The sequence below is a fragment of the Zeugodacus cucurbitae genome, chromosome 6 (assembly GCF_028554725.1).
Source record: "Zeugodacus cucurbitae isolate PBARC_wt_2022May chromosome 6, idZeuCucr1.2, whole genome shotgun sequence".
Lineage (NCBI taxonomy): Eukaryota > Metazoa > Arthropoda > Insecta > Diptera > Tephritidae > Zeugodacus > Zeugodacus cucurbitae.
In genome coordinates, this window is record NC_071671.1 from 38,375,278 (window position 1) to 38,447,366 (window position 72,089).

General features: G+C 35.7%; 1 protein-coding gene across 1 annotated transcript; it reads right to left on the reverse strand.

Moving 5' to 3' along the window:
* Nucleotides 1–27,584: 27,584 nt before the first annotated feature.
* On the reverse strand, nt 27,585–54,938 carry Optix (protein). The gene is made up of 4 exons (XM_011192518.3): nt 53,383–54,938; nt 46,020–46,138; nt 43,189–43,438; nt 27,585–29,551 (listed from the first exon to the last, which is right to left on the reverse strand). The coding sequence occupies exons 1-4, from the start codon at nt 53,664–53,666 to the stop codon at nt 28,825–28,827; spliced, it is 1,380 nt and encodes a 459-aa protein (XP_011190820.1). The 5' UTR covers nt 53,667–54,938; the 3' UTR covers nt 27,585–28,824.
* Between the last annotated feature and the right edge of the window lie 17,151 nt (nt 54,939–72,089).

Consider the following 72,089-nt stretch of genomic DNA (forward strand, 5'->3'; position numbering starts at 1 on the left):
ATTGAGTGGAGTGCGTGCTTTCTGCTGAAGGTGGTAAACTGTTTTTAAAAAGCAAGTTCCAGTTGCACGATATATATGTTATTTTTCCTGCTCTTTGTGTTGTTAAACGGTTCCTTTTTTTGAATGATTGAAGCTGTGGGTGCTAAAGGAACGTTCAGTAGCAGCTGAAGTACAGGGAGCTGTTAAAATTCGAACAGCTAATTTGCTTAATTGCGTGCTTCCACAAATTCCTTTCCATCAAGTTACTGGAGAAATTTCATCCAAACAGCTCCAGACAAAAGTTTTTGCCCAGAAATCATTCCTGGCCTTGTAGTTGGCAAAATCTGCCATTACATTTATGTTTAGCTCCTGTGACATTGTGTGAATGAACTCCAATGCATCTACCTCCTCAGACGGATCAAGATCACTTCCTTGTGCCTTAGGATCTAGCAAATTCGCAGCTAAATGTATCGGTTTTACGGTTTTTTTTTAATCGGGTGTTGAATAGGGTTGATAGCTCAGTTTTTTCGGCATAATTCAGTATCATAGTTGCAGCAAACTCTAATTCAAGCCTACTTTTAATTTTATTAAACGCGAAATATACCATGTGTATATTAAATTCATTTGATTCTAGCTTACAAATATTATACATTCTTTGGTTATAGTGCGCATGGGTGCATAATAATGCGCATGATATATTACTAAAAAAGAACATGTGTGAATATTTTCGCAACCAAGCTTCTTTCGTAATATTTTTTCAAACGTCGTTAAACTATTTTTATCTAATTATGTATATCCACTGGCCTTGTCGTATTAAAGTAAATGAAAACTCTCGACAACAAACAGTCGAGAGTGTTCAATTATTTTATTTTTATCTAATATTTTTAGCAACTTGACTAAAATATGGAAGATTATGAAAGATGAAACGTTACTTACAAATACAACTTTAATTCGATGCGAATTAACTGCAACGAATAAATAACTTCTTCATTTAAAACACATATAAGGAAAACCATGATTTTCTTACAAGATGTTTACTGACACTGTAAAGTGCCAATTATATATATATAAGCTCATTACATACTGCGCATTATTTGCACAATTGACCCTCGGCAACATAATTGCTATTTGCAAATACACAAAAATTAATTAATTTACAAAAAATGGAACTGAATAATCGCAAAGAGCAAAACATTGCCCTACACTTGTAAAAAATATCATTTAACAGAAAATAAAGTCTGAGAGGCTTATTTTATGCGGCAGAGTAGCGTTAAGCGTACGATCAAATTTAGTTTTACGCTTGTGAATCACCTTGAAGATGTATTCACCGATCTAGAAATATACAGTACAGATATACAGACAATATACCGTACAGAAATATAGGTACCACGCTACAGTAGTCGCCAAATGAATCGCTTCAATTTGAAAACGAACGACGCTGTGGCATACTATCGCATTGCTTTTTATATTCCCTTTCTTGATACTTACATTGCTTATTTGAAAAGCTGCTTTCTTGACAACAGATCAGTGTTAGAAAATTTTTGTGTATTTTTCCCAAAGTACGAATTTGACGCTAAAAAAGCTCGAGAAATATTTTCTTTTTATGAAAGGGTGATCAACTGTTCAGAACAAAACAGCGAACTTCAGGCAAGCATTTTCGGAATGCTCTCGAAGCTTTAGAAGAAGTGAACAAAACGTCTTTTGGGAATGTTTTCAAGATTTTACGCATATTGGCGTTATTGCATGTTTCAATAGCATCACCGGAAAGAAGTTTTTCAAGTTTAAAGAGAATAAAAACCTATTTACGAAATACGACAGGTCAAGATAGGGTTAATGGTCTAGCATCAATGAATATGCATAGGGATATTGATCTGTCAGTTGATGAAATACTAGAAGAATTCTTTCAAAAACCAAGGAAAATATAACATGGAATGTGAGATCCCGTGTAATCCTCAATTAATCACTGAGCTTCAGCGATACTGCTTGTACAGATGTAGAGAAAGTTCGAATTATATGAATAACAACAAAAAATTTGAAACTTATTATAATTGCTTATAATTTGATGTGATTTTTTTGATCAATAACCTCATTCTAAACCCATATCTACAAACACATATTTTTCTCTGAGTTTAAGGGGTGTTTTAACACCAAAAACCCCCTTCGTGGATCCGCCACTACAAAGTGCTTATCTTATGCAACCCTCGTAGGTGCAATCTGGCTATTTTGTGCAACAAGGAAAATCCCTTTTTATATGAAGAAACTACGTTTAGGGAATTCTTTCGATTTCCAAAATACAAATATGTACGTATGTATATATCCAAAATATATAATAATCTTAAAATAAAAAACCGGCATTACACTCACCTTTGGAGTATCCATAAAAAAAACTAAGATTACTACTACTATAACTAAGTCACAAATCATATAACAAAACAAAATTTGGAAAATGGGCGTGGCGTCGACCACTTATGGGTCAAAAACCATATCCCAATATATATATAACACTTTGTTGACACCCTGATGACACGGTTCATCGGTTCACAACCACGCCTACTTCCCATATAACTCAATTTTGAATTCCATCTGATTCGTTAACTTTATAATATATACACTAGAAACCTATGAAGATATCGGAATAAACTTTACACAAATACTGTATTTGAGCTGTGACATCCCTTGTGGAAAAATTGTCAAAATCGGACCATGACTTTTCTAGGCCCCTGATATCGAACATGAAGAAATCAGTTCTTAAGGGTAATTTTTCACCGAAAATATAGGTAAATCTCTCAGATATTTTAATGTAATTCATTCCCTCTGAATTTTTTTCTTATAACAGTTTGTCTCTGTAGCAAAAATGGTTAAAATCGGATCATCACTTCTCCAAAATCCCATATACCTAATTATAGGTAATATAAAATTAAGTGAGCGTATAGTCTTTGATATATTGTATCTTGGTGGTGAAATCGAGTGAAATCAGTTTATGAATTACCTCAGTCCCCATATACTATTTATGATGATTTTCGTTATTCTATTGAACTTTATGCCGAATATATAGGTCGAATGGTGTTATATTTATAAAATTACAGCAATAAATTGCGAGAGTATAAAATGTTCGGTTGCACCCGAACTTAGCATTTCCTTACTTGTTCTGTATATATTATTATTTTGCTATCTAATCAAATAAATTTTTGTATCCATATTAAAATAAAGTGTTTTACTTAAAGGAAGAGAACGATAAAAATACCTCCTCCGATGAAACTAGTAAGAAGGGATCTTAAAAGATCACTCATAAATCATACATAATGATATTCGCTATAATAGTATGCAGTTGACAAACAATAGATAGTTGTGTAAGTTATCTTAATAAAATGATCACCTAAAATTTGTTTGCACGAACTTTAGCTACATATGTCAAAGGCATTCTTCTAGCGCCAATATACCCAATTTTGGGATTTTCGAGTTTCCGTTAGAATTTATATTGAATATATCTATTAATATATTTTTTAATGAAATCAAGCGGATATTCTGTCTTGATCACCATGAGCTTTAGCGTATAATAGTAATAAAATCGGACATTGGACTACCCCACACATAATACATAATTTTTTTTTACTCTCGCAACATGTTACAGATAGTGTATAGTGATTCTTTTCACCACACGGTTGTTTGTAAGACCTAAAACTAAACTAGTGAGATATAGGGATATATCTATCAAAATGAGAATGGCAAGTACATTCGTTTATGTAAGCGATAACATGAGGAAAAATGGAGATACTTCTAGAAACTTAGTACACACGTTCCTTGTTATTGGAGATAGGTGAAATGTAGCTTGGTAATAGAAATCGGTCCATGAATTACGCCAGCCCCAATATAGTATATTGTATATATGTATGTATGTACATTTCGTTATTCTAATGAACTTGATCCTTGGCGAGATTATAAAATATTTATTTGCACCTGCGTTTATATATTATTTTAAGTGTTAAACAATCGTTAGGTGAACAAACTATTATAGTCATTGCATTATCATTACTAGATAAATATTTTATCGATTAGTGCTAACTGCATACAATTTAAATCGATCATTAATTGAAAACTTTCTTTTTTATAAATTGTAATATTTTGCCAAAATTATTTAATACTTAAAAAAATAGAGCATAACAACGATTCCCAGATGGTCTTTTCTCGACAAATATGCCCAACCATATTTACGAGTATATGCATATGCGCATAAGATAATACGAGTACTTCACTTTATTTCATTGGGGTCCGTCTATCCGACCCCATTTGATGATTGATTCTAGTGAATTATCTAAGTGAATTTGAATTTCAATTCAATTGAAATTTGGTAAGTTTGCGAAACCAGAGCGAGGCAAACGAGTAACAAGCCAAAAGGCAACATTTCCGCTTGCCTTGTTCATCAACGACCTCATGGCAAACGAACCCAATTATCTTTCAATAAAGAGAGCACAAAGCATCTATCCTCAAGTTACACAAACTGTTTTCTTGCTTGCTTTTACTGTTCGTATTGTTGTTCCTCTTGTTGTGCGTGTTGTTGTTTTGTTCTTTCTATTGTTTTGTGTTTGTTGCGGATTTGTATTTACTAAATCCAAAAAGCCAAAGTAACATCAACATCAACACCAAAGTGGGAAAATGCTTTCAGCATTTGTGTGGGCTAAAGCCATACGGGGGTTGCGGCAAAGCGGCCACGAGGTTCGCACAAAGCCATGAACTCGTGAAAGGGGATGCTCAGCATTAGCTTCGCAAAGTCGTAACTCGGTGTAGTTGGGCTGAACTGATTTAGCGTGCAGAGAGTTCATAGCTAAATCCGGCGAGTCGAGCCAACGAAACACAAATCTCGCCTGCGGGCAGGCATTTTTATTAATTCATAATCAAATCCAGACAGTGTGCGAACATGAATATACATATGTACATTTGTATGCCTCTGCACTATCCAATCGGTAACTGTGCTATTCGAAGCTGAGGAAGAGGAAGCTCCGTTCATACAATGGTTTATTTCGCTTTGCTCTAGTGGCGGTAAGAATGCGATGATTCTGATTTGACTTCAACGTCCGTCATTCCGGTAATTTAATACTATTTTTAAATTTTCAAATTTTACAAGCATTCATAATAGCTTGTGAAGGCTGTTGGATAGAGCGTACAATAGGCGAAAGCATATCAATTGTAGAATAATATAGTAATATACGATAATATACGAATATACCAATAAGTGTTCATATAGCATATCAAATGATAACGAATACATATACATATACATACATATGTCTGTTTATTCCCAAATTAGCGTTTTACCGCTTTAGTATTTCAACAATCAATTTTCGAATTGTTGCTATGCGAATCGTTCACACATTTGAAACACCTAATAAAGATATTCAATTTGTTCGTTACACATCATGCACTTGGTCAGAATTGGTAGCGTGTGAGGTCTCTGGAAGTAAAATCGATAGTAGGGCAGCGGCTGATATTATTATATTTGAGCTTTGTGTAAATACTGAAACATATTTACTCTCATTTAGACTTTCTAATTTTCCTCCTGAGCATAATGAAGGAAATGTGTCCAAAAATATTAGGTAAGGGTAATCGATATTTTATTAACAAAAACTTCAAAACTTGAAAAGTAGCAAAACTTGGTTAATTGTAACACTTAGATGATGTACAAACGCACAATGGTTGCAAAAGCCGCGGCCATAAATATTTCTAGTTGTTATCTCGTTATGAAATCGTCTGAAATCTAGAATTATATTTTAAAATATTTTTTAATATCTTAAAAAAATTATTCTATGGCTGCCATAGGAACGATCGGGATAAGTTTTGATAATTTTGTTCTTTTCGGTTTCAAACTTTTTCATTTTCTCCGGTTTCGCCCATTTCCAAACAGTAGTATTGGGATGCAAAAAAGTTTATTGTAGGTTATGGATACATGTACATATCTGCAATTTAATAAAAAAAAAATAGAAGACAAATTGCATTTATATCCAAGTTTCTAGTATATATTTATTTTAGAGCTTAAATTCTAAAATAATTCTAAGAGCGCCATCCACCGTTCACCATTATAAAAAAACACACAATTATTTTATGACTTTCAATGCAAACATGAAATGTTATCAGAAAATATGTACTCTCTATGCTTCATAGAAGGTGTCACTGAAAATCGGCATTCCAATCTACTTAGTAGAAAAAGGAAAGATATGACGATGATATGCAGAATATGTTTGATGCTTTATCCTTATACTCTTCTTTAACATTTTCAATTCCACCACTACTTAAGCCCACAAACTCGTAAATATACTACCGGCTTATGCATCTGTATGTGTAATCCGCATACTCTTCGAGCATTAATGAATGCAGCTGGATAAACAAAGTCAGCACCCGGATTAGAAAATGGAAAAGTTTACTCGCTTAACGGAACCAAGAAAAACAAAACGACGTCAATTCGTCCCTTGTAGGAAATTTAATGACTACTAATACAACTTTTACTGTTTTTTTTAACTATTGGTTAACTTTGTAGTTAAGTTTGAGTAAAATTGGCATATTACTTACCAATTTATGATTCATTTTCGGTACATAATTCTTTATTGCTGATATATCCAGCACTCAACTTTTACTAAAAATTCCAGTAGGGTATGTTGATTGGAATAGATTTTATTATTTTATTACAACATTATCGTACCGGAGGTTTAGTAATGTATCCAGACTGATATATGTATGTGTCAACACTGGCATACATACATACACACATAAAAACAGTAATTTTCCAGCTTCCATTCTACATATGTTTGGCGTTTACGGATGTCATGCAAACCTCTATCCTCTGTATTTGGCGTGTTTATTCGCGCCATTGAGCAGTTTTTAATCAGAAAATCTGTTTCTAAATCCAAAAGCCACTAAAACGTTATACCTGTACACACATTCATATATTGATATATGTATGTATATTGTAAGTAACACCCAACAAACATGGTTGCTCATGAATTTTGAAGTTATGCCAAGTGAGTGCAGCCTGCTGAAGAGTTGTTTTTGAATTGCGATTGAAAACCTTTTTATTTAATGTACTCATAATCCGCTTTAAAATCTCTAAATTCAATCGTAACCACAACCACAGAGCTAACCCCCGAGTCACAACAAAGCCAGCAAGCATAGGAAACGCAGGCGATATTCCGTGCCGTGCATTTTCTTAATCTGCATTTCTCTAATTGTTGGCGATACAACAAATACTTTGTGTCGCAGCATTTATTCACCGCTCGACGCTCATTGTTCTGTTCTCTGTCTGTCATTTGCCGATTTCGGCGTTTATCAGCAACACCATCATCATTACCACGGCCGACATGGACAACATGTCACCAACGGTGTCGTGCTACATTGTAACTCCATTCCGAATATCCGTGACAACACAATCAAGTTGGCAATCTTGATCCTTGCTGCCGGCTCTGCCTTACCTCAGCATTTACCCGGCTGAGGCTGCGAGAATCCAGTCAGCATTCAATCACACATTGACATATCGAATTGCTTCGGTGGTTGTAGCTGTGTATGCGCCGCAGCGTAAATGGCTTTTAAAAAGGTTTTATGACGCTTTAACGCCTTCGCCGCACAATGCATCGGTAGAGGTGTGTCACCTTTCGCCATCATTCATCTGTCGAGCATTTCGTTTGCAGTTGTTGTTGCACACGACTACCATTCATTGAAATTACTCATTACCTTTGTGCAACTCCATTCTCTTTATTAAATACAATTTTATTACTCATTCCTAGGAATTCAACTGAATCTTTAACTTAAAAATCCTATTAAGCTGAAAGAAGTCTTCAAATTCCATTGCAGCAATTGTGGTTGCTTGCCTTTTGGTAATACGACTCTTCGCTAATGAGACAATAAGCATAAGTGTCAAATTATTTGTAACCGAGATCACGCCCACACTTGGATTCAGTTTCAAGTACTTTGGACAGCTCTTTGGAAAATAAAGAGAGCATTTCGCCAAATATATACGAGTAGGAACTAGCCTGCATGTATGAATGTGTTAAAGGGCATATATGGTACATACATACATATATTAAAATATATTGAAACCACTATCTACTTAGAAAAAATTTTTATTATTGGTAAGTATTGGCTTATATTTTTCATATTTCTTAAGTAAGATCATAGGACATAACCCTCTAAAATTAACCATCCTTTGATTTGTTCGGGACACAATCTCAGTTAGACGAAATGTTGAAAATCGTGTTTTGGATTGCGACGGGAGAACTCGCACCCAACTGGGTTAACATTAAATAATAAGTAAGGAAGTGCTAACTTCGGGTCTAACTGAACATGTTATACTCTCGCAATTCGCATGGCTCAAATGTGTAGAATCATTTTCAAGTATCGGTAAAACTTTATATATATTACATGACTTCTAGCGTCATGGAAAACGATGAGGATTCTGAAGAAGAAATTATTCAACCGTCATCTAAAAATGATATAACGTATTACTTTGCAATTTTAAATTCCTACTTAAATACGAATATTAATACAACTGACGATCACTATAAAGTACTAAACAGATTAGAATCTGTTTTTACTGAAACAAACAAGCATGAAATATATGTTCAGCCAAAAATTATAGAATACATTTTTATCTTATGTACGTATATAAATAAAACTGTGTATAAATCTATTTTTTACAGCTTTTTGAAAAATTTTATGTTTTAATGAAACCTTCTACAACTCGAAGTTTATTAGTGGATTATGGAGATTTGAGTTTGGGTAGTTCATCTGTATTAGGTATATACATTTCTATAAAATATCTGTGAGATTTATCGATTGTCTTGTCCGAATTCGACATTTTTTGCAATTCCAACGAAGTATAAAAAAATTATAATTCGAATTTGTTTTATATGAGAAATAGGCGTGATTGTGAACCGATTTCACTCACTCCAATCAATCTGTAAGATCAGAATGTCAAGAAAATATTTTCTACGAAATCTGATTGAAATTAGACTTGTTGTTCTTGAGAAATTATTTTTTATCCAATAGTAACCTCAGCCTCCCCTGCTCTACATTTTTGATACCGCTTTGAGTGCATCTCTTCTGTACCATCTTTCCTATAAAATTGTCTTTTTCTGCTTATTAACCGATTTCAACCATTTTCACATCATATAATGAAGTACATATATAAGAAAAGGGGTTGTTTTCAGTAGGTCTGGTAGCTTTAGTAATTTGCAAGAATTTCCCCTCTTTATTATGATCCTCCGTTATCTATTTTATAGTTTAATTTGTAGCTTAGTTATAGCATTCACTTAACGGCATTTTGTGGGCGTTAAAATGTCCCGATTTCGCCCGTATACAATATTAACATGTTAAGGGTGCAAAGGAAGCGGTTTTTGTTGAACTCATATGGCTTGGAAAATTTATAACATGCACCATAGGGGATTTAACATTCTCTAGCAGTTATTGTTTTTAATTTTTTTGTTTTTCAAATTTACGACCTACATTTTACCTATATTCGACCTATTTTCATTTTAATACCAAGATAGTTATTTAATGTTTGACTTACTTGAAATAACTGGCCACTTACGAAAACATACCCACTTCTCACTCAGGACTAAGATTCAGGTGTACATACAATCATACATATGCATTAAGGGTTATGAAGTGACTGAAAACGTACATGAAATTCATTCATGTGCCACTTTAATAATTCATAAACTATTTTCGTAACATCTGACGTGAAATAATATTTGAAGACGATCACGTGCCTATGATTAAAAGCGTTGCTATATACACTTCTGTAAAGTATGTGCATACGTATTGCATGGGTGTGTGTGTGTGTACTTCGATGTCAGCTTTGGCTTTAAATGACAGGAAAAGCTTACCAACTTACCCACTTGTTAACAGTTGTTTACCCTCGAGTCGAATAGATGTCACCGCTGAAAAGTCGAAGCGAGCGAAAGTCTTAGCTGGTAGTGAGTTGAAGCTCGATGTATTTGCATATTCACATTTTATTTTGTTTGAATTTCCTCAGTTCGACAATTGGATCTTGAGCCACTTCAAAGCATTGTTTGCCTGTGCGCACATCCGACTTTAAATTGCTCTCGACGAGTTAACAACAACAACAACACAACAGCAATAACGCTCACTGCTTAATAGTAACAGCTATGTCAATTTGAGATTGTTCATTTATGAGGTCTTGGTGCAACAAAAACATTGCTAGCGGGTGGCGGCAGGCGCTGCAGTGGCAAGAAAAATCGGTCATTTGCTCAAGTCTAACCAAGTATTTGCATAGCGACGAGTGGGAGTTGCTAGAAGACTGACATGTGCTCAAGCTACACAAAAAGCGCAGAGACACATGTGCCCGGCTGCCGAGATGTGGACAGGAAGTCGGTATGTTGGCAGTAGCGATTAAATAAGGCGTGAAATGTCAAAGGGTTGTAGAGGCTGGAATCTCATTCTCTTTGTTTGTTGTTGGTTGATTATTAAGCAAATATTTGCCGAAAAGTGCCAAATAAATTTTGAACAACAATAAAATAAGTAAGTAAATAATTTGGCTATATGTATGTGTAAATTTGTAAGCAAAATAAATAATACGTTTAGCTTAAGTATTCGTATGAAATTAAGATTAGCAAAATATTTACTCTACGCAATAAAGGATGTTTAGCAAAACTCATTACTTAAAAAAAAGTATTAAAAGTTTGAAAATGTTGTTTTATACATACTAACATCATCTGTTTTAGAATATAGATAAAGGGAATACATTTGATAATTTGGCTTCAAGTTGTAACTGCAGCGAATTTGAAAATCGCGTTTAAAGATAATCGGGTACTTTAGTCATATATACGTATGTCTATCGATCAGTGTGTTCGTTGCCATAATCAGATTGCACAGAAACATGTTCTCATACATACACGTATGTATATTAAATCAAATACCAAAGGTAAATACAATTAATCCAGTTCACTTATAATTTGGGCCCACGCTCAAATTGGACTAAATGTTCTGTAACAACATAATATAGTACAAAATATCCATATATTCACTGCTTAAGAATTAAAATCCATTTCTATCTTGGACAATACAATTAATATGTATGATATTTACTTACATATATTGCACTCAAATGTATTTGTATTTCGGCAACAATGGAGTTTTTTAAACGTTGCAATACCATTATTTTTTCGAAATTTTGTATTATCCTAATCCATGAATTAGCTATGACAGAATTGCGCGAATTTGATATGTATTAACTTTTATTTTTTTTATTATTTATTGAGTTCAATATACTTATTGTACCCAGTTTTTATAATAAAGTCAATAAAATGAAAAAAAATTATTTAATTGCATTTGGGCATTTCCGCCATGTCGAACGGGACAATCGTACACCTTTCAACTAAAATAAAATATGAACTAAAATGTTTTTTAATTTTGACAGTTGGATTTTTTAATAGCTCTTCATTAGCTCTACATTTAGTGTTATGGTTGATTTTGGAACGGTTTTCATTTTCAAGATAATTGCAAAAAACCAAGGCATTCGCACAGGACAAAAAATGGAAGTCGTTTTTGGGGACAACGATTCAAACGGCGATTTCAGCGAATTGTGAGGCAATATTCAAATGTTTTTGATTGTAAAATGTTGCGCATTGATGGCCTTTAAAGATGGTATGAATTTCATCCAAAAATAATTTATAGTTTTTTTAAATTAATTATTAATCACATTCGCACGGGACATGTCGCACGGGACATTTTTTTCCATCATAATATTTATGTTGATTTTGTTGTTATAATACGTAATTCTTTAACAACAAGTCCAATAAAAAAGTAGTAAATGTATTTATTTATTTATTTTAACTAATATCCAAAGAGAAACACAACAAAAATTCTATAGTATGAAATGAAAATAGTATTATGAATGTGAAATACAGTTTTTTAAGAAAATGTTGTCCTCGGGAATAAACATTTTTGGATTTCGTTATCTGCTAGACTTTTCGTTTGATAACTGCTTCCACTCCATCGACGGCTCCTGGCAAAAAAATTATATTCTAATGAAGACTATTTTAATTATTTTATAAAATCAATCAGGCTTGATAATATAAATTTGATTTTAAACTGAGAGCAGTTACATTAAAAAAAATAAATATTTTAGAAAAGCAACTAAATGATTTCTTAATTTTAGTTAAAAGATTTATCAAGAAAATAATATGTCGTGCGTTAACTTGTCACTTTTAAAGGCAAACGATTTTCTTCTACAATTGTTAAAATGAGCACTCTTATTTTAATTTGTAAGCCTATAATTTTCACCAAAATCTATTTAAATAGTTAGTTAGTGGAATTTAAAGTGCGGTTTTTGCTCATATGTAAATAATTAATGTAAATGTATCTATTTACATACTTAAGTCAATTTAATAAAACAAAAAAAAAATTTTTCAATTTTTAAATTCCACACCTACGATGTCGCACGGGACCAATTTTAAGTAGTTACCAAAACAACAAATCTTCTGATTTTTTAACAAGTTTTTTTTTTATTTTAATTGTATAAAAATTTACTGTTTATACCCAAAATTTGGCGAACTTGCTGCTTTTATTTGCGATGCAGTGGGAACAAGTGTTGTTTTTTGATGTCGCACGGGACATTAAAATATAGGATAATAAGAGAGCAAAAACTTACAGTTATTTGCAATCGCATGCTTTCTTATGCATTTTATTTTGCTCTTTGTACCGTTATAAAGGTTTTACACAAAGCAAAAAATTATACATGATATGTTTCTTTAACAATTTTGACGAAAAAACAAATACAGTAGAAAAATCGAAATGAGAAAAGTAGCTCCTATGCGACTTGGCTTTCGTATATCTCGTAATTGGCTATGAATTAATTTAAAAATAATTAAATATAAATAAATTTAAATATTTTCTTATGAAAATATGCAAAAACTTTGTAATTCTAATAATGATTAATATAATCCCCATTTATAAATATATGTATATGTACATATATTTTCGGTAAAAAATTTCCCATAGCCACGGAAGTCGGTATATGAGCCCTCATTGTAAATATATTTCGAAATTTTTAAGTTTTCGTTAGTGAGTTAACGCACTTTTACTAGTTTTCTACATTACGTTTTGTATGGGAACGGGAGCGGTTATTATCTGATTTTATTCATTTTCTTGATATATAATATAGTATCATAATGAAATATATCCACATAATTTATTAGACCACTCCCACTTCTCAAAAATATTTCATCCGAATATGTACTTCTCTCGTATGATCCTATTTACCGAATTTTACTTCTTTTACTTAGCTTTACTTACTTAGCAGTGGCTGTGGTCCGATTTCCACCATATTCTGTCCGGACCATCATGGTTTCAAAGAAGATATGTACCAATTTACATCAAGATATCTAAAGTTGTACTCAAGTTATCGCGTTTCAACGCGTCTCTTCATCCAGTTCATTTTGATATGCATGGCTCTAATTTCGATATGATTTATATCTAACTCGTTTAGTTTTAGCTGGGACAAATTATACCGTTGTGTGAACAAAATTATTTTACTTAATGTACCTTAATAGTGTGCATCTGCGGCAAAAATGTGCAAAATGTGCAAAAAGTCAATACTCTTAACCCCATTTAACGATATACGGCTTTTCAAACTCATGGTGGACTTTCTTCTTCTTCACTGGCGTAGACACCGTTTACGCGGTTATAGCCGAGTCCACAACAGCGCGCCACGCGTCTCTCCTTTTTGCAGTTTGACGTCAATTGGTAATACCAGGTAAGCCAGGTCCCTCTCCACCTGATCCTTCCATCGGAGTGGAGGGCTCCCTCTTCCTCGGCTTCCGCCAGCGGGTACTGCATTCGAACACTTTCAGAGCTGGAGAACTTTCGTCCATTTGTTACTTTTCAAACGGGCTTTTCCCCAATGGCATGGCGGTGCTTAACTCTTCATCTATAATTATCGCGCCAGCTGATTCTAACTCATTCCGGTGACATACATATGTATATAAGCAATAATTTTGTGCATAACAGCGAGTGCGTAGAAGGGGGACAACTCGTTGACGATCGATGTTCGGCGGCCTGTCCTCACATCCGGAATTTGCGTTTGCCTTTTGACACCAAAAAATGGCTAACAGCCAGTGACAAAATGAAATGATGTATATTTGTATGTATGTATGTGTGCATATGCAAATGCAATAAGTGTGGAAATGAGCGCTTACAATTGTCAAAACGTCTCGTAATGTAATGCTAAATAATTGATTTTACACTCAAGCATTTAATGTGTCACACAGATGACAGTTTGGGGAGTACCACGCACACAGGAGGAAACCGCACACTCCAACCGCCACACACTCACAACATTGCATATATTTGTATACCGTATGTATGTACATATGTGTTTCAAACGCACCGCGGTTCAGCACATCGGTATTCACGAACAATAGACAAATCAGCTCGTTGGATGGATGGCTGAAAAAATTACTGCTGTTGTTTCATCAAATTAATTCACATCGCACCGCACCGTTGTAGCTGTGTGCATATGTTTGCTGTTCAATGCCGAAATACATACAAACATACTGCTCTGTATTTATATGTTAATATGTACAAATATTTGTGGGTTTGTGCGTCGGGTTTGTACAATTTTTTAAGGGTGACACGCAAAGTGCAAACAAACAGACAGTTCGCCACTACCGCTCTTACCCGTCGGAACGAACCCACTCATTATGTAACGCACACATCGGCTCGGCTAGAAGGTGGGAGATGACTCAATTAGTTTAACCACAAAATAAGAGCGTAAAAAGGTTTATTTAAAATTGAATTTATGCACCCTTCGGTTAGGAGGGAACTTTTTATTGCTTGTTGACTTAAAGAGGCATATTTCCAAACAGTGGAATAAATAAGCAAAAATACGCTCATAATGACTGACTTGGAATTTGCTTAGAGTTTAAGTATATGAAACAAGCCGAACAGACCAAGATTCTTCAACTAATTACATATGATTATAATTATATTTTATATATTTCTCATTAGATTGAGAATGTTAGAATATTTAGAACTGCTTGAAGAATTGATTAAAGATATTAGGGTATTTCAAATAAAACCAAGAACCACTGAAATCTGCTGTTCACGGTGGTTGCTGTTATAGCGCAGAAAAAACTCCCAGAATTATTTTGAGGAATGCTGCTGAATTGACAGTATTTGAATAGATAAAAATCTGGATCCGTTCTGGTTACGAAGACCCAACGTGAGAAAGGTTGGTGTATTTACATACATGAAAGGGTATTTGTATTTACATACTTATATATTTATTGCATTGCTATATTCCTAAGAAGTAAAGTTAAAATGAAATTGAGAGTGGAAAAGTTTTCTGAGGCCCATTGTCTTAGCATCGCCCAACATTTAAAACGTTGTAAATGCCCAGTGCCAACATGGATTTAAATAAATAGACAGTTACATGTATCGCACTTCCACCCTGCAAAAACACTGTCCCCACACCATTTTTTGGTGCAAGCGTTGAAATGGCCGTCATTAAATGAGCAAATGTAGTGTAAATAGTTGAACGCGTTTTGAATAAAAATATGCACCAGCAAAGACACTCTTGGCATGTATTAGCATAAATATCAGAGATCTGAATATAAATTTATAAATTCATCTCATATTTAACAATATTAAGATAAAGAGTTGAAATGGGGGCTGGAAATTCAACTCTCAAATGATATACATATAGAGAGTGGTGTTTAAGTTAAACAAATATTAATATTTCACGACAGTTTTGAGTTGCTCATCATCAACAACTATCTTCTCGTTAACCATCATGAAAAGGAATTATATTATATTATTAACAAGTAAGGAAGGGCTAAGTTGGGGTGTAACCGAACATTTTATACTCTCGCAATTTATTTATTTAATTTTATTAATAAACACACAATTTGACCCACATATTCGTTATATATATGGTACAAAGTCCATTGAAAGTTGGACACCCTAATATTAAGTATATGAGAGCTAGGTGATGTTATGATCCGATTTCACGGAGACATACATACTTATTATTAGAAGCAAAATATTCCCTACAAATTTCTTCAACATATCTGACAGACTTATCTATATTTTGGGGAAAAAAGATTAGAAGCACTGAGATCTTCATGTTCGATATATGGGGCCTTGAAAACCTTTGGTTTTCGCCATTTTGTGGGCGTGGCAATGGTCCGATTTCGCCCAAGAGAGTGCCAAGGAATATGAGTACCATGTTTCATTAAGATATCTCAATTTTTACTCAAGTTATCGCTTGCACGGACAGACGGGACAGACATCCGGATTTTAACTCCACTCGTCATGCTGATCATTTATATATATATAACCCCATATCCAACTCTTTTATTTCTAGCTAGGGGAAGTTATAACCCGATTTTAATAATTTTGTGTAAGACACACTATTAGAAGAAACAAATTTCCTACAAATTACATTAACATATCTGAGAGAGTCAACGATATTTTCGTCACTGAGTTCTTCCTGTTCGATATCAGGAAGTTTGAAAAGTTAAAGTTCGATCTCGAGAATTTTTCCACAAGTGAGCACAAGTTTTACAGACTACTCGTCAACCTGATCACTTTGGTATATATAACCCTATATATATAACCCTCGATTAGTTTTAGGTGTTACAAACAACACTTATGTCAACAAAACTATTATACTCTCTTAGCAACTTTGTTGCGAGAGTATAAAAACAGTTCTATGTAATCTATACTACTATTATAAAGAGGAAAGAATTGTATGTATGTATGTTTGTAATGAATAAACTCGAAAACTACTGTGCCGATTTCAAAAATTCTATATTTGTTGCTAGAATCTAAACTTTCTGGAAATAGTTCCCAGGTGAGGGTATCAGAAAGACTCCGTGATGGAGAATATTAATATGAAACTGAAAATCGCCTTGCAAGTCATTCTCTTCGTATCGCAATCGCGTGCCAGAGAGTCGAGTAACAAGCGCTCGAAGATGCTTGCTGAACCAAATTTCAACATCTTCCAAGTACGCGCTTGAAAGTCGAGTAGGGAGCGTGTGCAGTGGCTTGGAAAACAAAATATTAGAAGTATTCAAGCTCGCACTAGGGAGTCGAGCTCTGAGCGTTCTCAACGCCTTCATAAGAAGAGAGAAAGACAACGGACACCAAAGAGTTCGTAATCCAGTTTTAGCTCATTACAAATAAAATATAATTTCATGTTCTAAGTTTCTTAATTTTTCTTTTTTTCTTTTTTTTTATACTTGTAGTTTTGTCTACATAACGGTTGTTTGTAAGTCCTAAAACTAAACGAGTTAGATATAGGGTTATATATACCAAAGTGATCAGGGTGACGAGTAAAGCTCAAATCCGGATGTCTGTCTGTCCGTCCGTCCGTCTGTCCGTCCGTGCAAGCTGTTACTTGAGTAAAAATTGAGATATCTTAATGAAACTTGGAACACGTGTTCCTTGGCACCATAAGAAGGTTAAGTTCGAAGATGGGCGGAATCGGACCACTGGCACGCCCACAAAATGGCGATAACCAAAAACACATAAAGAGCTATAACTAAGCCATAAATAAAGTTATAAAAATAAAATTTGGAACATAGGATCGCATTAGGGAGGGGCACATTTGAATGTAATTTTTTTGGAAAAGTGGGCGTGACCCCGCCCCCAAATAGGTTTTTTGTATATATCTTGCAAACCAATAAAGCTATATAAATCAAACTTTCTGCAGTCGTTTCTTTTAGCCGTTTTCTTATATAGTCCAAAAATGAAAGAAATCGGATAATAACCACGCCCACCTCCCATACAAAGCTTAGGTTGAAAATTACTAAAAGTGCGTTAACTCACTAACGAGAAACGTCAGAAACACCAAATTTTACGTAAGAAATCGCAGAAGGAAGCTGCACTGAGATTTTTTTACAAAATGAAAAATGGGCGTGGCGTCGCCCACTTATGGGTCAAAAACCATATCTCAAGAACTACTCGACAGATTTCAATGAAATTCGGTATATAATATTTTCTTGACACCCTGATGACACTGGTGGAATATGGGCGAAATCGGTTCACAACTACGTCTACTTCCCATATAACTCAATTTTGAATCCTTCTGATTCGTTAACTTTATAATTTATACATAAGGAACCGATAAAGATAGCGAAATAAAACTTTACACAAATAATGTATTTGAGCTGTGACATCACTTGTGGAAAAATTGTCAAAATCGATGCAAGAAATGTATGGGAGAGTGTGCATAACTGTGTAAAAACGTATAATTTTTGAAATGTTTGTTTAAACGCTTGCGAAGCCGGAGCGGTCTGCTAGTATTTAAATAAAATATTATATAATTCAAACTTTTCTTTAGGAACCAAATAACTATGTTTAAGTTTAGCCGGCCTGTCAACTACCATTATTTTTTTGAATTTGTATCACAAATTTGTAATGCTGCTTTAGCTAAGAGTCAAAAAGTTTAGTTTGCGGAGGTATATAATATTCGAACAAAAACATCTCGGGAGGTTTTTATACTCTAGCAACATGTTGCACAGAGTATAATATTGCGTTTTGTCCATCTAACGTTTATTTGTAACACCTAAAAAAACGATGAGGGTTTTATATATCAAAATGATCATGATGACAAGACAAGTTTAAATATATGTATCTGTCTGTACTTCTGGGGTATCTATGGATAATTTTGTTTGGGAATCCCTTATAAGTTTATTGTACATATCTCAAAACAGCAACTGAACTCTATCAACCGAATTCATTGAGTGCAAAAATCTGAGTGCAGCTTCTTTCTACCATTTCCTCTGTAAAATTTAGTGTTCGATGTTTTCCGTTAGTGATTAAGCGCACATTTAGTAATTTTCAACCTAAGGGCGGTGGGCGTGATTATTATCCGATTTCAACTATTTTCATGGTGTGTGGTGGGGTACGTCAGGGAACCGACTGCAGAAAGTTTGGTTAATATAGCTTTATTGGTTTGCGAGAAATACACAAAAAACCTATTTGTGGGCGGGGCCACGCCTACATCTCCCAAAAAAATACACTCAAATATGCTCCTCCCTAATGTGATCCTCTGTACCAAATTTTACTTTCATAACTTTATTTATGGCTTAGTTCTGACACTTTCGCTATTTTGTGGGTGTGGCAGTGGACCGATTTCGTCCATTTTCAATACCAGGGTGCCAAGGAATGTGTGTTCCAAGATATCTCAATTTTTACTCAAGTTATCGCTTGCACGGGCAGACGGACAGATAAACGGACGGACAGACATCCGGATTTCGAATCCACTCGTCATCCTGATCATTTATATATATATAAATAATCCCATATCTAACTCTTTTATTTCTGGGTGATACAAACAACCGTTATGTAAACAAAACTAGTATACTCTCTTTAGACGATCCTCAATTGGTCAAAATCTATATCTCAAGAACTACCCTACTAATTTCAGGAGGTCAATTTTTATTTATACAGAATACTCTCGAAAAGTAAATCGATTGGTATTTTGGGTAATTTACTTTTTCGAATAATTTACTTTTCCAAAAATATACATAAATTATCTGTTTTTATAATATTAAATGCATTTTTAAACTTAAAAAATTCATTCATTTATTTGTTTCAATAAAACATATGGATTTACATGAAAAACATATTTACATATTTTATTGGTTACTTTGATAGCCACATTTGAGAATACTTGTATTTTAATGGGGTGTCTAATACTTTTGGCCAAGGCTGTATGTATTTACTATGAAGAGAAAAAATCTTGAATATTCTTTTGTTTTTTTTTTTTCTTTTGCAATATATTTTCTGACCATTTTTGTACCACAATTCAAAAAGTCTGACACCTGATTTGCATCGTTTTCATTTTTAAACCAGTGGATCAAGTAGGAAAGTTTATTTACTAAAAAGACGCGATAAACAAGAGATTAGTGTTTTTGCAACATCGTAAAAACCGCTGTTTGCTTCGTTTCGAATTTTTTATCACACTCTCTGAAAAGTAAATTAAAAAATTTACTTTGCAATGGTCTTCCAAAAATGTGTAGGCCAAAAGTTATCTATATTTCATTAGCATAATTCTTCTTCTTCCTTCACTTTGACCTGGATATTGGCTAAAATAAATGGAAATGGAACAAGTCTCCGAATGTGGAGAATTTACATTTTGAAACTTAAAAAAAAAAAAAACAAATAATTCAGTTAGCTCTTGCATGGTGACCAAATGTTAAAAAATCACAATCAGAAACTGACTGAGCCATCGCCAGAATGACGTCGGTGAAAGACCTCTCGTCTCACATCTCGCTAAAAATTTAATATTAGTGTATTCAAATTCGTAGGTATTAGCGCCATATGGTGGAGCTATGTGCTTCCTTGACATGACATGACACAATGACTGGCGCCAGGTTATTGGCGCCATTGACTTAGTATAGGATAATTAACGATTACTTTTGCGTAGGTGCGTCTATGCTACCTCCGTATTACTTCAAAACAACCAATTCAAATGTACCACCAACCCCATTTTAAACTTTCATCGAAATGTCATAAATCGTATCTGAAGTTCTCAGGCTGTTTGAGCACTTACAGTACATATGTATGTGTGACATGTAGAAGTACTTTCACACAAGAGCAGACGCGACAGTAGCATTCGTTTCCGCGTCTCAACATCATCTGCGTCAATAAGTCAATTCATCATGCGAATGCACCAGCTTCTTATTTGACCCGATTTCCTCTTCTTCTGTCTTGGATGCTTTGGATGTAGATTTGGGCAGATAATTGTATGTCCACTGAAGTGGTTTGCTCATCACCGCGTACAGCACTCAAAAGTGCGACTCACCTTGTAATTTGATTCGAATAATTTTCAGAAAATTATGAAGAAGGAAGCACTTACGAGATCATGCATTCACAAACAACTGCTCCTTCAATGTGTGCTATGTGCTATGTACGAGTATTCATTCGCATGTAGTTAAGGACGCACTAGGGTGGTAAATGGAGTATAAATTATGAGTTAAGATTTGAGGTAAACTTCTCAAGCTACGCGGCCGCGGTTTTCCAGGATCAGTATAACAGATATTATCCATTATTCTTCTTAAAGGTATATTTATTATAAAAGATTTAAACGGTCGATTTCATATTTTTTCCATTCAGAGTAGTCGGTACTAGTTAATATAAACAGGAAGATTTTGCCACTGATGCTAAAATTATGTTTGTATGGAATTGATTTATCAAGAGGAACTTCTTCAGCTCTCGTATTCTTATATAAATTCTACGTTTAATGTACTAGTTTCACTTTTCCTCACCCTAGTAGAATGGCAGGTATATACATATGTATTTATGATTACATGAGATGTGAAAACATACATACACCGAAACTCTCGAGAAATTTGTAGTTGTAGAAGTTTTACACCGACAATCGAAAATAACAGTCTATCTGCCATGATCAGTATACATACATATATGTTCGTGTGTAGACACAGCACCCTGAACGCTTCTAATCGTCGCAGATCGCACCAGTCAGATAGCGGATGGCTGAATGAATTCGGAGTTCTTAACCGCAAACGGCCGCTTTCGAGCTGCAATCAACTGACAGGCAACATTCCTCTTGCCACATCTCCCCAATTCGATCGTGCCACCTTATCTACAAGTCTATACAAATATATGTATATAGGTATGAGTGCACTTTTGTGAGAGTAAGGCTGCATATTATTGACAGTGACTCGTCAATTTTAGTGCATTTGTCTGCTGACAACAACAAACAGCACAAACAGGCGGCAGCAACAACGACTGCAAAAATTGCCATGCGATCTGATTCGGAGCGTTGCGGGGCACAAACACATACACAAAGTACAAGCACACATATATGTATATAAATGTACGTATGTAAATATGTACATATGTATGTACCCTTATTTGAATTTGTGCATATATTTACTTAGAGTGCATCTGCACCGCTACGCCGCTGCGAAATAGGACGTACGGCTCTATTTTCATAAGACAGCTAAGTAAACCACTCAAGTAGGACATCAGCGTCATCATCAGAGCTCACTTGCCACGCTGTATTGAATTCATTTCATATTAAGTTTTGTTGGGGTATTTTGGTGTGTTTTTTTAATGACAGCCGCTGTGTCGGACGTGTCATCGTTGGCGCCAGTCACCACACCAGCCGCCGCGTTGGAAGAGAGCACCTACAACATGTTCGCAGCGCCGCAATTTCCAGTAACTGCGACAATAGCCACAATCGGCCATGAGAACTGCAACTGGGCAGTGGGTACCGACAACCGGGAAGATTTCTTAAAAATAAAGTACATGTTCTGCAAGTCAACATCAAATGGACGCTCGCATTGATGTGTGTTATGTGTGTTTGTAAATATGTATATATGCAAACAAGTTTATTTTCGAATGTGTGGTAGCGCTTCTTCTTTTGTTAATGTTTACACAGAAATTGATATTTTATTTCAAAACAAAACAATACAAAATGGCAAATTACTTAGTTAGATGTCTTCCAGCGTAGATTTTTATGATTTTTTCCCCACATGCTCGTAAGCTGAAACCCATTTTGTGCAAACAGTTACGCATATGTTACTTATGAAGGCAAACAAGCCAACGTTAACTGTAAGCTACCTAAATCATTCGTAAATGAAAACGAACTCTTCTTTTAAAGAGGCTCTCTACTTTTAAATCGGACAAATTAAGCGAAGAAGGATTTCTTCGGAAAAATATTTTTGGTTTAATTTCAGCAAACGATATACGATATGGAACGAAAGGTTAGAACAGTTACCGGAAGGCCTATAAGACTAATAGCCTTTTTACACTGGAGCTAATTGATCAATTAACCGGCCTCAGCTCGATTAAAACACTTATTAACGCTGCCGTTACACGGGTAAGAACTTGCTTTCAAGTTGATCACACGAACTAATTGTCAAAATTGGCATAATTGAAAGCCATGACGTAGGCTGCAGGCAACTTGATATTCAATTATTGTTACAGAGATGCCGTCGTTAAGGAAACTGCTTCCATTTATCGCCAAAATGGATTAATAAGTCTTTATTTTTAAATCAATCTGTAGATACGTCGGAATATTCATGTTCCATAAAATGCATTGTTTGTGTAAAATTTCGTAAAGTTACGGTAGATGTCGTTTATAAAAATATCAATCAGCTGATAAAACTGAGCAATTTCAGAGAAAGTGTTCAGTATCTTCTGAACTCCACTAAAAGTTGAAGGATATAATGAAATAAAAAAATCCCTTTGCCATCTTATCTAAAGATGTTTTAACTTATAACGGGTGTTTTTTTGACATGTGATTTACAATGAGGCAACACTTTTTCGGAGTTGGTTGGTTTTTGACAGCTGTTACTTGATTTATACTCAGTTTGGATTGATTTGAATAATAAACAAGTAAGGAAAGGCTAACCGAACATTTTATACTCTCGCAATTTATTTATTTAATTTTATTAATATAACACACAATTTGACCCAGATATTCGTCATATAATATATATGGTACAAAGTTCATTGAAAGTTGAAAACCCTAATATTAGGTATATGAAAGTTAGGTGAAGCTATGACCCGATTTCACGTATTTTAGGCACGGAGACATATTATTAAAAGAAAGATATTCCCTCTGGATTTCTTCAAAATATCTGAGAGACTTACCTATATTTGCGGTAAAAAAATTAGAAGTACTGAGGTCCTCATGTTCGATATATGTGGCCTTGAAAAAAAAACAGCTGGTATGATGAGGATTGTCGTCTCGCAGTGGAGACAAAAAAGACTGCCTACCTCGCAATGTTGCGATCGACCGCAACACGAGCGGGATGGGAAAGATACCGAGAGCTGAAGAGGGAAGCGAGATGCATTTGCAGACAAAAAATAAAGAGGGCGAAATGTGTACGTGAGTATAAAGAGCTTGACAAGCTGGCCGTCAAAGGAAATGCTCGAAAATTCTACGAAAAGATCCGTCGACTAATAGAAGGTTTCAAGATTACACACTCCTGATGGACCCCCAGATGTGATCTAGTGGTTGATGCCCAGACTACACTGAGTATGTGGAGGGAACACTTCTCCGACCTGCTGAATGGCAGTGAAAGTACAACACCAGGAGATGGCGAACCCGATTCCCCAATCGATGAGGATGGAGCAGATGTTCCATTACCCGATCATGTAGAAATTCGAGTAGCAATTACCCGCTTGAAGAACAACAAAGCGAGCTATTCAAATACGGCGGCGAAGAAATGATAAGGTGCATGCATCAGCTTCTTTGCGAAATATGGTCGGAAGAAAGCATGCCTGACGATTGGAATCTAAGTGTACTCTGCTCAATCCACAAAAAAGGAAACCCCACAGTATGCGCCAACTACCGTGGGATAAGCCTCCTTAACACTGCTTATAAGGTTCTTTCGAGCGTACTGTGTGAAAGACTAAAGCCCACCGTCAACAAACTAAAAATTACGTCACACCTTGAAGGGGGGGAGGGTATCATTCAGAAGTTACATTGTGTGACAAGGGGCAGGAGGGTGTCAAAATGTGACAACTTGTGACAAGGAGGGGGGGGAGGGGTTAAAAAGTCCTTAAATTCGTGTGACGTAATTTATGGATGGCCCCTTATCAGTGTGTCTTTAGACCTGGAATCTCTTTGTCGAATTTAATATCCCTAATACGGCTGTGTAAGCTTACGTTGAGCAACACTAAAAGCTCCCTCAGGATCGGAGAGGACCTCTCCGAGTCATTCGATACCAAACGAGGTTTCAGACAAGGTGACTCACTATCGTGTGACTTCTTTAACCTGATGCTGGAGAAAATAATACGAGCTGCAGAGCTGAATAGAAAAGGTACAATTTTTTATAAGAGTGTACAGTGTATGGGCCTGGACAAGACGAACTATCTCCTGTCATCAAACAAACAATCAGCGCATTCGCGTCTTGGCTCCCACGTCACTGTTGGCAGTCATAACTTTGAAGTTGTAGATAATTTCGTTTATCTGGGAACCAGCATTAACAACAATAACAATGTCAGTCTGGAAATCCAACGCAGAATCCCTCTTGACAACTCTTGGTCTGAGTAGGCAATTGAAAAGTAAAGTCCTCTCTCGACGAACAAAAACCAAACTCTACAAGTCCCTCATCATTCCCGTCCTACTTAATGGTGCAGAAGCGTGGTCGATGTCAACATCCGATGAGGCAACGTTAGGAGTTTTCGAGAGAAAGGTTTTGCGGAAGATTTATGGTATCTTAAACATTGGCAACAGCGAATACCGCAGACGATGGAACGATGAGCTGTACGATTTATACGACGACATTGACATAGTTCAGCGAATAAAAAGACTGCGGCTAGGTCATGTTGTTCGAATGGACGAAAATGCTCCAGCTCTGAAAGTGTTCGATGCAGTACCCGCCGGAGGGAGTCGAGAAAGAGGGAGACCTCCACTCCGATGGAGGGACCTGGCTTCACTTGGTGTTACCAATTGGCAAACTGTCAAAAGGAGAGAAGCGGGCGTGCTGCTGGACTCGGCTATAGCCGTGTAACCGGTGTCTACGCCAGTCAAGAAGAAGAAGAAGAGAGTAAACGATTCAGATCGATTTCAAAGTTCTAGTACATCGGAAGTAGGCGTGGTTGTGAACTGAATTGGCCTATTTTAACAACATATCATTGGGATGCAAGGAAAATATCACAAACCAAATTTCATTGATATTGGTCGAGTAGTTTCGGGGATATGCTTTTTGACCCATAAGTGGGTGGAGCCACGCCCATTTAAAATTGTGTATACCAATTTGAGTGCAGCTCTTCCGAACCATCTTTATAATGAAATTTAAGGTATCCAGTGCTTTCCCTTAATGAATTAAAGCATTTTTAGTAGTTTTCAACATAGCCTTTGTATGGGAGGTAGTACCTAAAAGAAACGACTCTAGAAAGTTTGGTGGATATAAGTATAAGATATAAATAGTTTACGTGATATGTACAAAAAACTAAGTAGGGGCGGGGCCACGCTCACTTTTTCAAAAAAAATACATCCAAATATGCCCTTCATAGTACGATCCTTTCTACCAGATTTTACTTTCATAGCTTTATTTATCGCTTAGTTATGGTACTTTATGTGTTTTCGGTTTTCGCAATTTTGTAGACATGGCAGTGGTCCGATTTTGCTCATCTTCGAAAGCAACCTTCCTATGGTGCCAAGAAACACGTGTACCAAGTTCCATAAAGATATATTAATTTTTACGCAAGTTATAGCTTGCACAGACGGACGGACGGACGGACAGACAGACATCCGGATTTGAACTCCACTCTTCACCCTGATCACTTTGGTATATATAACCCTATATCTAACTCGCTTAGATTTGGGTGTTACAAACAACCGTTATGTGAACAAAACTATTATACTCTCTTAGCAACTATGCTGCTACCAACTTTGTTGCGAGAGTATAAAAACAAATCTACACGCCGGAGTATTGTGGAGATCAATACTTGGATTTCACATTTTCCGTTTTTAAATCGTTTGGCATGTTCTGTAAACCGCTTATGGCATTGTCCACTTATGACACAAAATATCAATAGCGATAAACATTTTGACACTGTGCTTCTACCCAGAGCAATATGGGGATCCTTTCCAACTGAACGTGGAAACGAACCTTCAACAAAACACCTAAGACTTGTTGCCAATTTTATTAATTTCTACAAATGCATGCTTATTTAACCGATAGCTGGAAACAAACCTGAAAAAAAAGAAACCATCCCAAGTCGACAAATAGAAATTTTTTAGTTCAGAAAACTCATTGAAATCCGATGTAGACAGGGGATTAGAATGGACTCTAAAATGCCGTTCAACACATAATCGGCCATAAAAACATTGTTTCTTTAATAAAAAACTACTTAATTTCAAACTTTGAACCAACCATTATTTCATTGATTTTAAACGACAACAGTATCAAATTTGGAGTCGTAGCTTTTTAATGAATATAGAGAATTGGGCACTGGAAATTTCGGACTAGATTAGTTTTCTTGCCAGCATATATTGTAATCGCATAAATCATTATCTTTTTTAAGGAAGATTCTTGTCCATACCATCTTTTGTGAGGGTTATTTTTATGGAAAAATAAAAGGAATGACCAATAAAAAGTCTCATTTGATTTTCATTTTGTATTTCATATTATCTTAACTCATTTATTTTTATTGCGTTCTAATGTTAAGCTAGTATAATATATATTTGGACCTTATAATCTATTTACATTGACTCACTCAAAATTAACATCCGATTTATGTAGATATTTTTAAATATATTTAGCATTTCAACTTTCGAAATTTTGCTTGCTTTAACTACGAAAGAGCTACAAGTGAGCAAAACGTAAAATAATTTCTATAGACAACTTATGATACTTTCAAATTATTAAAACTAAGAATAACCGAAATGCTAATGCTATACTAGTATACGAATATATATGTAAGTGTGTTAAATAATGTTAAATTTGATTAATTTATTTTTTTATTTTGATAAGAGCGATGTAAAACTATTAACAATTCATTAAAATCGCATCGGCATAAACAATAATTTTATCTGTAGGTTTATGTATATGTGTGTGTAGAATGCATGCATGTGATTGGGAATATGAATGGGTTACTTTGATTACATATTTTGGAATCATTAGATCACGAAATGCCAGCTCCGTCATTTACATATTTATTTACATTGCAAACGCAACTTTGCAAAAATCCATTTCAGGTTTCTTTACCTTCTCATATTGAATTTGAATGAAAACGAAAGTTTGCTGTACAGTGAATTGTAAAAATTAAACTCAATTATATGTGTGTATGTATTCTTGTCTTTTAAATGTTTGCAACCGGGAAGGTACACAAATATTACTTAAATTTCTCTATTCTTCTATGGGTATATTCTACAGATTTTGCGTAGTTTACTACCCGCCGTTGAGTTACTAACAACGTTAGTTTGTTCATTTTTTTTAATTAAACTAATTGCTCTGTTGTTTTCGATTATTTTTGATATTCTTTGCACCACATCCATTGCCGATTTACTCTGTCTCTTTCATCACAATTGAATTGGCGAAATTGCTTGAGGTAAAGCAGAAAGCACAAGCGGCACTCTCATTAGTAACATATGCGACGGAAAACTCTAAAATGACGATGATAGGGGTTGACTAAATAGAGATCTAGCGAGGAGAATACCTTAGACTTAAAGCCATGATATTAAATGTACACATTTTGACGATTATGAAGTAAAAATTGATTGGACATTTAAAGGAAGAACCTATGAATATTCTGATAATGAGTATGACCAATTCAGGTAGAAACTTCAATATTACCTGAATTTACCTAAGTGAATTACTACAATTTGAAGTCCGAAAATATAACCATTGAATTCACAGGAACTTTAATTCTTGTAATACATCTGACATTACGAAAACATTATGGAAATTAAGGTTCTCGTCTTAAATATTTAGAAGCTATACATTCTGCTAACAGTTTAAGAGTTAACGTTATACTAATGTTATGCTTTAATAAACTGATATATTTAGTGGAATTTTAGAGAAAATGGAAAATACGTTAGCGCCAAAGTTTATCTATGAAATTACTTACATATATGCATATGAAAACTAGATCCCTTGTTTACGTATCAATGTCTAACAAAATGAAAGAGGGTAGAAGGGGGATAAAATATTCAATATTATCTTATGAATTCTCAAAACTATAATTCATTGTGATTAAGATAAAAAGTTATTGACAGATTCTTTACAATTCCAGATCCATTCACTCGATTTAATTTCTGCCAACTTGTGCGAGCGAAAGCGAGAGATCTATTAATTAAAGCGGTATCCAGTATTAGTGCTTGTACGGGTGCCTACGGCTGGTGTATCATGTGATCTCCGGCGGTGCGGCATTGTGGTTGTTGTGCGGCAAATCCGGTGACGTGGAGAATGGTCTGTGCAACAGCTGAGCGCTGTGATGATGATGATGCTGATATGCAGAGGTGTCCTGCAGAGCCGCAACCGTGCTCAGTGTGGCCGCTATGCTGTTGGCTGTCGAATTGAGCTTTTCTGGAGAATTGACGCGTATTTTCGGTGGAGTGCAATTCACCGCATAACCTGGTGGCGGATAGTTTATGACGGTGTGCAGGTGACTGCCATTCAAGCCATGCGCCTGCCCCGGCAATTGTGGTTGTGGTCTTATGACGATCGGTTGAATTGGGAATTGCTGGGACATCTCTTTGAGGCTACTAAAACTCTGTAAATAACAACCGGCATTGAAGAGGCTGGTCGCAGTGTCCAATTTGAAAGGTGGCAAGCAGGTGGACAATGGTGCGGCTGTGGCGTAAGTGGATGTTGCTACCAAATTACTTGCCGCAATGGAGGTGGCTAAGTCGCGTGGCTTATCGTCATCGACACTGAGGCTCTCTTCGCGATCGTTGGCACCGTTCGAAGTGGAGCCGGGACTATGTTGTAGTTGAATACTACTAGGAACAGGTGAATGGGTGCCCAATGAAATATCCGAGTCCGATGTATCTGATGCAATCGGGGAAGGTGCTCCTTCCGGACGTCTGCTGCGGCACATGAGTCCAGAGTTATTTTGATTATGTTGTATTCTGAAATGAAAAAAAAGTAATGATTGTTAGAATCGTATGTTTGCACTTGTACATAAATAAATAAATTGATAATTTTTTTCATTTTTTATAATTGAATTATCATTATGAATCAAATATTATATCTATTAAAGCATCTTATACTTGTTAAAGAGCCTTACTTCTTTATTGTATAAATGGGATAGGTTTGAGGCATTTTGTTAGTCAATAAAGTGAGGCTTAGAAGCTTCGTAGCCTTCCTCTGTTCCATACCCGTTCCAAAATTCCCGTTACTAATGGACTACAATATGCTATTCTACGGTAGCGAATCAACGGTAACTATGAGTGTGGCCAAAATACTTTCGTTAAGCGTAGACTTATTTAACGGAACAACAAACACATTGGTTACGACGTTACTCAAATCGGTAGAATCGTTTAATAAAGTTCTATTTCATTTCCGTTTAACAAATTTCCATCGACGAACTAAAGACCTTCGCCACGGGAGCCAAATAGAACTAAATTTGTGAGACAACGTACAAGTAAATATAATGTGTGTACATATGTGTGTGGGTATCATTTTATTCAATACCAATTTTCATTCCTAAGTGGGAAGAACAGTTGAATAATTTGGGCAATTTCACGGCTTTAATAACACGAAATTTTGGTGAGAAGCTTTTTACAACGTAGAAATGTTATTCGCATCAGACAATCACACGCACCTCACCGTTTCAAGTTCGCGCTCAAGGTGTCCGTATTTAGTGCCACATTCCTGAGAATATTTGGTTGAGTACTTATCACAATCTGGTCTCGGTGAAAAAAAACTACTGTTATTAAGTGATTAACACAGTCTACGCCATTCTGCGTTGAAGGAATTCCAACATCTTAATATTATTCTGCTAACGCATTCGTTTGTTTGGCTTTCATTTGATTCCATTTCGTTGTCATTTATTGAAGGTCAAAGATTTAACCAGAGATACCAGAGGGCAGGGGTACGGCTGAACTAAGAGTACACATGCAGTGATTTACTTGTACAGAAGTTTGAATGCAAGAAATGGAGTGGAGGGAAGAGTTCAAAACATTGATTGTTGATTGTCGTATGCGAGACTTTTTCGAGGTGATCATATTACCAATACGGCCTCTTCACTTCAATGAATATTATAAGAATGCTTGACATGAGCCGATTAAGATTTTCCAAGTTTTGAATTTCAGTACTTCGTTTCGAAACACAAGACGTCAGTCTACCATTTAGCCAGTTAGCTAGCCACCAGACCTAAGACCTGTACAGCGCTGTGACAGCTACCCGGTTAAGCAGCGCACAAAAAAGTCAACACGACTTCCGCCCGAGTGCCAATCGAGTTGGCCACAACCAATGGAATCGTAATAATGATGTGTCGCTTAGTTAGGTGCCAGTGTATCGCATTTCACAAAATCCTCAGACCGATGACACTCGAATATGTAGCTCCTTGTATGTTTAGTCAATTGTGTGGAAAATATTATTTTTATGCGTTGAAGTTTTCAGTCGCTTTGATAAATACTGACGGTGCACAACGTCTTAATTTTTAATCAGAAGTTAGTATTAATTACGGCAATGTAACCTTGAAAGCAGCTTCTTTTCTCACGTACAATGCCAAGATTACGCCGAGCTCGTGCCCAAAGTGAGACGGTTACTTAGCTTTAGCTGAGAGGACAGGTAGTCAAGACATCAAGTCGAATGAATTCATTGCAAAGTACTCACAAGCGGTAAGCAAATTAAAAGGGGTAATATGACCAAAAATGGCAAATTTTTGGATATCTTTACATATACATATATATATATATATATTAATTAATTATTAATTAACTACTTTAATTTTCGAAAGATATATATATTTTTTTCTAAAATTTTGCTGAAAATCAGTGAAAATGCTTGAGATGAAGATATTTTATATTAATTTGAAAAATTTAGTAAACGTTAGCGGTTATATTAGAAACACAGAAACTTCGAAAACCGAATAGTTGCTCCAATCAATTAAATAGTTTCATGATAACCACGGCTAAATCAAACGATTGTCAAACAATTTTTCTTGTTTCTTCTCATATTTCATATCTTTTTGGCTCTCATTAAAACATTTATAATATATATATTGTACGCATAGTCCACTTATTACGACAGAACAAATGATTTTAAACCCAATATCTCACTGAGCATCACATTTCCTATTATTTGGTTATTTATATATAGTTTTAATAATTAACATAGGTTGTAAGCATATATGGGCATTACTCATGGACATTACGACTCTATTACACGATTGTGTTTTGTGCGTCTTAAGGTGGCATTCCAGCCGACGGATCTTACTCTTCAGAAGTGTGATGAAAAATACCCTATCGACTGACCACACAACAATTAGGCCAGAAGCGCCGCACATAGCATGGCCGGCGAACGGGGAAGAGCGATCATGTTGTGAATTAAACAATTTAAAACTTCATTTGCGTCAGACGTAAATCAGACGTGTGGGACAACGGCGAGTTGAAGGCGCGTCATGTCAGTAGCTGCCACATAACGATGGCAATCGAACGTCGTTTAGATATGATGCCCAATGATTTTTGCACCGCGGCTAGTGGAGAAGTTGAAGTTATACAACTACAATTTATGGAGCTACGCTTAGTCGACAGATCTCCTCTTACCCGCTGCACCAAGCCAGTTTCGACCAACAGTGTGAGTAATGTTATTGTCATTAATCACTCAACACGAGCAGTTACTGCCGGTCAAACTCATTCACTCGCTGCTCACTGACCACTGACCACCACTTGCAACTCACAACTCACTGCCCATGGCTCGCTAATGTTGCGGTGCAAAGGTGAGGTAGCGGTGCAATAAGAAATAGCGGTGCGACTGCACTGATTATTAATGTTATGTTGGGTCAATGGAATGCGAAGTGGAAGGAAGCTCAACCGATAATTATGACAGAGCAGGAGTCAGCATGATTTCGATGATGTATTTCCAACATTAGGACCTATGCCTCTCACCAAAGCGTTCGCCAATTGTTCACCTACCAACCCGTGCAACCAGCCAACAAGGCTAGCTAGCAATGCCTTTTGTGTGTGTTTGGTTCACTCATATTTCTTCCCATCACATTAGAACAATGAAGTGACAACACAGGCACACACATACATATGTACATACACATGAGTACATCGTTGTTTCGCTTTAGGAGTGTCGATGTGTCGGCTTGATGACTGATTGGAGTCTGCTGAGTGAGTCTCAAATTTATTGTTCGCAGCTTTGTTAATAGAGTAATCTGTAGCCAATGCGCTGCGGGCTGCTGGACGATTGGTGCTTTGTGCCCAGCACTAGTTGCCAATTGATGGGTAAGTAAGTGAGTTGTCTGTGGTGGCGGCGTGTATTGATTATTAAGTGCCGTGCCGTGCGCCCAGTGGGGAGGATGGTCGGAAGGTCTCATTTGCTCACACATAAGTATGTATGTGAGTTTGAAAGTGCCACCATTGCTATTATTTTATTATGTCTTTAAAGAGTACCGACTAACGATGTGTGAAAGACGTTAAACGGTTAACGCAGCCGTTGCTAAACTTAACTGATCACAGCCGTAATTGTGTTAGCCCCCGGGAGCCGCTGATTACAACAGATTACAATAAGAGCAATGATGAATATGTCAAGGTTCCGGTTATTCTACAATTTATAACAGATTTTTTAATTCGGAAATATAAAATATGGATTCTTATTATTACTGTAATATAATAAATATAATAAATCTTGTATTTGTTGAAAGTAACAAAAATAGGAAATTTAGTTTGAGTATCGGTTTAATGTAATTTCTGATGTTACGGTATGCTTTGCTATCTGATTACTGCTAAGCTTAGATACAAGGTAATGGGACTAATGCTTTGATATTACGAAAGAAGGAATTATAGGTTGAAATTTATTTTTCCGCAGTTTAAAAATTTGGCATTCATAAAGAAAACCGATTGACAATGAGCAGAAACATGACACAGCCACATAAATGAAAATGTTGTCATGACCTGGGGCTCTTACTATGTGGGCTAAATGTTTTTGGGGTCACTGAATCCGACCCCGAAAACCCCCGAATAACGGTTTTTTTTTCGTAAACAGCGACCCCGAAAACCGCTGAAAAACTAGGTTCAAGCGAATCCGATGAATTTTAAAAATCACTGTCTACCATATTGGTTTTCTGGGGTTATGGTTATCTCATTATTATTCGGATTCAGCGACCTCAAAAAAAATTTAATACACATAGTAAGAGCCCCAGATCATGACACAATTTTTTTTGTGTGGCTGTGTGAATGTTTGTATTATCATTTCCAATATAAGAATTTGGGCTTATGTGGCGTTTTCCAGAGGGAAAGATTGTTATGAAGTATGGAGGACGGAGGTTCGGTCAACAGAGAATGCACGGCTTCTATGGCTATGATGCGACTGAGATCACCGCGATTACAAACTGTAAACCTGGATGATTTTCAAACTTTTTTTTTACAAAAAATAGAATATGAGTGATTATTATTATTATTTTATTTACCGGTCTCGTTTTTTGTTTTTCATTTCTATGTTAATTTGTCGTTGGCTCATGTGTGTAGACTCGTTGCGTCTAATCTCTAGTTCTATGGCGTAGTCTTATTCCATAATTTTCAATTCAACAATTCAAACATTCGTTTATATGAATTGTATGAAAAAGGTTATGAAAAAATCTAATTAAACTAATTCAGAATTTTCACCACCAGTTCCTCTGAAGTAACGAAATGAAATTAGCAATGAGCTCAAACTATCGTTTAATAATGAGGACTAATAATAAAATGTGTATTGCAGGATAAGCACGGTTTACATATTCCCATAATGCATCTAATTCAATACCTGCTTTTGACATTTCATTGAGTGATGTCAAGCAGCGTGAAAAACTAAAGACGTGATTACTTTATTTCGTGTTTGATTTCACACATATGCGAATTCATCTGCCCATTATAAATATATAATCACACACGCTTACCAGTAAATAAATTATTAAGATTGTGTGCATGTATTGCATGAAGGGATGTGTAATTCGGTGCGCGAAGAGGAATTACACACACGCGCCAAGCTGCTAAGTGTAATACTTTATTAGCGTTTGTGATGAGCAGATCGACCGCCGCAACCGACCACATGGCAGCCCGAATCGCTCACCATATCGCCAATTGGCAATGAGTGTGGGTGTTGGTTCTTCACTCTTTCATCGGTACGGTTGTACACATACATATATACTTTTCGTTGATGAATGTGCGTGTTTGGACAAATGAATTGCTATTCAAAACATTTTGTATTTATCAAGTAAATTGAAATGATATTACAGTGCGTACAGATATGCGCAACACCACAGCACAAATACAATCACAACGTTAATAACCTACACTACAGACGAGTGACGTTGGACGACGCAAAGCGATGATATTCAAAATAAAAAATATCCAACAAATGCGGCGTAATAACATCAGCAACAACAATAACAAAATACTTGTGTTTTGATATGGGGGTTTCAATGTGGGTGATCAATCAAAACACCTAGAAATGAGAAACGCAATCACAGTGTTATTAAGAGAAATTAGTTAGGTATATAAGTACTGTCATTGCAAGAAAAAATGTTCGAAAATAATATGTTATTTATAAAGTAATAATTCAGTTTGTACGCAAATGCTCAAGGGATTACAACAACTGAGTTTCTTACCTTTTCTAAAGCAGTTTGTTAGACATTAGTTCAATGTAAAAGAGGAGACCATTGACAATTTGAATAACGTCGCAGGTCGACCATTTTTATGGGCAAACTTTTTTTGAATGTTTCAAAATTCTGCGAGCGAGATAATACGATTCTTTTATAAAATCAAAAGTGATGCTGAATAATTATAAATTTATTACATCAATTTGGATTCATATCCGGAATTTTACTAAACGTCAACACAATGTACTAAACGTCAATGAAGACCCAACAGTCCTAACGAGAGCCGACAATTTCGTTTTGATATCAGGGTTTTGGTGTCAATGAGCTCATCCCAAGCTCCAACTCCATACCGAGAAATATACATATGTACTTAGAATTAATATTTCAAAACTAACAAATATGAACCCTGCTCCAGAAGACTAAAAATATTCGTTTGTTTGGTTGGCTGTATACCAACAAATCATTTGTAGTGGAAATCTGGAGCTTTTTGCATCGTTTACGCTAAGCTTTTTGGAATATATAGCATTTTTGAAGATTTTGTTGTAAACCTCTCAACTAAACTGATGTTTTCATTTCACATAAAACATTTCATATTTTATTATTTGTTTATACTATATTAAAACATCTTCTATACTAGTCATGGCATTCACCCCGGTAGATGAACGTCTTGCCACAATCCGCATCAAAGCGAGGTTCTTCAACATATCGCTGATTTGCGCCCACGCCCCAACAGAAGAGAAGGACTATGTGACCAAATATGCTTTCTATGAGCGCTGCCCTCGCCACGATGCCAAAATCGTGCTTGGCGATTTTAACGCCAGGGTAGGTAAAGAAGGTGTCTTTGGAACAACAGTCGGAAAGTCCATGACGAAACATCGCCAAATGGCCTGATCGACTTCGCTGGGGCCCGAAATATGGTTGTCTGTAGTACCAGATTCCAGTACAAGAAAATTCATCAAGTAACATGGCTGTCCCCTGATCGAAACACGCGCAATCAAATCGGTCACGTTGTGATAGCCGGAAGACATGTCTCCTGTGTTTTAGACGTACGTACGCTCCGAGAACCAAATATTGACTCAGACCATTATTTAGTAGCAGCAAAGAACGCCCGTCAACAAACACAAGGAAGGTTCGACGTCGAAAAGCTGCAATCACAACCGACAGCCGAACGATTTTTTAATCGACTTGCACAAGAAGAAGCGAGGCGCATATGCAGGCGTAAAAAGAAAGAGGCCGAAATGCGTGAGTATGAATAGCTTGAAAAGCTGGCCAACATGGATAGCGCTCAAAAAATTTACGAAAAGATGAGGCGATTTACAGAAGGTTTCAAGACCGGAGCATTATCATGTAGGGACCGAAGAGGCAATATGGTAACGGATGTCCAGAGCATACTGGGATTATGGAGGGAACACTTCTCCGACCTGCTGAATGGCAGTGAAAGTACAGCACCAGAAGATGGCGAACCCGATTCCCCAGTCGATGACGATGGAATAGATGTTCCATTACTCGACCATGAAGAAATTTGATTAGCAATTATCCGCTCGAAGAACAACAAAGCGGCTGGGCCGATGGATTACCGGCCGAGCTATTCAAATACAGCGGCGAAGTACTGATAAGGTGCATGCATCAGCATCTTTGGAGAATATGGTTGGAAGAAAGCATGCCTAACGATTGGAATCTCAGTGTGCTCTGCCCAATCCATAAAAAGGGAGGCCCCACAATCTGCGCCAATTACCGTGGGATAAGCCTCTTCAACATTGCATACAAGGTCCTGTCGAGCGTATTGTGTGAACTAGTACTAGATATAATAGATTCCGTTAAAAGAACCGATTTTTGAGTTCAGTGTGCAGAAATGTGCGCAATTTCATCGTCCATATTGTATAAAAAGTGCATTCTGATGCGTAGATTGCATTATTTTTAAACCACAACAACGACACATCTGAGTTGTGCTAGAATTAGGCACTTTTCTTTTTTCAGAAAGAATAACATATTTTTTGTTACTACACATATTGCCATAAGATGAAGTTGGTTTTCTTTTCAGAAAGAACGACATATTTTGTATTACAACGATATTGGTGAAAATATAATTACTATTTTCATGTTGGTGTTTTCAGCAAAAACGACACATTTAATTTATGACAACGAAATTGATTTATATTTTTCACAAATAACGTCATATTTCAAAAGGGGTCATGTTTATGCCTAAGAAAAAGCCTTGGTATACTCTTTTTAGTCCAATATGCTCAGCATTTTTTTTAAATATATTACATGTCACTAGTTTATTCAATAATCTTATGGCTTTTTCTGGATTTGGTAAATAAAAGACAATTGAAACCTTTAAACCGCTTTCCTGAAAAATCGACTTTTTTGAGTTGTGACACTATTCATGTAAATGAGCGATATGTAAGTATTTGTATGTACATACATATATAGGTAGTAAGAAACTTGTTGAGACTCAAGTGCGTCTTGTAGAACACGAAACGAATAAACATCGATACCAATATTCTTGAAACACTTGACGTCAACTCAATCGATACAGCTCCAGCGATTGCAGCGATGCGAAGAAAGCGCACTTAGAAAGCAAACATGTGCATACATACATATGTACGGGTGTATGATGGGCAATATAAAAGCTTCGGAATAACACTCGATCAACGCTGACAGCATACATTGTAGAAACGACTCGATATTCAATGACGCTTACCAACTACTGTAACGGAGGCTGGGAACTAACAAAAGCAAACACACTTACAAATCAATAAGATTTGTAAGATTTGAAATTCGTGTAACAGCGGGAAAACGGAAGTAGCGCATCTTCAGCAAGCGAATGGGTAACTACAAAGTGTGAAAAAGAGGAATCAAATAGAAATTGATTGAGCATGAAAAGCAATGTTTTGCCACCGTGCACATATACACATTTGTATATATATGTATATAATACAATGCTTGGTATGTAATTGCGCTTTCTGAATTGAAAAGCAATCAAGAATAAAGGTGTTGCGATACGCCGCCATTGATAATTTGTATAAAATATTCAAAATGTTTGAGCTCAATTGTAAAGAAAAGTTATGTAAACAGTTTGTCAAGGCAGGTTCCTGGGCACGACCAGTGTTAGTGTTCAGGGAAATTTTCGCTTTGATATACGAGTATATATAAGGGTGGGTGGCCGCGCACACCTGCTGCGTTTGGTGCATTCAATTACCACGTGTCCTTGCCGAAAATCAAATTCAAATTTCCATTTCATGCACACACACATACATCGGCGTGTGTGTTGACATGCAAATAGATGGAAATCTTGTATGTCAACAGATCGACTTTTGGGCGACACAGTTCGGCCAGCAAAATGTCACAATAAATCCATTACAACGCGGTGGTTTCGAATTCCTGGCGCTGTGAGTGTTGTGTGAGCGCATTGTGTTGTAAAGAGCTTACTGCAGCCCCATCATTTACATAAAAAATTTAAAACGTTCGATTGAACAATTATCACTGATGTACTTTAAAGCAAAGTATTTCAAATTGAAAGCAAATAAACTGGCATAAGCTAGTAAAACTGCCGACAATGAAAACACAATTCTTGAAGGGTCTGCTAACGACGGGGGCAATCGTAAGCCGTTTCAAGTCATTAAGCAAATAACAGCTGCTTGGCAAATTGGTGAATGTAAGTTGTGAATATTTGCTTATCAATTATCACTAAAAAAGCCCCTGTAAGTATGTAGATTTTGTTGATTTTCATATGAGAGTAGCATTTCCTGTATCACGCAAACCTTTTGAGAGCATGCTAAACTCTACTCTAGGAATAAATGAATTCACCCGATTTCTGTATCTGAATTTATGATCTTTATTATTATTTTATTTTTAAATATTTTTCGATTGATAAACAGTTTTTTATAAAACGATTGGCGGTAAAATTTATTGCCAGTAGGTTTTTGCTACCAATTGAAAAAAATAGATCGAACTTCTAATCCACCAATGGATGTGAAGTGCCTATTGCTTCCAAGAAGCTTCATAGTGTAATTTTAAATTTCTGTATCTACATACATATGGATAGCATACCTTAAGGTCAGACTTGTTTAAATACTGCCTTTAAAAATATGTATGTGTATACATATGCATGTATGTTAATATGGTAGCGGTACCAACAGTCCTATTCAAATTCTGAATTTATTTAGTGTTGAACAAAATTACTTCTACACAAAGGGTCGTTTAAATATCCAATTTGCTGACATGCAATAATTTTGCAACAAAATCAACAACAACTACTTATTTTCTTAAAAAATTTTTGGGGTCAACGCAAATACAGTGAAATCTACTGCCTCAGCGATGGACGACACACAGAAGGGCATTGCGCTTCCATGGAAGTACTGAAGAAGGAAGCACCGACTTCACTCACTAAATACATAGGCGCCTTCGGTGTACCGTTGAAGAAGATAAGGAGCCAACAAGCACAGAAGGTTCAAACAAACGTGAACAAGTTAAGTGTGCTGACGAGGCGAAAAACGAGTGTTCCCTGTGTAAGTGAGCAAGCAAATAGCACGAAAGTGTATGTGTGTCGGTGTCTGTGTGCTTGTGTTTGCGTAGTATGGCGTTTTGCTAAACACCGCCAATGGCCACGTTAAGGCCAATAGAAGCGCGTTCAGTTGCTTGACTTTGCATTAATCGCATGAAATTGCAAAATATTATAAATCATTTTACATCGTTATGAGATTCGAAAAAAACAAGCAATGGATTTCAGCACACACCACAAATGATACAACAACAAATGCGATAACAACAATATAGAATTGCAACTAAACATGGTCGATGAAGTATTACGAACTTACAACTACAGTGGAACTTCCATAATTCGAACTTCTCTAACTCGAAAATCTCCATAACTTGAACACTTAAATTGGCAATAGCGTTTAGATGCCACATTTCATACAAATTTCCTTCCTTAACTCGAATTTCTATAACTCGAAGTTCTCCATAACTCGAACTCTTAAAGAGGCAATAGAAGACATCTTTCATAAAATCTCTCTATATCGTACGGAGGCGAATAAAAAATATAATATTACACTTATGGATTTCGTAAATCATCTAACAAAGTCAAACATCTTTTAAGGTATATTCATAAAACTTTATGCGATATAAATAAATAAAAGAGTGTATAAATCTCATTTTACAGGTTTTTGAAAATTTACATGTTTTAATGAAAATTCTATAACTCGAAGTCTCTCTAACTCGAAGTTTTTTTGTGGATTTTGGTGATTCGTGTTAGAGATATGTAGTTTTAACCACTAAGATGTGAGGTTTTGCTGTAATAAAATACGTATTCATTTGTAGATATGTATATAGATGTATGAAAGATATTAAAATCAATTTAAAAATAAATAAATTTTACGATATAGATTTCGATTCCAATCAAATAAAGTACAAAATATTTTTAAGGTAGATATAATAATTTCTCAAATATTTTACAGTTAGTCATTCTAAATGTTATTTACTTTAAATGAATTATGAATAAAATTATTAACAAATTTCTTTATATGTGACCTGGTCTACGAAAAGGGAGCTAACGTGCGAAAACTAGTTTTCTGGGAAACAGCTGTTAAAAATAAACAACTCCATCTTCCATCCGAATCAACTAAAAAGTGAAAATTGATTTACCAATTGTAGACCAGGTCGCATATGAGTATTCTAGAAAAGGAAAACCCTTTACGGAAATCTTGCTTACTTGTATCTTTTTATTTTTCTTCAACCGCCGCTCCTATGTGATTCTTGCTGGTTTCTAAGAATATTATATGGCTATATTGATGTTAACGTAGTGTGGTAGTTCGTCAAGTTCCGAACGTTCTGCCACACAAGAGGAGCGGTTAAGTGCCGTGTTATTGGCATGTTCGCCTTTCTCAAAATGAGCAAACTAGCATTTACACACACACCTCGAAAACTATAAAGATGTATGGTAAAGGAAAGAAGACGATATTTCAAAGAACATAGAAAACAGAAGCGTCTTAAAACTGTGAAACATGAGAAAAAAATGAATATGAGAAGTGGCAGTATATTGAAAAGGCAAAATGTAATTTTCTATGTAAATCAACTGAATGACTCAGTGTTGTCACTGTCACTTAGGAACTGCTCGACTACAATGCTTAGAAATTTCATTGAGGTAATACTGGAAGAGATTTACAACCTAATAGTGTGCAGTGCAGTTGGAATTCAAGGCAAAAATAATATTCTTATATTAAGGTTTTCTATTATTCTGTCTAAAATAACTTGTTAATTTAAAGCCATTCATTATGTAACAAAATGGTATGACCGATAAATCATTTAAAGTCAACGGTCAAGTCAACTTACCATATTAGTATAATGGATATAATTAAACTAAGTATTATGTAGACCGATTTCATATATTCTACTTTGATCATTAACCCCAAGTATGATCTAGAAAATATTTCCACGCAATTAAATTAAAACACATTTCATATTGAACTATACATTCAGTGTCTAAAGACTCAGTGTTAAAAGAAAATAATTATATGTATAAATTACTAGCAAACCGGTCCGGCTTCGCATGGGTTTAAACAAACATTTCTAAAGTTATAAGTTTTTACACACTTATGTAGCTTTACAATGGTGAAAGAATTTTAGAAATCGGCACAGTAGTTTCATTACAAACATACATACAAATCTCTCCTCTTTATAATAGTAGTATAGATATATGAGAGAGAGATATTATTGAACCGACTATACTGCTTTTTAGTACTAGGTCCCAATATTGCCAGGTAAATATGTCTTAATTACTTTAAGATATCTCCAATGGTAAAACTTACGAAGATTCACTTACTGGAGGCTTGAAAAGTTACTGACTGATTTTGATAATTTTCAAATGAGAGTTGACACAAATTAGAGGTACAATCTGTGCAAAGTGTCCTTCCGAAATCTTCTTTTCTGATTTATCAATTGTAAAATATAAGAATATAATGGATTGTGCTTCGCTTCAATGCCAAATAGTGTCTAATGACTAATGCTGTAACAAAAAATGCCATATTAAATTTAACAAAAATTAATTATTTTTTCTGAGCTTCCTGATTGTTAATGCAAATTCAAAAACATGATTGAGGAAGTAAAGTAGAAAATTATAAATATTTTGTCAGTATGTCCTGGAATGTTCTGGAATAAATTTAACGGGGCACGCTTAATGAACAGGCATTTCGCTAAGACATTTGAAGAATATAAAATTTTGGTATTTCACACTTATTTAAATATTTATATATATATTATATCGATATATATATGCATACATATATGTATATCAAGCCATTAATGTTTCTCTTTGAACGTGTGTTGGTGTAATGTACACAAGTATGAGTATTTACAAAGTACCGCTCTTATCGGCGGTCAATTTGATGTGGGCATATGTATGGAAAACTCTTCACCGCAAATAAGAAATTGAGAAGCATACGTGCGGCCGGGGTCAGCGTGCGTGTGCGGCAGAGATCAATCGAAGATCGTACGAATATCATTATATGTAAGTTCCCAGCGTTGGTAAGCGCATTAAGAAAAGGGTTTGCAATGAATAGCAAGTATGTAAGTGATTACTGGCCTATGCTCATAGCAAGCCATTAAGTTTGCATACATATGTATGTGCCTACGCTTGTGTATACTACTCCTTCAAATAGTATCGGATTTCCTTTTACCATACACAGCCTGTCGCTTGACTTGCTGATTCGCCAAAGCGTGCTTGTGAGCCGTTACTCTACATATGTGCGATCAGTCAACAGACTGTGTGGATCGTTTCGCACACGTGCAAATTGACACAGACCACACTGATTTATTTGTAACCAGCTGTCATCTGCTTAGTGGTTTTCAGTGAAATGCTACACTTTCCGCTAATGAGTTTTAATATTCTCCGCTCTAAAACAACCACATATTTGTGTGCAATCAAAAGAGATGAGTGTATTAAATAAATAGTAGACTCACCTATTTTTGGCAGCAGCCGCTCGATCCCTCTGCCTCCGATTTTTGAACCAGTTCCCCACTTGTGTTGGATTTAGGCCGGTTGCTTTCGCTAATTCACGTTTTTTTGTCGGATTCGGATACGGATCCTGAAGGTACCACTCACGCAGCAAACTTCTCGTTCGCTCCTTAAAGCAATGTGTCTTTTGTTCACCATCCCAGATCGTGGGTGGCAGAGGAAACTTCTTTCGCACTCGATATTTATCCACGGGACCTTGAATGATATTGATTTCTTCGTGAAAATAATAATGTATAGGAATGTTGGAGGAAGTATGTAGAGTTTAATTTTATATTAATTTTAAACAACCAAGCATGATATTTTCTCAAATTCTAATTAACATATAAAGTCTCCTAACCATTAGTGATGATCAATCATGCTTCACTTCACAGGATATTTAGATTCTCTTTGAGAATTTGGTGGCCGTCTAACATTCTTAACACTTTTTATCACATGAGGTTGGTCATGGAAGCAATTGTATAACAAATTGAATATGAATTGGTTTGAGCTACTAAGGAACACCACTAACAAATTATTTGCAAGTTAGTTTAGTTGAATGTAAATTTATTTTATTTACAGCCAAATGAAATATTTGTGAAATGTCACTGATGAATTCACTATTTGGTCAATTTGGATATAAAATCGAAGTATTTGAAACAGTGTGACATATCACTCGTCTATCAGCATTTTTCCTTCTTTATTTCTCCTCATTCAGAGCACATACTTAAGTAGTGGTTAAATAAAGAAATTTGAACTGAGTTATACTTACAGAAGTAGTCAAAATTATTTACACATCGGACGTTTTTTTTCCAAGTTTTACACAAAAAGCTTTCGCTTGTTGTTGTTGTTGTCGCAGGGTAACAAAATGCTATGTTGTTGTAAACCTTGATCTATTCCCGAGAGAATGAAGTTTGGCTAGAATAGCTAGAAATATGGCGGAGAAATAAGCAAATGAACTGAAGACTCGGAGTAGTCAAAAGTATTTACACACAACATGAAATGGATTATCTTGTTAGTTTTTAATGACAATTTCTTTAATTTTAATGTTTAGTCTAAGTTACTATTCTTAGGCGATAAATTCATAATTGGTTACATTACCATTGGCATCAATACCAGCCTGTTTTATGGTCCGAATTGATTCAACACTATTGTGAGCTAAGTTAACAGTTAATTTAGACCAAATGTCGCTAATTTCGGCGTTTTCGGTTATTATATCAATTGTCCTCTGATATTTAACGAAAGACCAAACATTTTGACTAAAGTTTTGGTCAGGGCTGTGCGGAGGTCAACTTGATTTGCTTCATTTAAAACTTTTGAAGGTAAAGATCCTTCATGAAATGGAGCATTATCCTGTTGTAAAATGTAGTCAATAGTTGGAAAAGGCCGACGAACCACTACAATGGCATGGTCATGTGAATTCTGATATATCCGGATGATTGAGGGTCACTAAATTAGTACCAAATCTCCAAAACAGAAGTAAGGAAAATTTCCCCAAAGAATAAAAAAAAAATCAAAAATCATCACTCCCGACTCTATTTAGCGTCTACGCTGCATTATTCTTATTCTCACGTGGTAAATGCATAAAGCGTTTACTAAGGAAGCCCTGGAACAAAAAATCTGCCTTATCTGTCCACGACAGGCTTTAGGATGCATTTTAAGGCAAATGAGAGGCACATCGCTTTTTTGGTTTCGGAAATAAAGCTGTTTTGGTTTCGGAAGTGGTCAACTTTATACACAACGTATGTATTTATGTTACTATTTTAAAATGTCCTTAGCAGTGTAGCATCATTGGCTGTTCATGCAATATGCTGATTCGATGATGCTGCAATATTAAGAGGACTAATTGTGGGATTTTGAATGACAGTTCCTACTAATCTTCTGCATTCTCTTTGAGTTATCACAGGTTTCCGCCCAATTATCTTTAAATTGTCCTTGCAATACTTCGTTTCCTTCTTTTTAATAACATTATAAACAGTATTCCATCAAATTCTATAAATTTTAACTAACTCCGAAGCCTAAACCCGAGTCTTAAACTTAGTAACAGTCTCCAATCTAGTTATAATCGATAATTTCTTTGTTTTCGATATTTTATTTACCAATTTTTATATTTTAAGGCTGAGTTAGGTTGTTAAGAATGCAATAGAATCAAATTACTACTTTTGCTCAAACCAAATCCAAGGATAAAGGCTAAATCGCCGTGTGTAAATACTTTTGACGCAAAAAAATGTGTGTAAATACTTTTGACTACTCCGAGTCTTCAGTTCATTTGCTTATTTCTCCGCCATATTTCTAGGTATTCTAGCCAAACCGACTTCCTTCTCTCGGGAATAGATCAAGGTTTAAAACAACATAGCATTTTACCCTGCGACAACAGCAACAACAAGCGAAAGCTTTTTGTGTGAAACTTGTAAAAAAACGTCCGATGTGTAAATAATTTTGACTACCTCTGTATATTGATTGAATTTAAAACTGAACATACCCAGCTTTTTATGAAAATCCCAGCTAATATATTTCACAATATGTCTATTCGTTGTATAAAAACTTAATTAATGTACATAAGAGTAGTTCTTAATATCAACTGCACCAAATTTTTCAATATTTCAGATATTTCACTAATGGTTCAACTGTAAGTTGAATTTTTATAATTTCACTTTCCAAACCGATTTGGAACACATAAACATGTTGTGTATAAAAATTATGTTTTTTTTTTGTCACAATGGATATAATTACAGTTATTAGTTCATAAACACCACATCAATAAGGCGAAAATAATTTATTCTTATACATATTTACATACCTAGTGATCGGCCGCGTAATTTTTCCGCCTCAATGTAGTGGGCTTCGAGCCACATTGCTTGTAATTTGCCATAAGACGCTTTTGTAAATTTATGATTTTCTATTATTGCATAAAGCTCCCTGCAAAGAAAATATAATATAAATGATGCTGAATAAATAAAAATACATGGCGGAATTTAAATTTAGCATAAACAATAAACACAATGTAATTATCATAAAATACATAATTAAAAGACATTTATTTTTCAAAGTCTCAAATTTATAATTCTTGAACTATTTAACATCACCCGTACCTTGTATCCGACTATAACCAGAACCTATTACTTATAATCTTTCTAAGTTAAGGCACTCATGTTTGTTGAGAAGATTATTTTGCTAAAAGCATTTAAAAAATATTTGGTTTCTCTAAAACCTGGCGCTTGTTGTTGTTATCGATACTTATTCATAGAAATTATAATATTGGAAAGAGAAATATAATTGCGACAGACTTACTTTGTAATCCATCATTTAAACAAAAGTGACTATACAGACATTGTCAGTCCTTTATAGACTTAGTATTTCCTACCTTACCTATAATTTAATTAATTATAGAAATCTGAACAGTAATTTTGCAAGAAACATACGAAGTCTTATAATTTGTGGCCATACAATAAGAAGAGAGCTTCACTTGGAACCGCGTCGCTAAATTTAACTACATAAATAAAACCGATTGATACTGTTAAAACTATCGTATAACCTTGGTATATATTGCAATATTGCTAAAAAGGGCAAAAGTAGAAGCTTTAATCTAAGATCCATAGCTTTATTGCCGTTTGCAATAGGCACGTAGGCATATTCTCTATGACTAAATATTCGAATTGACTCACGACATGGACAGTTTTCATTAACTTTGAAAGTAAGTTTCCACATATTAAAGCATATATGGATATTATTAATATGTATGTATGACCATTTCATAAGCATTATATAATATACAAATATATGTCATCATATTAAAATCGTACATTTATGCCTACAACCATATATAAAAAAATTCCATAATATTTTTTATTGCGAATGAAATTCTGGCAAATGTTTCAGACTTACCCCATGCTAGGACGTCTCTCCATGGGAGATTGTCACATTTGGCTCGAATACTTTTGATGAGCTTTCAAAGAATTTGTTATAAATCTGTTGTTGACACCTTCTTTTATCACCTTTAATTTTAAATTGCTTACAAATCAAATACAGAAATGAGATGTATGTATGTATGTATATAAGTACAGTATGTTTATTACTGGAGGATATACCCAATGTAATTTAAAAAATATTTAGGAGCACTTCGCTTTTGTTAAATATCAAATTTCATTTAAGAAACCCCAAATAAATTGTCATTATTATTATGATATGTCTTTGCTGTTCGATACGCGATAATAAAATGTAATAAATTAGGAATGATGCAAATTTTTGAAGGATCGTTCAAAGTATTCATAAATAAAAAATGTTGAGTTTCACATTGGTTTCTGAAAAGAATTGGATCTTTATACAAACCTTTTGCAACAATCTTACTGTTATATCTTCAACTAAGTTACTTAACCATTGAATCTTTATATGATGACTCTATTAGTCGGTGGGAACTCAATTGTATCTTACGACCCACAGGCAATAGTTTATTGTCATAAGTTCATTAACAATATTTTGAGTGGCAATATGCTCTTTTGTTAAAATCTTTTGTAAATGGCGACAAGCAGTTGTATTTGTTTTACCGAATTGCTTAAACATTTTAAGAGACGTGAAGAAATTTATACGGAGAATAAAAAAGTGGAATGGAATTCTTTTTGGAACAGAAATATTCGGTATTTGGAAGCTCATCTTTTAAATACAAGACTTCAGTAATTATAGCAGTAGGGGATTTAATTTCAGTAATAAAATAGTTTAAATTATGCTTAGATATATACAGCAATTTGTATGAATATAATAAAATGTTGCGCCACTCGTTTTCATATACATATTGTTCTTCTTTTATTAAATATTATTATTTAATAATATTATATAATATTACTTTTTAAATTTTATTGTAAATAGCTTAAAAGCTATTCTTAGTTCGAAGCTACGTCATTGCTACATATTTTGACAATATAGTGGCGGAACTTCTCTCCTATATTAATTATACAATTAATAAACTATCACTTAAAACTTAGTACTCAACTGATACAATTTTGATTTCATTGTTTAATGTTATTTATTGTTCACTATTAGCAACCAATATTTGTTCTCAGTAATCACTTAATGTTTCTAATATAATTTCTCATACCTCAGTAATGACGACTTTAAAGCGATAAACTGAAACTACAGATGTGGGCCCAATCTTTTGAGCTCTAGTGTACACATGAATGAATTCAGCTATTCATTTTGAGTGTACGTCTTTGTTCTAATAATTCTCATTTTGAAACTAATTTTTCTATGTTTGTGTTTATAACAAAACAAAAAATATTTTGTAATTAAATTTCTATCAAAATGAAGCTCGCTAACTATTAAAAACAAGTAAGGAAGGGCTAAGTTCGGGTGTAACCGAACATTTTATACTCTCGCAATTTATTGATGTAATTTTATAAAGATAACACAATTCGAACCATATATTGGGTATAAAGTTCAATAGAATAACGAAAATCATCATAAATAGTATATGGGGACTGAGGTAATTCCTAAACCGATTTCACTCGTTTTCACCACCAAGATACAATGTACTATGTACAATGTACAATGACTATACGCTCACTTAATTTAATATTACTTATAATTAGGTATGTGGGATCTGGGGGAAGTTATGACCCGATTTTTACCATTTCAGGTACATAGAGAAAATGTTATAAGAAAAAAATTCAGAGGGCATGAATTACATTAAAATATCTGAGGGATTTACCTATATTTTCGGTGAAAAATTAACCTTAGGCACAGAGTTCTTCATGTTCGATATCAGGGGCCTTGAAAAGTCATAGTTCGATTTTGACAATTTTTCCACAAGTGATGTCACAGCTCAAATACAGTATTTGTATAAAGTTTTATTCCGCTATATTCATTTGTTCCTAATGTATATACATATGTATTATAAAGTGAACGAATCAAGAGAATTCAAATTGAGTTATATGGGAAGTAGACGTAGTTGTGAACCGATTTCGTCCATATTCCACCCGTATCATCAGGGTGTCAAGAAAGTGTTATATACCGAATTTTATTGAAATCGGTCGAGTAGTTCTTGAGATATGGTTTTTGACCCATAAGTGGGCGTCGCCACGCCCATTTTCCATTTTGTAAAAAAATCTCAGTGCAGCTTCCTTCTGCCATTTCTTATGTAAAATTTGGTGTTTCTGACGTTTTTCGTTAGTGAGTTAACGCACTTTTAGTAATTTTCAACCTAACCTTTGTATGGGACGTGGGCGTGGTTATTATCCGATTTCTTTCATTTTTAGACTGTATAAGGAAATGGCTAAAATAAACGACTGCAAAAAGTTTGGTTTATATAGCTTTATTGGTGTGCGAGTTATATACAAAAAACCTATTTGGGGGCGGGGTCACGCCCACTTTTCCAAAAAAAATTACATCCAAATATGCCCCTCCCTAATGGGATTATATGTTCCAAATTTCATTTTCATAACTTTATTTATGGCTTAGTTATGACACTGTATAGGTTTTCGGTTTCCGCCATTTTGTGGGCGTGGCAGTGGACCGATTTTGCTCATTTTCGAAAGGAACCTCCTCAGGGTGCCAAGGAACATATATTCCAAGTTTCATTAAGATATCTTAATTTTTACTCAAGTTATCGCTTGCACGGACAGACGGACGGACAGACATCCGGATTTCAAATCCAGTCGTCATCCTGATCATTTATGTATATATAACCCCATATCTAACTCTTATATTTCTTGGTGACACAAACAACCGTTATGTGAACAAAACTATTATACTCTGTGCAACAGGTTGCGAGAGTATAATTAAAAAACATGTAAATGCTAATAAATGTATTCAGAAAACGTATTCTATTATTATGGATACCGAACTTCTCAAAACTATTTTTCATTTCAACTGTAAAGAAAGCAGCATTTAATTTCTGGACAAACCGAGAATACCTTGATACTTCCAAGACTTCATCTCAAAGTGTATGCATACATATGTACATATATTTTCAATAGCCAAAAATAGTTACCACCTGCTGTAAAAAACACTAGATAAACCTGTATTTCTCGAAATCCAAATTGTTGCAAATCAAATATAATTATATGGTTAATTTAATAAACATTACTGTTCGTAAGCTTTAGTGGAATGACTTTGAACTAAATGCATGTCAAATGAACGATCATTCAATCACATGACATCAAATGCAATCGTAAATTTTATTACAGTTAGCAATTTACTAAGGCGGTGAGCACAGCTTTCAACCGATTGCAAAACAACATTTACACCACTGTGACATATTTACAAAAAAAGATTGATTTGCGCTCAAACAAATAAGAAACACAAACTGCTTGAGAGCCGCTCATTGCATACACATACATATACACAAACATAGTTATGAACATATATGTATATGCAAACAACTACACAATTCAGAGGAATACTTAAGTAATTAGAGTAGTTCTGAAGTTAATTTCCATTATATTGTACGCGCATTATAATGGGGTAATATTCAATTATTTTAATTGTTGAACAATGAGTCCCATAGACTTCCGCCTACCGAGTGACTCGCTTCACAAGCCGAGTACGTATCTGTATATTTGCGAATTGCGAACAACCAAAGCTTGATCAAAAAGCGTTTAATGCTGAGGCAAATGATCAACTATTAGATCCCGACCCATCCCGCAAGAACGGCGGACGTGATGCCATTGTTCGCCATGGCACGAAATGGAAGCTGGAAGCTGTGCAATGCTATGGCAAATATAAATTTCGAGATTTCACTTCTTAAAGGCAATTCTCTAAAGAATCTTAATTAGTAAATTAATAGCATTGTTTATTAATTTAACTCCATTATATACTCATTACTGGTAAGTTCACAAAACACACGTTCATTTCGCTCGGCTCTGCATTTCGTTACCTTTTCTAGTAGACATCGAAGTGCTGCTCCGGCGTGTTTCATATTCTGCTGCTGCCTCTGGAGCGAGTATCAAGTGTCACCTCATCCGTCCGCAAAATGTTTAACTTACATTCAAATTCCTTTCATTGTGGCATTTGAGCTGGGTTTGTGAAATTCAAAAAGACGGATATTTGGAAAACAAAACGTTTGCAGCGGCTCCCAGATATCTATGTGGGTATCTGTATTCATACATATGTATATACAAACATCCATATAAGTACGTATTTGCATATGCATGTACATACATAAATAGCACGTATAAATATAGGATCTCACAGAATAACAGAGTTTAATCGTTTTTAAGACTTGTCTTGAAGGCTAATAGGTCTTTATCGATAGAACAGTTTTATATTTTTTGCATAAGATACATACTATAAGATGGTAAGATACATAAGATTATGTATATGATATACATATGTATGTATGTATATACCCGTTCAAATGTCTTATTTTGCATACTGCACCGCACTTTTTTAAATATATCAGTGATGATTATTAAATGACGTTAACAACACATTAGAAATATTAAAATACTGAAGATATTTAATGCTCGGAGGTACAAGGATTGTTTTGCGCTAAACGGTATAACGGTATAGTAAGGTGTCTTAAAAGTATGTGGTTTGTGTTATTATATTCATATGACTTTCACTATAATTTTCCACCATTTTAAGAAAAACATTTTCGTCTGGATATGCAGCACGTACTCCGTTTGATTATTTTCCAATATAAATTACTCGGAGTTGGAGACGTATACCAGATTTTTATATTATTTGGCTGGTTTGATGGTACATAATATATATTAGATGAATAGAGTCCGATATAGAAACAACTGCTCATCAACTGACATTTGGAAAATATCGACGCCCCAAGTTCTTCATAAGCATGTCCAGGCGTCTTCGATGGCGGCCGATTTTCTTTCTATCGATCGAATCTCGCGCTGCTGTTATAAAATCATATGGACATACTTCAGAATCTGATTATATCGGCCCAAGTAGCGGATTCTGCTCAGGATTCAACTTTGACCATTTAGGACATATTTCCTGGTTCTTACGATTTGCATCAGGAACAATTATTTTGAAGGTCTCGGGTGTTAATAAATATTTAAATACAAGATCAGGTTTCTCATGGTGCCTATTACACTGTTTTCATGACCAACAGAAACGCTGTTATTTACATGAGGTCTACTAGAGGCCGGCGTATGTTTGTCGAAAGATTATTATACGCAACACTTATACTTAAACCAACAGTTAGTTGACTTATCCTAAAAAAAATGCACAAATGTTTAGGTTTCAAATTCTGCTGATGTACTAATATTTCGATGTGCACCATTCAATATATGCATCTTATTGTATATAACGGTTTATATAATCGGCCCTTCCCATTAATTCCATACGTATATTATTAGGTTTGCACAGACCTGGTTATGACGTTTGAAACAAAATAGTTATGAACTCAGACTAATACGATACTGTACTTATAATCAGTCTAATTTTTTGCTCAATGTTGACGGAGAGTTTTGTTCCAGGAAGTCATGGAAGGATTTGTTTCTAACATAAAAGCAAAAAAGTTGTACGCACTTTTATATGTCTCAACAGACCTGATTATATCTCTGAGGGTTAATTAAATCTAGTGTATAATAACAATTTTTTACAAAATTTAAGAAATTTAAATTTGGGTATATTTGAAAATATTTTTTAAATCATATAACAACAACAATTTGGTGAAATAATTGGATTATTTTCTTTATTTACGGGAACATCGATGCAGTATTTGATATAAAATATGGTACCGTCAAGAAATAATTTAAATTATTTAACTTCTATCGGATAAATTAGATAAAATGATGAATGTCTCATTTTAAAAATTTTAGTGCTCTTTTTTATCTTTATATGGAATAGAATTATCAATATACACAAGCAATTTAATAACAAGTTCATAGCGTTCTTGTTTACAACACAAATAGTTAATTCATTTACTGTAGCTTGTGTTACAGCTTTAGTGATTGTACTTTACTTCAACGGCGCACTTTGCAACACTGTAACTAAATAAAAACAGCCGAGAATAAGTTAGAACAGATAATTTGTTTTTGAATATTATTCGAAAGTAGTAACCGGTAAGTAACTAAATCAATTCATACATACAGACATATTTTTATGTTAAACCTGTATACAATTATAGTCAGAATTTACATTTCCCTCAATAAATGTCGTTTCTATAAAAAAATTTAAGTGCTGGTATTTAGAATAATTTGTCCCACCTGAAATTTCCGACGTGATAAGCAACAACCGCTCGCGCCCTGAGTACGGCTTCACAATTCAATATTTCATGCATATTCGGCAAGGCCACCGGTAGACTCCAGAGGAAGCGAGCCAAACGCTCTATGTCCCCCGAGTCCTCCAGCGTTTTGCAGACGATTTCCACTTGTGCGGCGGAGAAGGCGAGCGTTGGCACGGCCAGGATGGGACTCGGTGCTATAATCTGATGTGTGGGCGAGAATGTCTCTGAGGGAGGTTGCTTGCCCTCCGTCGGTCCAACGGCCATTTTATTCGTTGAATCCACTGTGAACTAATTTGCATACTATTCCAGACCACGAATTTTTCGCAATTTTTAGCGGCGGTAAAAGTAACAGAAACTATTACAACAACTACAAATCTGCTATGCTCTGGATTTTTTACACCGGTCTGAAGTAAAATTTAAAATATACACAAACATGTGTAAATTAGAGCACACAAACTTTGCATTCGATTTATTGAACACACTGAAAAATTAGTAGGATCGATTGTGACGATTTCCAGCTGATGAATCGACACCACACTTCATTTATTATGGACACTTTCGTTTAACGAATATTTAGAAAATTTATCATTTTTAACACACAGCACTCGTGACAAGCACGTTTAGAACGTATAAAAATTTGTTTATTTATCTGAAATTATTTCCAACACTTTTGCTGTTCGATAGCACGAAATCACACCTTATAGCACAGTACCGCTATTCTAGTATTGCTTGTAGGCTGAAGCTATCATCTGAACCGTTTCTGCGTCGCGAATTAATACACAGCTATGATCTCTCAGGCAATCGGAACCGGATAAGACATTGATGCGGCCGCGGTTTATACACTGCACACCGAACCGATCGGTGCTACTTTGGCGACGGGTTATTGCGCGTCCACGCGTAGGTATGCTTTGCAAGTAGGCGAATGCCAATTAACTGCCACCGCTTCTACGTTTGTGATAGCCACTGTCACTGGTGGTGCCACTGCTACCGTTGTGTTGCTTCTTGCTACCGATGCTGCCAATACGGCAGCTGCTGTTACTCCCGTTGTTGCCGTAGCTGCTGCGGCGACGCCTGCGTGTAAATTATCGGACTCGTTTCACCAAACTCGTTTTGCTTTTCGTATCGCGGCGATACTGGCAGCGAGAAGCACTCGAATCGTCGTTGTCGCAACCGTCAGCAAACAAAATCAAATAATGGCCTGTAACTGAGCTGACTACCACGATGACGTTGCTGTTTGTATGTGTTGTGTTATTGGTTATTGGTGATGGAGGCGCCGAGTGGCGGAAGCAACAACTGCATACAATGCTAATAACAACTACAACAATAGCAAGATGCCAGTATTACAATATTATTGTAAGCAATACCACGCCATGGAGATAACCTACTGGTAACGTATGCTCATTCGTGCGCCAACACATCAACACCCCGAGCAATGTAATACAGACAGCAGCCAGGCACCAGCCAGCCAGCACACTGACAAGCAAACAGTTATTAGGTATCGTTTGCCGCGATGATTCTCCTCGAATTCAGTGCAACAATGCGCTTAGCCGAAGCAAACAAGTTGGGCCAGTACATTTAGGAGGCGTTTCCATAATTTATGCATGTAGTGTTCTCTCGCTCTAACCGACGCCATTTTTTCCAAAGGCTAGCGGTACGCTTATTTTGAACTCCCTTGCTAGCTATCCCGCTCTAACCACATAAATGGGTGCACCAACTATATATTTATATATCTGAATGAATATTTTACACGCTTGCATTGCTGAGAGTGCGGACGGGCAACAAATTGTGTGTGTGAATGGGAAGTGTAGCGGACGTGTTACCACTGCCCTTTTATCCTAACTTCTTTATGATACAACAATGAAATCGCTACAATGCGACATTTTTTTTTTGAAAAAAGTCTAATATTGGTAGGTACGCGAAAGTTTCGTTTCCATTTATCCTCGATTGGATGGGATCCATTTACTTAGCATTGTAAAATTCATTAATGTAAGTATTACAACGAAAACTGAAGATACAGTGTATCATAAACTGTTTTACAGATCAAAAGTTGAAATTCTTCAAAAAATATGATTTTTCAATTTAATATAGAATTAAATATAATAACAACATGCAACAACATATGTATAAGCAATTTCTATGACTTGAAACTAGTCTTAATATAATCCTTGTGTTCATAATAAGGTTATGTGTTCATAATAATTGCACTGTCAACATAGAAATAAAAATTCAATTTTCATAATAAGTGCAATTCAATGTTAATGAAATTTATTTTTTGATTCTACAACAGTATTTCGAAATAACGAACATTGTGTTGTCAAACCAGTTGGTTACAATGAATTTTTCGTTAATTTGTCTACTAACTTAGAGGTATGTTTTTCAATAATAATGAGTTAAATATCCGAAAATTGCAGTACAATAAATTATTTTGTTAGATTATTTGTTAAGAAATAACACAACATAACAACAATTCAAATGGTGCCTTAAATGAAGTAATGTGCTTAAAAGTAAATTCGCGTTATATGAGATCAAAACATTTTTTCCTTAGTAATACTCAAAAAATACCTTAGACTAGTAAATTTCTTCAGAGTGTACATAGGTTTTATCAGATAAATTCTTCCGGTAAACACTTTTAAATAATTTTTATACAATTCCGACATTATAACATTTACAATAAAACTATTAAATGCAATCGTTAACTTAAATACAGTTGAACTTCCCAAACTCGAATCACCATAATCCACAAAAAAACTTCGAGTTGTAGAGTTTCATTAAAACATAAGATTTTTCAAAAACCTGTAAAATATAGATTTATACACAGTGTTATTTATTTACTTCACATAAAGTTTTATGTACATACGTTAAAACATGTATTCTGTGATTTTGTTTGTTGCAGTTCGCTATTGTTTGGCTCTTGATGCTAATAAATATTTTTTCATCACATATTTTCCAATTTGTCCGTCTGTGACGGTGTATATTGTAGCAGCGTACATTTAGTGTTATTCATTTTTTGCGCTTGCTTTCTCAAAAACTCTCGCCGAAACGAATATTCATTTCGTTATATCTGTCTTACTCTTTCGCCTATCCTTAAAGGTTATCCGTTTTTCCATCCCCATTCGCACACCTCTCTTAACAACAACACTTTCTATATGAACAGCAGCAGAAGCACCAACAATAACAGCAATAAACTTTAAGTATCATGCATATGTTGGCATATGTCTGTATGTGTTTATGTACATGCATATGCTCTTATGCCACTACACATTGTATAAATATGCATGCCTTATTGTGGTGCCATTTAAGTAGCGAGCATTATGATTACTGTTGCATAGATGGGCACCTTCTGACTGGCAGCGTGGCTGAGCACAATGAATTGGTCGGAGGTTTCTTTCCGAGGTCCAAGCGCAATATTGAATGGCACGTCTATGCCATAATTTGCTGTTGGAGACGGTGCTGGGGATGGATGTTGGCGGCGATAGCGGTTGGGCGTTGCCATGCAACGAGGGCATTCTGAATGTACATATAACAATAAGTACGTAGATACTTATGTATATGTATGTATCTATACAATTACTTATAGATTCAACATTTACAAACGCACATATATACATACATACATATGTACGTCCATATCATGTTGTCAGAGTGTTAACAGATTAGTTGTTTACATGCCACAAGTAAATGAGTACTCTAAGTTGCCACACACAAATTTAAGACTTTCGTAATACGCACCGACTCGAAATCATAAAAAATGAACTTCCAAGTCCTAACAGTCCTATCAGTATGAGGGAGGGTGATTATTGGTCAGCCGATTGCACGAAATACATAAATGAGTGTGATACACATCTATATAGATATGTGTGTATGTATGTGAAATATTATAAATGCGCGTCAGCGTTAACATGTTGGCGGCCTCTGTAATCAATGTCTATATAATAACTGTTCTTTTGTCAGAGCAGTCAGATATTGTGCTACACATTTGTATGAATATGTATGTATGTATGTATATGTATTTACATGCCACATGCTATATGACTCTTGTTAAATCTGAACGATGACTTTTTGAGCACTTGGCTAAGCATTTAGATAATCGTATTACGTGATGGTTTTGGGCTGCCTTGTTTACATTGCATACTCATATACAGGGTATGTGCACATTTTTGTATATTTAAAAAATATTGATGCACATATATATGTATATATCTATGTATTTAGTTTATATGCATATGTATATATGTATGCTTACTTATTATATATTACAATAAAAATAAATTTAAACATTTTATAAATTTGTATCATAGTTTAACATTAAAAATTTTTGGAAAGTTCCTTTTATAAGGCAACGGATAGGTTTATTATGTAACCATTACAATATTGTAAGCTAGATTATTATATTAAGAATGATTCAACAAAAACAACTAAAAGAAAATAGTAATTAATTAATAGTTTAAGAAGGATTAGTTCGATGAAGCTCGTACTTGGTTAAAGACTAACACCGCAATTGTGTAAGGCTACTGGTGAATAATCGCCATTGTAGTAGCCTTGGCTACAGAGACTAGATTTTTTATTACGATAAGCTATTTGTCTCAGTTGCCAAGAATACGCAGATAACAGCCCAGAGTTTATATAAGTTAATGACTTATTAATTACAAAGTCAAAAAAATAAATATTTTATGGTCAAGAGTGACCTTTATTGATTGAAATCAACTTAACAACTAACTCTAATTTACAATTAAACATATTCTTAATATTGCCTAAATCTACCTGCGGCAGCAATTTTGGTTAACGTTATGGCGGATGTTGGTTTCTGGTTACTTTCGCTTATGCGGCGCATGGCGGATGTTGTTCCCAATTGTTTGATTCTGCTGACTAAACGTCTCGAATATTTCCTATTGGGTGATAGTTGACGTCGGCAGTTATTGGTTTACTTGCAATATTTCTGGTGTTAACTTATATATTTGACAATTATTTTGAAACTACTTGGCAGCATTGTTCAAATGTGAGAGACAATTTGTGCAGTTAAAAATACAAATACTTGAACTAAAATAATTTATTTGAATTAAAATATAAAAACTATGTTGAGTAGTTATGAATTCCATACTTGGTGGCCGTATTTTAAACCCATCAACCGATCAACTGTTGTTCTTTCAATTTTGAAAATTATGCAGCGATACGATTCTTTGCTGAAGGTAGCTATCAGAAAGGTCAAAGGAATGACTTCGGAATTGCACAACTTATATACAATGTCAGCGATTCTTACAGAATACATGTTACATTTATGCAACAGAAAATATGCCCAAAACATATAAAATTTAACATAAGTATATAAGAGCAAAATACTACTAAAATAACAAATAATAAGTAATCAAACAGAATTTCCTGGTGTAATCCAATGTATGAATGAAACACATGTGCACATTTCAGCACCTAAAAAAGAACTGCAACATCTGTATATTAATATATATACCAACAGAAGTAAATCAAATCTTACAAATTGCTTATAGTATTATTAAAATATTAGCCTCTGCCATTATTTTCCAGCCGTATGTGGTGACCTGAATCTATTTATTTCGGCTGCAAAGCCATTCTATTGTACCTCCGGATGGTTTTGCATTTATTTGAAATAATATTTATATATATATTATGTACTGGAATTATTGGAGAATATTTACAGCATGGACCTTGACCCATTTATTCAGCCGAGGCGTTGCTGGTCAGAAATGGTTTACAGACATATTGGCATCTTATCACCTTCTAAAATAGTTCATGCACTCATCATAATTATTTATATTTATATTAAAATCATAATATAACAAGTAAGGAAAGGCTAAGTTCGGGTGCAACCGAACATTTTATACACTCGCAATTTATTGAAGAAATTTAACCAATACATATATGCGGAATAAAGCTCACCGTATTTTTGAAAAACTTACAATGAGGTATATGGAAATGTTATGACCCGATTTTAATAATTTTTGGAACAGAGACACAATATTAGAAGAAAACAATTACCTCTGAATTAAATTGAGATATCTGAGAGATTTATCCATATTTTCGGTTAAAATTCATCCTTAGGCGCTGAGTTCAACATGTTCGATATCTGGGGCCTTGAAAAGTTATGGTCCGTTTTCGACAATTTTTTCACAAGTGAAGCCAGAGATGATATGCACTAATTGTGTAAAGTTTTATTCCGTTGTCTTCATTGGTTCCTTATGTTTACATTATAAAGTGAAGGAATAAGATGGATTTCAAAATTGAGTTATGAGGAAAGTAGTAGTGGTTGTGAACCGATTTCGCCCATTTTTGGTCCGTGTTATCAGGGTGTCAAGAAAATATTATATACCGAATTTCATTCGAATCGGTCGAGTAGTTCCTGAGATATGGTTTTTGACCCATAAGTGGGCGATGCCCATTTTCCATTTTGTAAAAAAATCTGAGTACAGCTCCCTTCTGCTATTTCTTCTGCAAAATTTAGTGTTTCTGACGTTTTTCGTAAGTTAGTTAACCCACTTTTAGTAATTTTCAACCTAACCTTTGTATGGGAGGTGGGCGTGGTTATTATCCGATTTCAACTATTTTCATGGTGTGTGGTGCGGTATGTAAGAGACCCGACTGCAGAAAGTTTGGTTTATATAGCTTTATTAGTTTCCGAGTTAAATACAAATAACCGATTTGTGGGCGGAGCCACGCCCACTTCCCCAAAAAAATTACATCCAAATATGCCCCCTCCTAGTGCGATCCTTTATTCCAAATTTTACTTTTATATCTTCATTTATGGCCAATTCTTGCTTTATGGCTAACTTAAAGTCACGTAGTGTCTCAAACTGCTTTCCGTTTTGGAAAACAGGAGCAGAGAGGATCACCCATACTATATTCTATAGCTCATTGGCCAGGAATTGATATTTATTTGCAAACCTCAAATGTGCTTTATTGTGCCTCTGTTTAGCATTGATTTAGATACCATGGAGCTGTGTTTGAGAAACTGATTTTTATGTATAATTGGAAAAATTATATTTATTGTGATTTTCTGTCTTAACTAGGTCCATATTTGACCGCTGTTTATCAAGTCCGCAACTGTTAGCCGTCGAATCATCCTTTATTTAACGGTACAACGAACAAGAAAAGTATGAGCGAATTTTCGTTGCATGGTAACAGCAACATACTACATTTACCGAAATTCGAAAAATAAGATTAAACAAGAAATATAAACAATAACAAATATGCACATATATAGCGACAGACATTCGTTTAAATGCAGCCTTATTTTTATACTCTCGCAACAAAGTTGCTACGAGAGTATTGTAGTTTTGTCCACATAACGGTTGGTTGTAAGTCCTAAAACTAAACGAGTTACATATAGGGTTATATATGTATATCAAAATGATCAGGGTGACGAGAAAAGTTCAAATCCGGATGTCTGTCTGTCCGTCCGTCCGTGCAAGCTGTAACTTGAGTAAAAATTGAGATATCTTAATGAAACTTGGAACACGTGTTCTTTGGCACCATAAGAAGGTTAAGTTCGAAAATGGGCGTAATCGGACCACTGCCACGCCCACAAAATGGCGAAAACCGAAAACACATAAAGTGCCATAACTAAGCCATAAATAAAGCTATGGAAGTAAAATTTGGTATGAAGGATCGCACTAGGAAGGGGCATATGTGGATGTAATTTTTTTGGGGAAGTGGGCGTGGCCCCTCCCCCTACTAAGTTTTTTGTACATATCTCGCAAATCATTAAAGCTATATAAACCAAACTTTCTGCAGTCGTTTTGTTTAGCCACTTCCTAATACAGTCCAAAAATGAAAGAAATCGGATCATAACCACGCCCACCTCCCATACAAAAGTTTGGTGGAAAATTACTAAAAGTGGGTTAACTCACTAACGAAAAACGTCAGAAACACTAAATTTAACATAAGAAATGGCAGATGGAAGCTGCACTCAGATTTTTTTACAAAATGGAAAATGGGCGTGGCGTCGCCCACTTATGAGTCAAAAACCATATCTCAGGAACTACTCGACCGTTTTGAATGAAACTTGGTTTGTAATAGTTTCCTTACATCTCAATGATATGTTGTGAAAATAGGCCAAATCGGTTCACAACCACGCCTACTTCCTATATACCAGAACTTTGAAGTGGATCTGAATCGTTTAAATTACAATATATAAAGTAAGCACTAGTGAAGATATCGATGCAGAACTTTGTACAAATACTACGTTTATAGTGTGGCAGCCCCATTCTAGAAATCACCGAAATCGGACCATAGGTTGTCAAGGCCCCATATATCGAACATGAGGACCTCGGTACTTCTAACCTAATATTAGGGTCTCCAACTTTCAATGGACTTTATACAATATATATGACGAATATGTGGGTCAAATTGTGTATTATATAATATTAATAAAGTCAAATAAATAAATTGCGAGAGTATAAAATGTTCGGTTACACCCGAACTTAGCCCTTCCTTACTTGTTAATTTTGCTTCATTCTCTCTCTTTTATCAATGACTAGCCTAAAACAAATTCTATGTTATATTGCTTGATAGGATAGATATTTACCATAAGGAAGGTTATTGAAATCTGGAGATCGGCACAAAATTGAAAGATTAAATACAGTCGTGAGACATTTTTTTTTTAAGGTAAAAACGAAGGGCATTGTCAAACTTAATATTCGCTAGATAAATCAAATTAAAAATCAAACCACTAAAAAACTTTTTGAACTGCACAAAAATAAAAGATAATTTGGGATCCAATTCCAGTGACAACCAGTCATTCACGTTTCTAAGGAGTCTTTAAAATGGTTTGAGGATCGCAATATCGCACTTATAAAGTGCCCAGTCGTGATTAGAATTCAGTGGAGAACATTTGGAGAAACATATCGCGCAAAATCTATGAGCAAAAAGTCCAAGGACACCTTTATTTGACTGTATAAGAGCTCAAATTGGACTTTAAAGACACTTGGGAAGATTTTGATCATTTGAAACTGAAACATTTAGTGAACTCGTTGTCAAATCGTGTTTTTGAAGTTATTAATCAAAATGCAACATCAATTAATTATTGAAAACTTAATAAATATGAAAATATGAGACATTTAGTTGATGCGTTTAAACGAATGTCTACATCTTTTTTATCATATTATTATTATTAAAAAAATTGCAATAAAAATAACAACAACAACGAATCTGGGTTTTTGCATTACAAACAGACTCCCGTTAGCCTAGTAATCAATATAACATAGAATTTGTTTTAAGCAAGTCATTGATAAAAGAGAGAGAATGAAGCAAAATGGAAAATAAGGCTGCATTTAAACGAATGTCTGTCACTGTATATATTTGTATAGAAGAAGAAAAATATGCCCTTTGACTTTCATTAAAATATCATGTTCGATATATGGGGCCTTGGAAACTTATGGTCCGATTTCGGCGATTTTGAAAAGGGCGATGCCACTATAAATACAGTATTTGTGTAAAGTTCTGTTCCGATAACTTCGCTAGTGCTTACATTATACATTGCATAGTAAAAGATTCAGATCGACTTCAAAATTCTGGTATATGGGAAGTAGGCGTATTTGTGAACCGATTTGGCCTCTGTCGATAACATGTCATTGGGATACCAGGAAAATGTTATGAACCGAATTTCATTTAAATTGGTCTAGTAATTTCGGAGATATGGTTCTTGACCGTTTAAAATATTGTATAGAAATTTGAGTGCAGCCCTTCTGTACCATCTTTGTAATGAAATTTAAGGTTTATGGTGTTTTTCATACTGATATGTATGATACCGAATATATGGGTCAAATTGTGTGTTATCTTAATAAAAATATAGCATATTCGGTTGCACCCGAACTTAGCCTTTCCTTTCTTGTTTCATTTAAATAAATGTCGATGTGAAGAACTTGAATCACGTAAATATATTATAAGTGTACTATTATTAAGTTATTGTTTGTTAATATTGAAAACATTTCAAAGTTAAAAGTTTTACCCGTGTATAATATAACCGAGTAGAAATGAAGCATAAACGTAGTATATATCTAAATCTTTTATTTTTGGGTGTTACATACAAACGTTATGTGAACAAAACAATTATACTCTTTTTGCAACTTTACTGCGAAACTCAACAAAAGGGACACAAGTTTATATATTGGGTATATGAGGGAATGTTGAAACCGGAGGAAGGAAGAGAGGTAACAAAAAAAATTTTAACTGATTTTATCCATATTTAACGATAAACCACGCTGTGGTCAATGAAATATGTTCACTTAATTTCATTAAAGCACAGTTGAACTTCCATAACTCGAACTCTTGAATTGGCAATATAAGTAAAATTGCATACAAAGTCTCTCTAACTCCAAAGTTTTTTTGTAGATTATGGTGATTCGAGTTAGGGAAGTTGGGGCTAGAGGAAGGACGGAAGTGGTTTTATTGACTTTTGGCATCCAACTAATTGGGATCATTTGTAGAAGTTCACGCAAGTGAGGAAAGTTTTTGATTGTCACTCACTTGGGAGTGGCCAGAAACGATTCTTCTCCACATGGTTCAAGCAGCTCACGACTTCCGGTTTTAGACCAAGTATCCTCTGGGTAGCCAACAGACATCCGTTTGAAGGCGAGCTAAAGTGAGAAGGCGAAGCCCGCTTATGCGGTTGTGCGTAGGGTTTGGGACCCACCACATAAAAACACCCCCCGATGAAAAATCTACGAAAGCCTCGGATGAGACACCCCCCTTTTGATGACGACCCCTGCAAACGTTTTAAGGATAATGATATAAGGGCATGCACCTGGAATGTCCGGACCCTTAATTGGGAAGGTGCCTCTGCCCAGCTGGTTGATGTCCTCATACGACTTAAGGCTGACATCACCGCCATCCAAGAAGTGCGATGGACGGGACAAGGACGGAAGAAGGTGGGTCCTTGTGACATCTACTACAGCGGCCATATAAAGGAGCGCAAATTTGGTGTTGGATTTGTGGTGGGAGAGAGACTCCGTCGCAGAGTCCTGGCATTCACCCCGGTGGATGAACGTCTAGCCACAATCCACATCAAAGCGAGGTTCTTCAACATATCGCTGATTTGCGCCCACGCCCCAACGGAAGAGAAGGACGATGTGACCAAAGATGCTTTCTATGAGCGCCTAGAACGCACCTATGAGCGCTGCCCCCGCCACGATGTAAAAGTCGTGCTTGGTGATTTTAACGCCAGGGTGGGTAAAGAAGGTGTCTTTGGCACAACAGTCGGAAAATTCAGCCTCCATGACGAAACATCGCCAAACGGCCTGAGGCTGATCGACTTCGCTGGGGCCCGAAATATGGTCGTCTGTAGTACCAGATTCCAGCATAAGAAAATACATCAAGCTACTTGGCTGTCTCCTGATCGAAACACGCGGAACCAAATCGATCACGTTGTGATAGACGGAAGACATGTCTCCTGTGTTTTAGACGTGCGTACGCTCCGAGGACCAAATATAGACTCGGACCATTATCTGGTCGCAGCGAAGATACGCACCCGCCTCTGTGCAGCAAAGAATGCCCGTCAACAAACACAAGGAAGGTTCGACGTCGAAAAGCTGCAATCGCAACAGACAGCCACGAAATACTCTACTCGACTTGCACTCCTGCTCTCTGAGAGCACTCATCAGCATCTCGGTATAAGGGAACTGTGGAACGGCATCTCAAACTCACTGCGTACCGCTGCAGCCGAAACAATTGGTTTTCGGCAACGACAAAAAACAAGCTGGTACGATGAGGAGTGCCGTCTCGCAGCGGAGAGAAAACAGACTGCCTACCTCGCAACATTGCAAACGACCACAACACGTGCGGGATGGGATAGATACCGAGAGCTGAAGAGGGAAGCGAGACGCATTTGCAGACAAAAAAAGAAAGAGGCCGAAATGCGTGAGTACGAAGAGCTTGAGAAGCTGGCAGACAGAGGGAATGCTCGAAAATTTTATGAAAAAATGAAGCGACTTAACGAAGGTTTCAAGACCGGAGCATCCTCATGTAGAGACCAAGGTGGTAATCTGGTAACCGATGTCCAGGGCATACTGGGATTATGGAGGGAACACTTCTCCGACCTGCTGAATGGCAGTGAGAGTACAACACCAGGAGATGGCGAACCCGATCCCCCAATCGATGACGATGGAACAGATGTTCCATTACCCGACCATGAAGAAATTCGAATAGCAATTACCCGCTTGAAGAACAACAAAGCAGCGGGGGCCGATAGATTACCGGCAGAACTATTCAAATACGGCGGCGAAGAACTGATAAGGTGCATGCATCAGCTTCTTTGCAGAATATGGTCGGAAGAAAGCATGCCTGACGATTGGAATCTCAGTGTGCTCTGCGCAATCCATAAAAAGGGAGATCCCACAATCTGCGCCAATTACCGTGGGATCAGCCTCCTAAATATCGCATACAAGGTTCTATCGAGCGTATTGTGTGAAAGACTAAAGCCCACCGTCAACAAACTGATTGGACCTTATCAGTGTGGCTTTAGACCTGGAAAATCGACAACTGACCAGATATTCACCATGCGCCAAATCTTGGAAAAGACCCGAGAAAAGAGGATCGACACACACCACCTTTTTGTCGATTTTAAAGCTGCTTTCGACAGCACGAAAAGGAGTTGCCTTTACGCCGCGATGTCTGAATTTGGTATCCCCGCAAAACTAATACGGCTGTGTAAATTGACGTTGAGCAACACCAAAAGCTCCGTCATGATTGGGAAGGACCTCTCCGAGCCGTTCGATACCAAACGAGGTTTCAGACAAGGTGACTCACTATCGTGCGACTTCTTTAACCTGATGCTGGAAAAAATTATAAGAGCTGCAGAGCTAAACCGAGAAGGTACAATCTTCTACAAGAGTGTACAGCTCCTGGCGTACGCCGATGATATTGATATCATCGGAAGCAACAACCGCGCCGTTTGTTCTGCTTTTTCCCGCATGGATAAGGAGGCGAAGCGAATGGGTCTGGAGGTGAATGAGGACAAGACGAAATATCTCCTGTCATCAAACAAACAGTCGGCGCATTCGCGTCTTGGCTCCCACGTCACTGTTGACAGTCATAACTTCGAGGTCGTAGATAATTTCGTATACCTGGGAACCAGCATCAACAACACGAACAATGTCAGCCTCGAAATCCAGCGCAGAATAACTCTTGCCAACAGGTGCTACTTTGGACTGAGTAGGCAATTGAACAGTAAAGTCCTCTCTCGACGAACCAAAATCAAGCTCTACAAGTCGCTTATCATTCCCGTCCTGCTTTACGGTGCAGAAGCTTGGACGATGTCAACATCAGATGAGACGACACTAGGAGTTTTCGAGAGGAAAATTTTGCGCAAGATTTATGGTCCTCAGAACATTGGCAACGGCGAATACCGCAGACGATGGAACGATGAGCTGTACGAGTTATACGACGACATTGACATAGTTCAGCGAATAAAAAGACAGCGGCTACGCTGGCTAGGTCATGTTGTCCGAATGGACGAAAACACTCCAGCCCTGAAAGTGTTCGATGCAGTACCCGCCGGAGGAAGCCGAGGAAGGGGAAGGCCTCCACTCCGTTGGAGGGACCAGGTGGAGAGCGACCTGGTTACACTTGGGATCTCCAACTGGCGCCGAACTGCGAAGGAGAGAGACAGGTGGCGCACTATCGTCGATTCGGCTATAACCGGCTAAACGGTTGCAACGCCAATCACATACATACATCCAACTAAAATATGCTTGAAAATATTTCTTCATGCAAACGCCAAAAATTCAACTAGAATAACGAAAACCATCAAATATAGTATTTATCATTTAGTTTAGCATGGATTTACACAATATTGTAAAAATTGTCTTACATATTGACCGGTAGATGTGGTATAAAGACAATCAGACTTTCGAAAGTTATTATATTAAGTATTTACCGATATTTTCAGGTCGAAATAAGCCACTGGTACTGAGGTCTCCTTATTCGGTATCAGGGGCTTGAAAAAATTTGGTCTGACGTCAGTTGTCATAGCTTAATAACACTATTTGTGTTTAAGTCTAATGACGCGTTACTTAAACAAATTATAAAATCTGTTGGAATAGATATAGATATGTCATTAAAGAAATGGTAGGCATTACTTTATAATATTTGTTTAAAATGATTTAGTCGTTGCTGAAATATGTATTTTCACTTAAGAATGGGCGGTGTCATGTCCATTGCTAAATTTTTATACCAATTCGCATGCAAACCTGTCGGGTTTTTGTTAAATAGTTCCGTACTTTTGAACATAACCGTAGTTTAGGAGCAAGGGAATCAAGAGAATCCGGAAAGACATGTTTCTATTAATCTTGGCTTATGTTAGTCTATGTATTAGGGGCCATCGATAAATTACGTCACACGATTTATCATTTATTCTTATATTTATTGAATAATCTTTAATAAAATCAACATTTAGTTAAATATTAAAGTACAGAGACAACGAATGACTAGTCAAGAAATAATAGATACTTAATTATGCTGCTGCGTGATCGGCATGGTACAGAGCAGCCAGTCGTCTAGCACCCAGGAGCGCAGCAGAGCGGGAAACGATATTGCCCTAAATTTTGAAATGTGATGTCACAAAGCTTTCGACCCTCCCCTGCCCCTTGTCACAGAATGTCACTTCTGAATGATACCCTCCCCCCCCTCAAGGTGTGACGTAATTTATGGATGGCCCCTTATGTGCAATAACATTTTATAGGGTGGATCTCCCAGACTGATGGACGTAGGTCCAAAAATCAATTCGTCGTGTCTTCCTAAAGATTTAGGTCAGAGGTTTAGGCAGGCCATAACAGGAGCTCTGTCGATTTTTAATCGAAACATTCTTCCTAACCCAACTTGTATGTTTGGGCTCATTATCCTGGAGGTATATAAAGTATCCTCCAAGTCCATTTTTTGTGCTGAGGGCTCTAAATTTGTACTCAGCATCACTCCGTAGGACTCTCCCGTAATTTGCCTTGGATTAATACCAGATTTGATAGACTATTGTAGCTACAGTAACCCCAAACTAAACTATTTTCCTATTTAAATGGCAAATATTGCCACGGTATATACATATACTTCTTTTGTGTGCAAATCTTCAAAAAGCCTTGATTCTGCAAGCGAAACAAAAGCTAACGGTAATACTATTATTATTTGGTAGCTTATAGTATCTACCAATAGTATGTGCAATTTTTTTTGCTGAACTCTTGGGAGAAATATTCAAGTAATAGTAAAAATGTGGTGGGGTATCCATGATTTTGTCGGATGCTGTATGTGTCTTGACATCTGGAGAGTTTTATTTAATAAGGCTTTCACACAACTCTAAACATTTTAAAACTTGGCTGTTAAATAATACATTTCAAATGTGCAAGTCTAGTTCCTAAACAATTACGCCCTAATAAGAAGTTATAAGAGATCACTGCCGTGAAAATTAATAAGAAAAACTTAAGGCCCTTGGGCTAGTTTTCTGAAGAAAGCAAGGCACCAATATATGCGCTTCCGTAAAGCTTTCACTTCAAAGAGAATCCCTTTAGGTATATACAACGCTTAGGTATATTTGCGCCCGAGCATAGCACAGCTGGCATGTCACCTTCCACCCGTCCTACTTATTACAACAACTATTCATGACAGAATGTGGCAATTCAAATTGTCCCCCAAAGAAATCTTAACCCAATCGGTGAAAACTCGGTAATTGGCCCTCTCCTTTCCATATTCGTATATTACCTATCTTCTTGATATAAGTAAGTTAATATTTCATTATGCTCTATGAAAAGATAATGAAGTCGGCAACTGTGTCACTTACGCGAATAAATCAAATTCTACAGCAAATTGAATCATGTGCCCAGTGATTTAGTAAATAAGAAATTGTGTCGCAAATAGAATTGCGTCGCTGGTTAGACCACTTTTGTGGTAGGAAGGTAGGTGTATGTATGCATGCGTGAGTGCATACTGTCAGTACTTTGAGCGCAACAACAATACCTGTGTTGTCTTTTGAGCGCAGTTAATCAACTCTGCAGTAAAAAAACAATTAAATACCAATTAAAATGTAATAACCACTACGTTGTTCGGTGAAAACGAGATTTCATGAAATTTGTTTTGAACGTGTGCGTATATATATATATATATTAATATTGTCTTGGATTTCTGAGGTAGTAGTCTTGGCAGTGGCATTGTTAAATAATTCTGAAAAGAACACGACAAATTATAGAAGCAATAGGAGGTTTTCTTGAAAGTCAAAAGTCATTGCATTTATTACCACTTCTAATCGATATAGAACTTATATATTATACTGACATTTCATACTTTATACATTGGATATCTGTATCAATGAATAAGATATCATTGAGCTTGAAAGATAACCTTATCACTAAATAATATCCAAACAAAACAAGTTCGGTCGAGTTCTATATTCTTCAACTATCTCAAAAGAATACCGAATCATTCACTTGAAAATCTATTCAATTCCCTTTATTGGTCAATTCTTTTCATCAACCATTCGATTGCTACATCTTATGAAAAAAACAACTTGAGTCAACAAAGTTTATGAATAAGGAAGAAATGAGTTATTAGACAATATACCCAGTCTAGTTTGGTCTACGTCATTGACACATACCCGAATTTTTATCAGCAAAAGTCTATTAATTCGGCATGTGTTCCTTCAAGTTATTTAGGGGATGGTTCTACCATGGAAATATAGTTTTGTTAACATAACGTTGTTGTTGTTTATGTCACCTAGAACTAAAAGAGTTAGACATAAGGTTATATATAGTGATCAGGATGACCAGTAGATTTCAGATTCGGATACTATTCCGTCTCCCCGTGCAAGCATTTACTATACATATAAATGGCACACATTCTTTGGCATTTGCCATATCCACGTTAATTTTGATAAAAGTTCTTGATATTTTTGTTATATAAATAGAGGAATGAACTTTAACAAAAACTCCTAAAAACGTATTGTTTTCTAAAATATTAAAGAAAACTTGGTATGAATGAATACTAGTATTCTTTAAAAATCTATGTGCCATTTATATGTTCATAGCTATGCCATGTAACGTGTTCAACAAACCAAAAATAATTCGGTCCAGCGGAGGCTTCAACAAATCACACCTGCTTGTGCCGCATCAGAAATGAATGTCAACATTGCGCTGTTATAATTTTCTCCGCTCAATAAAATGTTTTGTGTCGTCTACCTTCCCAGTGCATACACAGTAACATTAATTTGAAAAGTTTATTTGGGTTTCGTTGATTTCAACCCTCTAATAATATCTTTTTACCCTTAAGGCGAATCTCATCCAGCACAAAAGAACAGAAGGGATATACATACATACAAACCCTTGGATATATGTATACATATTTATATGTATTTGTCACACAGTTAGGTGCAAACATACACAAATACATTGGCGAACCGGTACGAACTTACTAATTTTTTTATTTATATAGTTGTATTTGTGAATACATGCGCTTCTAAACTGTCATCACACTCGTTGATACTAAATTTCATTCGAGTTAACGTAATTCGATTTAGCAGTAAATGTACCCCGTTAGGAAACATTTGAGAGCGTGGGTATCATAGCGCCTGTTTTATAGCATTTCAATCAAAAGTGGTACCCACCCTAAGCTTCTCAGCATTGATTAATTGCTCCACTAAAGACTCATAACGCATAACAACCGATCTTATCATTATACTATATTGTGTTAAAAATAATTATGTGAGCAATGAACTCTAAAAAATGAGAACAATTTTCTCTTGGGCCTTTGTGTCACCCGAACACAAATCTATTTATCCATTTTATATGCGCAGACAAAATTTAACAAATTTCGGTCGAATATGATCCCGAACACAAAAGAAATTGAAATTAGATTTCATCGTTACACAACAATTTATGTATGTTAAAATAACAGTATAATATTGTATGTGGAGCAAATTGCTCAATTTCGGCTTGTTTTCCCAGACATTAGTTGTTATTATTTATTTTGAATGGGTCTTTATCGTTTTGCCGTCGTTAAAGCGTACAGTATGAAGCACCAAACACCAAGCAAAAGCACATTGAGTTTTAAATTCTATTATTGAGAGGAAAACTTTGATTATATTGTATGTGCGTTTGTTTTGCACACAAGTCAAACGAGGAGTGGACAAGACTTCATTCCGTCTCAATTTAAACAATAATCTTTAATAATTTACTGTCTAAGCATTATAGATGCTATGACAAAACATAATAAGTCGTTATTATAGCAATAAAAACCAAGTCCAAAACTAAAAAAAGCAATTGTAAGTAATCTGTCTACCTATCTATAGGTATTACATACCTTAGGAACTGCTAAAGCTAATATCAACTAAACTTAGTAAACCCGCTTATTTTTTGATACAGTGTGAATAAGGGTGAAATTGAATGAGACCACGCCCACCCCCATTTTCTTCTTTGTTGGCACTGCTTACATGTTTATTACCGAATTAACAACAGCCCGGAAGTCGTTTTTTGTCACCATTCGGTGATGCCAAGTGCAGTCAGGCCCTTCTCAATTTGATTTTTCCAACAGAGCGAAGGTCCTCCTCAGGCCAGGTCCACATACAGCTAATGGTTCCATCGACTGCGGTATTCGAATATTTTAGTTTTGCTTAACGTCAGTTTACACAGCCGTATTGGTTTTCAAGGATGTCAAATTTAGTCATAGCGGTACAGGGCTTATTTTCGTGTT

Bases quoted from the DNA above. Each gene is read 5' to 3' on its own strand.
- Optix (XM_011192518.3), bottom strand. From the start codon at position 53,666: ATGGCCGTTGGACCGACGGAGGGCAAGCAACCTCCCTCAGAGACATTC. The intron at 43,439-46,019 runs GTATGTAAATAT...ATATCATTCAAG, and splicing joins ATTACGCGGCCGATCACTAG to GTCCCGTGGATAAATATCGA. The intron at 29,552-43,188 runs GTGAGTCTACTA...TTTTCATTTCAG, and splicing joins GCGGCTGCTGCCAAAAATAG to AATACAACATAATCAAAATA.